Source organism: Anoplopoma fimbria, chromosome 15 (genome assembly GCF_027596085.1).
Source record: "Anoplopoma fimbria isolate UVic2021 breed Golden Eagle Sablefish chromosome 15, Afim_UVic_2022, whole genome shotgun sequence".
Taxonomy (NCBI): domain Eukaryota; kingdom Metazoa; phylum Chordata; class Actinopteri; order Perciformes; family Anoplopomatidae; genus Anoplopoma; species Anoplopoma fimbria.
Window position 1 is genome coordinate 8,227,251 of NC_072463.1, and position 65,000 is coordinate 8,292,250.

A 65,000-nucleotide genomic window follows, 5' to 3' on the forward strand; every position below is an offset into this window, starting at 1 on the left:
AGAGAAAATTGAATGAGTCCTGCAAATTAAGAGAGTTTGAAACACACTCTTCACTTTTTCCCCGGCTATTCATGAAGGCAAAGCATTCACAATCGGCTCTGTGTCGCACTGGGAGTTCTGCGTTAGCATCAGGTTAGGACAGCGCAGCTAGCTGCCAGCGAAGCCCTCCCTCCTGCAGCTGTACGGTTGTGAGCTGGTGTGTGTGTGTGTGTGTGTGTGTGTGTGTGTGTGTGTGTGTGTGTGTGTGTGTGTGTGTGTGTGTGTGTGTGTGTGTGTGTGTGTGTGTGTGTGGTTGGGCCAGCAGGCAGTAAACCCACAGTAGAGGCCCTGACAGTCCAATGATTGCCACGTAGCCACGCAGCAGAGGACAGGAGAGCAGTGAATAAAGGAGATTTATACATCTCCTTCGTGTGAGAAAAAAAGTTGCATAGAGACGGGATGAAATCTTAAAGTGAAATAATGTGGGTCATTGTGTCTCCAAACAGAGAGACAAAGTGACTTTCTGATAACGTTTATCCGAGTCACAGACATTGACGTTCCCACCCATTACATCAGCCAAGACTGCCAGACTCACACTCTTTTATCCAAACTGAGAACTCCTTTGACTTACAGATGTTCAAGGCCAGTTTCCATAAACTGGTGACCACACAAACACACACACACAACAAAATAGTTTACAGACCGGAGCAAACATAAACCCACCGCGCCCTGATCATCATCATTAAAACTGATGTCATTCTCTTCATTACTTCTATCAGCCTCATCAATGTCTTCACGACCGGTACTGCCGACTTCTTTATTATTCCAGGTCTATACGCCAGACTGCCTTAAGAAAAGAAAAGAAAATGCTGTTTTGTTGGTGTTTGTGTGTAATTAATACAGAGGAAGTGGCTATTCTCCCACAAGCACATGAACATGACTCACTCTTCTTCATGGCATCGCTTCCAGATTTTTCTTCTCCTTTTGTCCTTCTCTCCCCCTCCTCCCTGACTCTCCCCCATCTCTCTCTCTATCTCTCTTCTTCCCTCCCTCCTCCTGCCCCACCACAGCTCAGACTTCTCTCCATCCGATCCAGGGAGGCTGAGGGCTGAGCGCTCTGCAGCCCAGAGAGGAGCACTGAGCCCCAAGAAGAGCTCACAGCAAACCCCTCCCTAACGCCCTGGATCTCCAAGGCTCAGTCTGACCACACACATGGAGGCTGGTTCGACGAGCCAGGAGACTAAAGGCTGAGTTGGGGCTGACTGGTTGGGTGGTAGGACAGGGTGGGTAGATGCACCAACAAGCCATCTGGGTTCTGTCTTAGCATGGTTAGTTGGCTTATAATGTTAAATAAGAGCCGGGTTCATTCGGTCTGATGTTTATTCAAGGATCATTAAAGATTTGGGGGAATTCTTGAACATATTTAGCCCCAAGAGCACAGCAACACTGAACCCTACTGACCTTTAACCTACTGACCAAACACTGAAGATGTGCATGCCTTCAGGTGTGTGACATACAAATAAAGCCACTGATAACAAAAGGTAGAAAAACAAAAGGAAGAGCAGAACAGAATTCTTTTTTTTTTTATACACGTGTTACATGAAATACTTGTTCCTTCAAAGTAATTTCTCCTCTTGTAACCATGGCGATATCAAGCAAGGCGAACTCAACTCAGGTTCAAACCTTCTGTCTGTGTCTCTTCTTTTCTCTTTCTCTTTCTCTCAAACACACACACACAACACACACACACACACACACACACACACACACAAAATGATGCACACTGTGGGCTCTCAGCAGGCCTAACACGTGCCTCAGATATCCATTTACATGCCAGACATGACATTATACAGCACCAGGACTGCATTAGCTCCACATTCTCAATCATGCCTCCTCCATGCGTCCTCGCCCACCACCTCCCTCCAAGTCTTTCCTTTACTGCTGTGTAATACAGTTGGTTCCACGCAACACAACCCTTTAGCAAAAAATATGACAGAGCTGGATCCCTTTTGAAGTCGGTCTCTCAGAGAAGGCAGAGACTGTGTTGTGTATGACTTTCGTGGTTGCACGGTTCTCACAAGAAAAGGACCAGTGACAATGAACATTAGTTACACTTTGATTTTCATGCACCGGCGCTCGGCCTCTTCCTCTACTCCCTCATCTCTTCCTCCTCCGCTCCTCTTCTATCCGTCCCACATCTAGCTTCAACCTGTCTGAGCGCTCCCCCTGGCCCGCCTCTTCTTCTTCTTCTTCTTCACCACTCACCCCCCCCCCCCCCCCCCCCCCATCCTCCCTCCCCCCACCCCCAAACACTGTCGGCCCTACTTCCCAAACAACCCCTCGGCCTTCAAAAGACAGCTGCCCATTCAGAAGGTTTTTTCGGGGTAGGGGGTGGGGGTGGTATGGAGGAGGTTGGTGCAGGCTCGGGGGGGGAGGGGGAGGGGGAGTGCAGGGCTCTCATTCCCGCTAAATTGTCCCACATGGCTGAGCGTGCTTAGTTTAAACAAACACAGCCACTTCCTCCCCACTGCGCACACAGACACAGGCCCCCGCACACGCACACACACACACACCCATAAACACACACCAATGGGGTGCAGAGGCATGCTTGAACCCCTTTACACAAAAACAAGCATGCGCACACAAATGTAAACATACGTACACACAATACGTTGTGTACCAGTTGGCGGGTAGCGAACAATACTTTCAGCACTGTGCTCCAGCAGTTAAAACTTTCATCAGCTGAGCCCAGACTCCACAGCAGGACACCACAGCACTGAAGATCACTTACAGTTCATCATGAAGGACAGTCACATTCATATTCAGCATGTTTAAGTGTATGGTTTGGCTTCTGGTTGTACAGATTTTTTTTTTTTTTTCCTTTTCTGTACAGTCAATAAACATCTCAGCTTATGGGTCCCAGGAGTCAAAACCCCAAAACCCAAATTCAACCACAGAATGAGACTCAGGGATCAGACACCGGACACAATATTTAGCCTGTGTTTGTTTGAGGGTGTGTGTGTGTGTGTGTGTATATGTGTGCACAATTCTGTATGTGTGTCCATAAAGAGAGAGAGAAAATATGGATGTGTCTAATGTGACTGTTTTAATTTATTACTGTAAATACAGTTTTTGGGGAATGAATCAAATCAAGTCAATTTTGTAAGTGTGTGCTTTTACAGTAAATTAATGATGACGGGTGATTTTATACTTGGACAGAGGAAGATGCTTTTATGCAAAACTGAATCAAATTTTTTGAACCTAGTGTTTTATTTATAGGTGGGAGTAACTACAAAATTCAAGGACCTGTTTAGAATAAACTAGAGCTGCAAAATTGCCAACATTTGATGGTTTCACATACTTCAAATATGAGAATTTGCTGCTTTTCTTAGTCTTAAGCAAATAGAATATTTTGGGATTTTGGACATTTGATGATGTTTTCTAGGATATTGCGGTGGCCATTTTTTATTGTTTTCTGATCAATCAATCAGTAGGCAACTAGTAACTAATATGACATCCCTGCTGTTCATTTTACGGTTACATTATATGCACTTAGGTGAAACTCCAATTTGGAGAAAGATTTCAACATACAGTTGACTAAACACCAAATAAAATATGTAACAAATCACAGTTTATATAGCGGCCTTAGAGTCAGAGGTGCATGACACGGCATGTATAATTTCCAAATACTTCTTCTGTTGTTTTGCCTCTGCTGTGAAGTTTTGTCTTAAAGAGCCACCTTCCTCTGCATCACCATACATTTCAATGCTATGACCTACAATCCTCGTAATCAGCTCTGCGTTTCAGGCGGCTAGTAAAAGGAGGAGTGAAGGTGGACAACCACCGAGTCAGGAAGAAAAACACACATTCCCTGCCAGCGGACCTGCTGCCGTCCAGTCCGGCACACACAGCATGTCTCTGCCACTAATGCCGAGCTCCATCAGGGCTGCATGCCATGAGTCTTAATTAAGACAGCTATGCCAAGTCAAGAAGTGAATTCTCTCTCTCTCTGTCTCTCTCTCTCTCTCTCTCGCAGATAAACTGAGGCACAATCTCACATTCTTGGATGGACGAGAATGTAGACGGAGACAAACCACCAAGAGACATTCAGATCATCAGTTTTATGGGCCATGAAAAAGCTTGCTCAGTGGGTGTGTGTGTGTGTGTGTGTGTGTGTGTGTGTGTGTGTGTGTGTGTGTGTGTGTGTGTGTGTGTGTGTGTGTGTGTGTGTGTGTGTGTGTGTACTGAGAGAGAGACTATTTAGTCTCCACCTACATGAGAAACCTCTCTCACAGACAAGACAACAACTGAGTCTGTGAGATGTTCTCACACACACACACACACACACACACACACACACACACACACACACACACACACACACACACACACACACACACACACACACACACACACACACACACACACCTTTTAAATGCAAAACAGAGCAAGGAAATCATGAATGAATGGTACTTTACATGCCTAATTCCATGACTAACTCATAGTTGTGTTTATGAATGTGCATGTGTGTGTTTGTGTGTGTTTATGCATGTGTAGAGAGCAGACAGCATTGTTTAATCCATTCGAGGAAAACTGAATGGGGCTGAAAAATGAGAGAGGACACTTCTTGGAATAGCATGCAAATGGAAAGTGTACATACAATCACTTGCTCCCTAACAACACACACACACACACACACACACACACACCCCCCCACACACACACCCCCACACCAGGGTCACAAGGTCACATTCCTCCTCCTCAATCAGCCTCAGGATTTCACACACTAGTTCAGGGATGCGGGTGTGTGAGAGCTGTAGTGTGTGTGTGTGTGTGTGTGTGTGTGTGTGTGTGTGTGTGTGTGTGTGTGTGTGTGTGTGTGTGTGTGTGTATCTGCCTGCCTATGTGTGTGGGTGGATGTTTCAGTGATTTGTGGGGGAAAGTAGGGGAGGCCGTCTCCAAAACAAGCAGGATAAAATGCACATTTATTTTTTTTAATCTCTTCAAAGTTGACTATGTTGTTCCATAACAAGGATGCCTGCATAGACTCATCATGTGCACTAGTATCAGTAAGGTTAAGTGGCCAACTTTCCACCCGCCTGCAATCCTCCTGTGGTTACTCATCTTTAAAGTCTGTACAGCCAGTAACTCAATACGTGTGTTTTCATTAACCTGTATTTAAGTCATGAGTTGATGGACGTCTCAATCAAGCAGCGCATAATTACCGTTGGATTTGGTAGACAGGTAATTATGAGCTGTGATCAAATCACTATTTAACATTATTTTATACACGACAGTACTCCCTTCCCTCATGGAATAAAGCTTCAGCTGTTTTTACTCCTGGTTTGTTAAATTTCAATCCGCATTGGTTTTGAAAACTACCTTAAAAAATGTCTAGATGCGTTAGCCTCGTGGAAATGGGCTGTGAGTGGCGAGTGAACAAGGAGGAGAAATGATAGGTATGTGGGGCTGGGACGGGGCGGGGGAAGACGGGGTGAGAGGAGGGGGAGGGAGGGAAGGGTTGAAGTGTGTTTGCATGCCCTGGAGGGGGTGGGGGGGGGGGGGGAGGAGGGTGGTTTAACAAGGCAAAGCAATAAAACATGTGGCTTCGCATTAAAAAACACCTACTTCCTCCTTGAGCAGAACCCTCAGCCCTGGTCCTGCATACCCGCAAACATATGTGTGTACCACACATACACGGTAGATACACACAGAAAGGATACTTAAAAATGTGTGTACCAGTTCCAATTCTAGCCATATAACAATCAGAAATATAAGATCTAGATTCTGTTTCACACACACATGAACCCAAGCCCACAGCAGACTGGAGACACTTGAGATACTCACTCGAGACGCTCACAGACGGGCATAAAAACAGCCATTAACGACCGGCGGAACTTTCCATGGGCCTGCCAACTAGCAACATCAACACGCCTGGCATGCTAATGCAGGCACGTAAAGTCAGCTCTGTGTGTGTGCGTGTTCAGGTGCACGCTTGATCCAGCCAGCCAGCTGACACACACACACACACACACACACACACACACACACACACACACACACACACACACACACACACACACACACACACACACACACACACACACACACACACACACACACACACACACACACACACACACACACACACACACACACACACACACACACACACACTTTCTATGGATGATTCCCCCGAGGAACTGGGCACGGGCAGGACAGGGCAGATTTTCTGCATGCATGCCTGTATCCACAGAACTTTACCGACTGACGAGAGCTTGAGCTGAGACTTGACAGCCTAATTACTGGATTCCAAATATCTTTTTGTCATTATCATTTTTGTTTCATCATCTGCTGCACTAATCCACGAAAGGTCAGTCTGCCTTTCCCTTCTGCCACACAGCCATAGAGCTGCCGTCAGGACGTTCCGAATGACAACAAGTGATGAGCAATGAATCAAATCAGCAACTAGAGAAGTGAAAGTCTTTGGTGAAGTCAGGCATTGCATCATGTGCAAACTGTGTTGTGTATTCAAACTATTGCTGATTGTACTATACTATACTGTTAATGTACTATTACTGCAGTATTGCCCCTTTTTTAATCTTTATAAATGTATATTTTTTCAATGATCGATCTACTTAATTACTCTTTTATCTGTCTTCTTCTGTTATACAATAGTTAGGCTATAGATAATGAATCTTTTCCACCGTATATTCTATTCATTAACAGATGACTCCCCTGGTCTATAAAACACCATGAAATAGCAGAAAATGTCCATTAAAACAAACCCAAGGAGGAGTTTTCAGTCTCAAGGTTACATCAGTTTGCTACAGTTGAAAACCCCACACATATTCAATTGGCTATCACATAAGACAAAGAAAAGCAGACAATCCTCACATCTGTGAAGCTGGAGGCAGAAAACATTTGATTTTTATGCTTGAAGATGCTATGCAAATGCGCATTATGTTGCTCAAGATTTCAAAAACAGATATCACTACAACATCTTAAACCAGTGCTGAAATCTTTGGGGTTTTGGACTGTTAGTTGGACCGAATAAGACATTTGAAGCTATTCAATTTTTTTTAGCATTGTAGGAGTGACATTTCTCCAAATTTCAGATGTTTTATTTTGGACTGCAACTTGTATAACTAGGAACAGAAATGACTGAGGTTGTTCCAGAGAGGAGAGGAGAGGGCAATGAGAAAAGGAGAGAGGAGGAGGGAGAAAGGGAGTAGGGAAGTTGAAAGGGTTCTTTTATCTTCTTCTAAATCAACTGTCAACAATGCAGGAAATTATAAAGGGAGACAAAAAAGACGGAGACGGGCACTGGAGAACGAGGGGGAGGAAGGGAAGGAAGGAGGGAGGGAGGGAGGGAGGGAGGAAGAAAGAAAGAGAGGAGGAGGGTAAACATTACAGCTCTGTGCCGAGCAAACATGAGATACTGGGATACTTCAACAAAAAGCCAGCGTTCATATGGGAGAGAACGAGACACAGATATAGAGAGAGAGGAGGGGAGAGAGGAGCGGAGAGAGAGACGGCCGTGTGACCGGCAGTGTAACAGAACACTGGGAAACGGAAAGCGAAAGCATCGAGCAGAAGATGAGTTTTGACAAAGTTGTTTTTCTGTTTGGGAGCTCACACATACACGCAGCTCTTACTAGAAATGTCTTTACATGGTGAAACGTGTTGCCTTCAGGTTCAGTTTGACCAAAGTGTAGATCCTCCCATTTGAATTCAAATGAAACCACTCCAAAAGCTATTGCAAGACACTTAATTCACTCGTATACAAAGAATACCAAAACAAACCAAGAACACACAGGGCCAAAAAACTAGTGCAAACTTTCTAAATGAGTCTGTGTGTTAGGATGAACAGAAAGTCAGTAGTATTCACAGTTTGTAAGAGGAGCGACATATCATCATACACTGATTAATGCAAACAGAAAGAAGCTCAATATCAGTCACAATGGTATTTCTATTACTTTCTTACAATGCTTTTCATGCAATAACACTTCTAGTAGTCTCAGTAATCAACAAAGCTGAAAAAATCTCGATGGACAGGAAATTAATCTGCAACTATTTTGATACTTGATTAACTAATAATAGGATTTTTAAAGCAAAGATTCTGAGTATTTGCTGGTTACAGTTCCAGTTACAGTGGCTGGTTTTTTGTCACGCATGATAAAAATAAATGGCATATTTATCAGTAATTTATTGCACGGCATGAAGATTTCTGTCATCTAAATAAAGCCACATTGGGTGGGTGTCCTCTTGAGAGCTCAACTGCACTCCATCATATGTAACAGCAGCAGCAGCAGCAGCAGAAGAGACGATTTTCAAAGCAAACTGCTCCACCACAGGAAGAAGCCACTTGCTTTACTGTGCATCATCTGAACAGAGAGGTTTGTAGGGACGAGAGGAAGAGAAACTGCAGAAAATCTCCTCCTCCTGCACTCCCGGCGTCGACCCCTTGACCTCAGTGAACAGGAACGCCTGCCCACATCCAACCCGCCAATAAGTAAAACACCTCCTAACAAGCAGGAAGCAGGAAGCCGCTCGTCCACTTCACCAAAGCACACCTCTGCTACAGAGACGGCAAGGCCGGCAATCTTTCTTTGCAACACACCTGTTGCATTTTGAAAATCAGATGGTTCAACTGATAGCAGACTTTATGCAAACCACAGTTCTGCACAAATAAAAGGGCATACCATTTAATGGAAAGGAAATATTCCAGATACGGGCAGCTTATCAGGGCCAAATGGACCAGTATAAACAGTCATCATCATTGGGCCATTGTGGATGATCTTATATCTACACTGGGCTGATTGCATTTCCTTCTTTTCTACAGCTTCCAGGGCATTATGCCTTTGTTTCATTATCTGTATTGTATATTTTGTATTAAAAGTTAATCTAATGATTATTTTATGGATTAATTGATTACTTGTTGTGGTCTATAAAATGTGGGGAAAATCCGAAGGTGGCGCCAAAGTTTCATCCAAAATCCTAGGGTATTTAGTTCATTTTGGTTTAGAAAAGCAACAAGTCTTAAGATTAGAGTGGCTGGAACTAGTTAATGTGTGGTATTTTTGCTTGAAAATAAATTAAAGGTTTGATCATGAGTCATTAAACTTATGTGTATTTGGATCCTATTCCTAAAATGAAAATGACCAATTAGAAGCATTTTGCTTTGTGTCTCTCAGAAATAACAATCAATGCCTTCAAAAATGTACAGTAATGCACATACTGTAGGTTTGGCACTAAGACATCAGAACGTTACACTACCCCTCTGATAACATGTCCGACGTTACCACTCACACACACACTCACACACACACATACACACCGGGCGTACCTGAAGGTTTTTACAGGGCCAACAGAGAACCACAAGCCGCTACAGGGAGAAAGCGGAGAACCCAGATTATGCCTGAGGTCATAAGGAGACAGATGCTCTTGGCATCACGAGTCCTCATGAAACATAGGAGCGACTTCCTCATTGCCCTTAGAATAACCCGTCTCAGAATATTAGAGACAAAACGCGACCAGTCCATCAAACCCGGGTCGCTATGTGTCCATCTTTGTGTTTATTTTCACCTGCTGGAGGAGAACACGTGGGAAAGTGAGAAACTTTGATTACATTCAGTAAACTGTAAGAGAAAGAACAATAAATTTCTACTTTCTAATGATAAACTCTGAATTCTTGGCACCCATTCCCCCAATCCTGGTTCAGGCCCTTCAGTGGACTAAAACAAACTGACAAACCGATTACGTGGTTTCAAACAAAAGCAGCTGCAAAGTTACATTCACCCCATGTGTGGGCAGTGACGCACCGTCACACAGACTGACACAGCTGAGTGAGTTGTACCTGTGTGACAAAGCCGTAATGGTAGCAGAGCACAGGTCGTTAACTTATATAAAGCGTCATTCAACCCCTTTGCCTATTCATGTGAAAGAAAGAGAAAGGCCAAAGCAACAATGGCTCTCTCCTTCAACCTGACTCCAGTCGGAACGCCATTCTTTCTCTTCTGTTATATAAATGCAGTGTATTTAGTGTATCTTTTTTTTTTAAACACAGAAAAAGGGGATTTTTGCAAGAGGCGGACTGAAAACTGAGAGAGGAAATTCACTTTCTTGCCATTGCATCAGTTTGGTTGCAATTCCCTGCTTACATTATGCCGTTGAACATCCTCTAGCAGCACATTCCTGGCTCTCCACACCGCCGACTAAACTCAAACATACAGTAGAGAAACATAAAAAAATAAAAACTCACAAGGCCTGTCATTACAAACGCTGGAATAAGAGTTTTCAGCCAAACTTTTTTATTGAATTCGCTATGAATACAAGGACGACATAACGGGGCTTTCAGAACTTTTCAAAAGTCGAGCTGTGAGCTTTGTTTACATTCTTATTGTGTATAAATGTTGAAGCCAAAGAGGATTAGCTTTCAGTGTACAGTGATATAAACCTCACTGAGCTTGTGCTAAGAGGGATATGGATGCAGTACTTAAGATAAATATAGATTGCATTTATCCTTTGTGATGTGCCAACCAACAGCTTGTTCACTTTGTGGATCAATTGCAAAAACCCAACAGTGCCTTTAGCATTTGTTTCACACACACACAAGCTGCAGAGACTAAACTTCCTGGGAATTTAAATCAGAGAATTCCCAATCTGAAGTCCTATCTTTCCTGTTAAGGAACTTTTGATATCTGATTCAGGGCCTGATTTTGAAATAAGACATTTTTAAATGACTTTAAGGAGAGAAAAGTATGCTACTTTCACCTAAAGAGATTTCTGTAAAAAAAAAATAAAAAAAAATAACTAGTCTCCATCCACTGTTCATACCTCGGCTCATTGTCCATGGCCTAAGCTTTTGATGCTGAGACTTTCTGATGCCCTCAGACTTGTGGAAGCGAAAATAATTGGCCATTCATGCACCGCAGAGAGAATTCCTTTGCTCTCACCTAAACCTAAACGCACCTTTTCAGCAGGTAGACAATCATTCCCCCCCTCTCACCACCCCCAAACAAAAAAGTCTGATATCAGTTTTGCACAGAAAGAAAAAATGAAAATTGTACATGGCCACATCAGCCTTTTCACCAACGGAATGTCATCTGACGTCATGTATTTGGGATTGGATTTCTCCCTCTTTTCTTTCTCTCTCTCTCTCCCCTAAAAAAAAAAAAAGTAAGCGCATGCGGGCGGGCGCGCACGTGCGTGTGCGTGCGTGTCTGTGTCTGAAGTGTTAGGTTATTTTTTCCCCTGGCTTATATTCTCCAATGTGCCCACTGGATCCAGAGTCCACAGCAGGGGGTGGATACATAATTCTAAAAAAAAAATCATAGCCCCAATTATACCCCCACCGCTAATCATGACAGCATGACAATTAACCACTCAGTCCTGTTATTACATTTAAAGGAAGGGAAAAAAAAAAAAAAAAAAAAAAAAGAGTCATCTTTGGCAATCTGAATATGTGCGACCTATTGCTGCCACATCTCCGGTCTCCTCTCCGCTGCGGAACTAACGCACTTCTAGCGCTGCGCTTTCTTTCTGTGCGTACGTGGAAGGCGCACAGATAATCGATCGCTCCAAGCTGGAGACCAATGTTTGATTTCCACGTCTGCATCAGAGAGAGAGAGAGAGAGAGAGAGAGGAGAGAGAGAGAGAGAGAGAGAGAGAGGGAGATTTGTCTTCCCTCCACAAACAGACAGACACGTAGTCGTTTCTGAAAGAGGGAGAGAGAGAGAGAGGACAGGGACAGGGGGGGGAGAGAGAGAGAGAGAGAGAGAGAGAGAGAGAGAGAGAGAGAGAGAGGGAGAGACTGCCTGGAAGGAATGCTAGGATATGCTGGAGTTGGGATTTTTTTTTTACCCTTTTTCCTGCATTCTGCATTCGCGCACAAACTCCATGGAAAGTCCTCATAACAAAACCCCCTTCACCATTTCCTCAACAGTTACCCAAACGCATTATAAACTCCCCCCTATAGCGCCAATTCAATGATTTCGCAACCCCCCCCCCCCCCCCCCTCCTCCTCCTCCTCCTCCTCTGTCAAATCTGACTGCCTCAGCATCTTCCATAACGCGTTCTTTTTCCAACGATAAAATAATTCATTTCCTGATGTTAAGCAAGCTACAACAACAAAAAAAAGAACATTTCCAAATAAAAGCAAAGTAACAGCGTCAAACAACTGCGATCTGTTGCAGAAAAGAGAGAGAGAGAGAGAGAAAGAAAGAAAGAAAAAAATGGGTTTTCTTCTGTTGCGCACTCACTCCATCTGAAGTCCTCGGAGACAAAAACACATTCTTTGGTGAAAGCTGAGAAATCGGGACCACAAAGAGAAGAGACTCCAAACGCAAAATGTCCCACCTCGACTGGTGTGATAAAACTAACACGATGACCACCCCTCTAAGTTTAGCGTTTAACTGGGTTGGGTTTTTTTTTGTAAATAAACGGGGAAATTGTGCCCCAAAAAAAGTTTCGATTCACCCCCCTTCAGCAGCAGCAGCAGCAGCAGCAGCGGAGCACTTTTTCCTTTTTCCTTTGCGCCAGCCAAGTGGCCCAGACTGCCGGCGTCAGCGCTCAGCTCTCCAAACTCACACACACACACACACGCACACACACACACACACACGCACACACAGACTTACACTCAGAGACACGCACTTCTAAAACTTTTTCAAACAACGACTCCATCGGACGCCATTCTCGTTGTTTTCGCAGTTTGTTTTTTTTCCTACCGTAAAACAGAAGTGTGAAGAGAACTCACCTCGCTGCAATAAAATAATCTTCAAACAGACGTCGCTGCGTGTTTTTTTATTCCCAGGGTCGGGTCTTGCCTGTCTGCTGGCGCGGCGCAACGCGTACTGGGAGACTCCGCCATGTCAATCAAAACGCGACGCACATGTAGGTCAGAGCCCGCCTCCTTTCGTTTTTACCGTAATACACTGCGCACTAAAAAAAAGAGAGCGGAGCTGCCCGTTCACCTGTGTGGCAGAGGAAGTCAGGGGGCTCGTCTTTTCCAGCAGAGTGGGTAATTTAAAGGTAATAAAAACAAGGTCATTTTAGACCATTTTCACAACTATGATACAGTATTTGTATTGTATCCATTTGTGTGTTTAAATATCAATATTAAATGGTGTCCCCTGTATATATTCATTCTAATTTATTGGCCATCAGAACAGCACTTTGAAGCTGTTTTAATTCTAATATTAGAACATTTGTGTTACCATTTTTCTTGGTGACCACTGATCATGCAGAGGGTAGAAAACATTCATTATGACACCACTACCATTTTTCTTTACTTTATTTTTTAGGTGGAAAAAAAAAATGTAGGGAGGTTGTTGTGTCCTAGAGAGTTTCTGTAATGTCGGGCCAAAAAGGTGGGTGGTGAACTCTTCTGCAAATAAAAGCGAGCTGGATCCAGTTTAGTCTGGTTTATGTTTGTCTGCCACCATGACACAGAACACATTTGTACCAGAACCTACAACTGCAAAGGTCCTGCTTGACTGGTGTCACTTTGCACAACCTGGTCATTTAGCCGACATTTAATCACAATAAGAAAAAGAAAATAATCAATTATTGTCAATATTATAAATAACTTTATTATGACATAGAATTGTTGTCTTCAGACACAACATATGCAAAAATAGTCTGCCTATAGCACATTTTCTCAAGTGGGTCAGATCTCTGTCCAGGTGCCTCCAAAATAACTTAGACAACAGGCCAAAGTCCCTCTGGTGGCTGCTGTGACACCCGAAATCCCTCAGCTGACAGGTCCAAGGGTTACAGGTCTGAAATTGGGTTAAAAATATCTGAAATCTGTGCTGAATTTGTTGCATAGATATGTTGATATTGACCTCAAGGCCTCATGCGTACTATGCAGGGTAAACTATTCTATGAATAAACTCTAAGAATAGTTTCTACGATCAGTACGCTAAATCATCACCAGACCTATAGCTGATGGATTGCACCATGAAGAGATTATATCTACACATGCAACTGTACAGTATTCAGCTTCTTTTAGCCGAACACATTACAGCACAGTTACATGTACACGCAGAGTTATTATCTGTGAAGGAAGTTATCTGGGCGTGTTGGTGCCTGAAATTAAGACATTAACATCAACAAGCACATGTCCGGATCAGAGCATTAAACTTGCTGCATAGTTCCATTACAAACCCACATTGATGGAAGGATCAACTACTTTTCCTAAGTGATTTCTCGAGCATTTCAAAACTAAAAATGGATGAAATTACAGAACACATGTTATATATTTAGAAATATTCAACAGTAAGTGTATTTTTCCCGTAATAACACATTAAATGCATGCAGGATTTTGACTCATGACTATTTGGAGGTGAATTCACTGCACAATAACAATCTCTTTAGACTCACTGACAGAATCAAATCTGGGTCCCAGACTGGAAAATGTGAGGAATTCATCTGCAGAGAAGACAATGTTTTATTAACACGACTACAAGCTACATAAAGACAGCAGAAAAACAAGCCTTTTAAAATTAACAACGAGGTTTATGTCTGTTATATACGTGTTTGTCGCCAACAGTAATCAGCCTCTTTCTTTCTGTATTTTTCGAGCAAGCAGACTCAGCCAAATACACCCATTGCCCCTGAGTTCTAGATTTCTCTCTGTTGGCAAACACACACACACACACACACACACACACACACACATTCCAGTAACTGCACTAAGAAAACAGCCACTGGTGTAATTCTAAGCCAGAAGAAGAAGAAAAAAATGGCACTGGATCAGGACAATGTGCCTGTAAGGAATTAAATTGAATTCAGTTCTATTCAATAAACACAAATCATCCTCAAGGGGCAATTGATGTGGCAGGCAGAAAAATCCTTCTCACACACCAAAAGTACAGTGCAGGTTTTATACAGTGGGTACAGACAGACCGTGCAGCCTCCTAACTGCAGAAATAGTTTACAATACCCTTTAAACATACTGGGTAACTTTCAAATTCCGTTTGTTTGGATGCATAATGTGTTTTATTCTGGAAATTCATTTGAAAAGTACAGAAAGAGTTTTGTTCAAATCTATCAAATACTCTTGTGATTCATTTTATTATTTATTATGTATTTATTCAGGCCAGGGGACTATAATGCAATAAAGTTTCTGCCATACCGTCTGCAGTGCATTATAGCATTCAGCAGAATTTAGTTTTGTTTTTACCTGCTATCAACATAAAGTGTCATTCAATTCATCCACCAAGTAGCTTCATATTTAACAAGAAATGGCATTACTTAACAAAAAAAAAAATCCAATATATAATCTTGATAATAATCCAATAAATAAATAGTCCAAATCAAGTAAAGCATGCGTAAAGCAGTCCTCATTAATTGGCTCTCATTTACTTTTTTAAACTGGATATATTAAAGGGAAACTGCACAGCAAAAATGGTATCAGTTAACATATCTTTACTGTCTTATTCTGAGTGTATCATCAGGTTGATGCAGGATGTGCTTAAATGGGCAGATATGCTTTTATTGTGATTTGCAAAGTAAGGGTTGGCATTGTCGCTGGACAAAATGGTCACAACTGCTTTCCATGCATTGCACTGATAGCAAGATTTTTGTCACTATTTCACTGTTCATGGCCATGTCAACTGCTTAGTTTCGTCCTCAGGCTTTCAGTCATATTACATGATCTTCATCAACAGATAAAGTTTGCCTAATTATCATAGAAAGATGGATTGTTGAAACTTTCTTTTTTTCAAAGCACTTTAAGGACTTCTTATCCCTGTTGGTTCAAAAGTTGAGCTAACAGTAATATTTATACTATTTCCTGGAATACACTAATGATGTAAATCTATGTTATCCCTTATTGATCCCCTCTATTAAGTCTGTATTAATCACAAAGAAGACAATGTAGATAAAGAGAAGCAGATGAGTTAGGGAAGGGCTTAGAAACTTTTAAACATGTGAGAAGTGAATTGATGTGCAACAGGCGCTGTAACGCAATATTATGGGAGATGTTCCCACGATTATGTACAGTGAACTGTGTGAGCAAAAAACCAAAATCCTATTGATTCAAATAAATCTGTCAAGAAGGCTAAAGGGGGGCAACCTTGAGTGACGTATCGGACCTTTACAGACCATCAGTCACATTAGATTAGATCTGCGTAGATGAGTGGATGAGGAAAGACTAGAGGGAGCAGATCTTGGAACAGCGACGCAGCTATTTCCCCTGTATTTCAGGGCCAGGCCTCCATAACCACCAGATGTTTACCACCAACCCAGCTGCTTTCTCTCTCTCCCCTTCTTTCTCCCTCTCAGATTTGTTCTCTCCGAGGCTCTTTAAAGCGAGCTCTCCCTGTAATCATGCACACTCAGTTCACCAGAGGTCTTTGAAGTAAGTGGAATGTGCCCAGGCATATGATGTGTGCAAACATACTGTATATTCTTATGGCACAGAGAAAGCAAAAGCAGAGAAAGCAGGGACGGAGATTGTTGGACTGCAGCCGGTCCTTCGATGTGGTTTTTAAAAACGTTAATTTATGCCTCTTACATGCATGTGTGTGTGTGTGTGTGTGTGTGTGTGTGTGTGTGTGTGTGTGTGTGAGAGAGTGTGTGTGTGTGTGTGTGTGTGTGTGTGTGTGTGTGTGTGTGTGTGTGTGTGTGTGTGTGTGTGTGTGTGTGTGTGTGTGTGTGTGTGTGTGTGTGTGTGTGTGTTTGTATGCATTTATGTGTGTATGTTGTGTCTAAGTGAGCGTGTGTGTGCATATGTTCGATGAAACGCTAGTCGGAGACACCAGGTGACAGATGATAATGGTTGTCTGGCATCAAAAAAAGACTTGGATGGAACATGATGGTGCGTTCATGCGCTCGTGTATGTTTGTGTGTGTGCGTGCGTGTGTGTGTGAGGTACTAGCTCCCATAGATGTGAGGATGGAATTTGGCTCATCATGAGTTCAAAGGAGTCGACCCAAAGCTCTCTGCACACCAACATGAGCAGGCATGCCTCTCTTTTTTTTTTTCTTCTTCTTCTCTCGCTCTCTCTCTCTCTGTCTTTGTCTCTTTATCAACCTCTCTCTACCCCTCATCCCCTTAAATGAGCTGGATCTGATTTGGGATGTGTGTGCTTCTATCACTTAAGTCCAAACACTTCCTATCATCATAAGAAAAGAAAAAATGCTTTACATTATGTTACATCGCATTGCATCACACCAGTTTCCTCATTAAATGACAAATTAGGTGAACATTATCAGGAACAGATACTTTTTCATGTGCTAACATGGCACACAGTGCAAATGTGGAATTCTTTTATCTGCTTTTTTAAGCCTTGATTTTGCTACTTGTTGGCATGCGGCAGCTTTGGCAGTAAAAATGTTCAATTTAGGCCTACCACTTCTTGACACTGAGAGTTTTTAATATCAATTTCTACAGCTTTAATGAGCTGAGAATAAACATAGAGAATCATTATGTTTGGCCAGTGAGTGAGTCACACCTTCATATACTGTAAATGAAAAGGTCACATGTAGATACTTTATATGATTTATACAAGAATAAATGGCACATAATTATCGTAGTTGTGTAATGTTATTCTTATTTAAAGACGCGTATATGAAACTTTGCCATCTGGTGGTAGCATTACAAAAAAAGACACTGAGGCCAACGACATAGAAAACCCACAAATACTGAGATGAATGGTCAACACAGAAATTGCGAAAGTTTTCATACGGTTTCATTTCAAACTTATACCATCAGAATACTTTTGAAATAGGCTATAACATCATCTACAGCCATGCTAAGGCAGCTCTGCAAGGCTGCACAGTGATGCTGTAGCTGTATGCTAAAGTCATAATGCTAACAGGCCCACATTGACAAAGTTAGCATGCTAAGGCTAATTGATTACCATGCTCAACATCTTGAGCTGCTAGTACGGCTAAAACATCTACACATGGTGGCTTTAAATGTTTGGTACTGATATTTGGTATTTCATTTGTCTTATATGCAGTGGTGTATAGTAACGAAGTAGAAATACTTCGTTACTGTACTTAAGTCGTTTTTTTGGATATCTGTACTTTACTTTACTATTTATATTTCTGTTGACTTTCACTTTTACTTCACTACATTTTGCAAAGAAAACTGATACTTTGACTCCGATACATTTCTCCTGAAACCTTCCTTACTCGTTACAAATTCAAATCTATCTTTAGAAAAAAAATGAATCATGAGACCAACGTCCGGGACTGTGGTGGAACACAGACTGCAAGCAAGCAGGTTTGGCGAATCAGTGGTCCTAGCTTGCAAGTTAAATCACTGGTTAATCACGTTAATGCGCAATCGCAAACACGTGCTCTCAAAGCCGCGGTTTTTTTATGCCCGGGATGCCAGCTAGCGAGCGACCACACTGCGATGACTGATTTCATGATGGAAGCACCTGCTACTCCCGCAACAAACCACGGTGGAGACGAAGACCAACACCCGTGGCCATATTTGCGAGAAATGTTTTCTTATGTTGGAGTGAAAGACTCTTCGTACCGGATGAAGAGCCTCTTATGCTTACCCAAAGCTACTGAAATATTGGCATTCAAAAACTCCCCATCCAACCTCAGGAAACACATAGAGGTAAATTAAGATTAATCCCATGAGCCGCAACGTTAATGTTTAGTTATCATAATTAGCATAAACCTGTTAAGATATCTAGCAGTGTTTCCCACAGGATTGGAGTATATCTTTGGGGGGGGACAGGTGTCTGATCTTCTAATTTAGCTACACATGGTGTATGTTAGGCTTGTAACGTTGGCTAGCGATCGTAAATCAAATGAGACAATTAGTGTAGTAGACAGATCGCTAGCGAGTTAGTGAGCTGAGGAAGTGTTGACAGTTGTGAGATTTTGTTGATTTGAGTCATCTTAGCTATAATCATTGCAGCACTAGTTAGCTAACGTTAGCTAACTTAATGTTAGCTAGCTTAACGTTAGCTAGCCACCACACCATAGGATTGACAGGAGCCGCGAGAGCGCAGCATTACGATTTGAACCGCGTCGGAGTTGGAGATGCATGCAAGTGTGTGTAGCAAGTGGGGCTAGCTAAACTCGTTATGCTTACAAAATGTCTTTCTCTCACTGTTTCAGAGAAAGCATGTACACCACCTTAAAAAATATGGAGAGCTGACATCAACAAAGAGAAAAAGGGCACCTGAGACTCCCTCCACCAGCAAGCAGACCACATTAGTGAACACCTTGACTGTGTCTCAGAGGTCCATTGACAAAGCTGTCGTGAGGTATGTGGTCCAAGGGCTCCAGCCATTCTGTGTTGTTGAACAAGAACCATTTAGAGATTTTGTGAAGGAACTGCAAGCCTTTGGTGGATGCTCTACAGGTGGGAATAAAGAATCGTTTTGGCCACATGTCAGGAGACCCTGAGTTGAAAGCATTCTTCTTCCAAAATTCCGAACAACTTGGACAAAGGATGATGCCACAATCAGAATGGGTAAGACAACATGGGGATAGTGAAAAATAAGTGTATGGGTGTACATTTTGACTCTTTGTAATATTGGCAAATCCACAAATCAATTATGGATGCATGGACAGTGCATGAAACTAAATGTATAAACCTCAAATTAAAACAAACTATTTAGTACAAAACCTTAGGTTGGGGTCATGACATGTTAGAAAGTTGTATTAATCCTATCATTTATATTTTCACCCTCACTATATTTCAGGAATGGACTACATCAAGCAGCACATGGAAGAACCCTCCCTGCAGCTAGGTGATGCCACCAGGTCCAGTTCATCTGATGAAGATGACTTCTTCTCTGCCCTGCAGTCATCTCAAGCACGAGACAGCACCAAACAACTGGATGGATACTTGGCCTGTTCAGCAGATCACATGACCTTGCTGAAATCCTTCCCAGCTGTGTGCAAGCTGTCTGTGAAGCTGAACACACCTCTACCTGCCTCAGCGGCCTGTGAAAGGCTATTTAGCATCGCAGGACTAGTCTTCAGCCCAAGAAGAGCAAGACTGAATTCTCGCAATTTTGAAAACCAACTTCTTTTGAAGATGAACAGGACATTTTTCAGTTTCAAGTAATGACTGGGTTGTTACTTTCGGTGCTGCTTTAGTATTGATCATGTTTTGTTCGAGTTATGATGGTAGCAGTCGCCCAATTGCAGATTCAGCTTGAGCAAAACCTTTGCCCATTGTGTTCAACATTGTTGCTCCTGGATGGATCACAGCCAACCCAATTATTTTCAACACAACTCCTTGTCCTTGGTCATGGTGGCCACAACACTTAAAAGAATAAACCTCATAATTCTCAAAATTCTGACCCTTTGCTTTTTTATTAACAGCATTTACTTGTACTTTTACTTTCAATACTTAAGTACATTTAATATCAGAAAATTACTTTTGATACTTAAGTACAGCAAATATCAGATACTTTAATACTTTTACTCAAGTAGTATTCTAATAGGTGACTTTTACTTTTACTGGAGTCATTTTCCAGGAAGGTATCTTTACTTTTACTCAAGTATGGCTTTTGGGTACTTTATACACCACTGCTTATATGTATAATTATAATATTACTAGTATCTGTAGTATGTCTGGAACACTCAGGACACTTTCAAAATCCTTCTGTGTCCGCTCACATCTCTCCGTCCCGCTTTGATAAGATGAATTGCTTCCAGTTGCTTCCTCAGTCTTTACTTGACTTTTCCGAGCAGCTTAATCCGAAGCTCATGTTTCTGGTATCACTGGTATGTCTGGAACAAACACAGCTTTCCGCCTGATTCAAGACCCTTCAGTACTCTGCCACCGTCTTTCTCTCTTTAAGAAGTTGAATTGGTTCCAGTTGCTGCCTTGCTCTTATGGGGGATTTTTCCAGGCAGCTTTATCTAAAGCTCTGTGTTCAGGGGAAATCTGTGTTTGTTCAAACTGTGCCAATCATGTCATGTGTTCCTACTTACAGGACACCTTCCAGTCATGACATCACACAAGGCCGGGTGACACCAACATAGGGTGGTGGGTGTACGCAATCATGGCAGTGGAATGTCTGTGACTCAGGGAGCTGGGACTGCGATCTGGCTGACTAATTGCTTTGTCCCTGACATTTGTGGAAAAAAACAAAAACATTTCAAACAATGACCAGTCAACTCTGACCTTCCATGGGAGGCAAATTGCTCAAATCACAACATGTTGGAATGCCAACTATTACACCATTCACAGGACAATTATTGTATTCAAAACAATAATCCCTAGGCAGAAACAGGTTTGCCATGAATTATATCTCTGAGAAAAGACGTAGGAGAGGTTATTCTAAGTCCAACTTAAACAAATAGATATTAAGTCGGAAGATGAAATGAATGAGTGTGGTAAACCAGAATGTGTGATGGCTCCAACCAAATGCAGTACGAGGTAAACTATGCTACCTGAAATTCAAATAATTTGGTCTAAGTAAACGCATAGATGACCATAAACCAACAACTTAAACTTTTTTAGATGTAAATGGCTACTTTTAATGGCTCTATGGCTACGTCAGAAAATACTTGAACAACTATTGGATGGACAAAGATGAAAAAGAGGGAAGGAGTGTTACTAGTGAAGATGTCAGTGGTGCCAGATGTTACCACTTGGCTCCTGCTGGGTGTATGCCCAAACACCACTGCCCAGTATGGTCACTGGTAGCCAGTAGCATGAGAAAGGTATCCTATGGCAACCGCTCCAGGGTAGGAGTTATAGCAAAGAGACCCAGGCGACAGTGCTGTCATGGTGAGGGCAACAACAAGCAAATATGACACTGCAAGCTGGATGGAGAGGGTGAAGAAAAGTACCAATGTCGAGAGTAACTCATCAGCTGACTCATGTTGTAAACAGTATCAGTGCCCATCCAACTTGGGGGAAAGAAAATGGGGAGCCAATTGGAAAGCTACACTACACAATGTTATTGCTCCACATGACAAGGACTATGATGTCAATGCAACTTGGGTATAATAAAATGACTTAGGATCATTGGCTGCAGTCAGCGTGGGAATCTCCAGACAGTTTTTTTGCCAAAAGAACAATCAACAATGTGCCACCCTCACCAGACACTTCCTGTTTTGGTCCATGTTTGTCATGACAACAGTGACGCAAGACTCAGGGATTCATTACAGAGCTGTTGACGTCATGAATGCTAGTCTCAGTCCAAGCCATGTGGGTCTGAGAAACCCTTGATGAACTGAACCGGCATCAAATCATCTCCTGAACAAACTCAATAAAAACCTCAGTTTTTCAGGTGCCATGGTGTCAATTTCAATGTTTTTTGAAGAACAGTATCTTCAACACAAAAAATCCCTTCAGGTAAAAAAAAGGGTCAGAAGCCCAGTTAGCACACTCAGCAATTCAAAGGGCTGTAAAGTACACTCTAATGAGCACCAGTGCAGACAAACACACTAACTGTACACAGTGTGTGTACACAAGGAGGGAATGATGACGAACATATGTGCGTGTGTGTCAGCTTGTGTGTGGAAGAGATGTTTGTGTGTCTGAGGGGGATGTGGGCAACCGTAAATAATCTTAAAGGAGAATTAATATTCATGAAACATCTTTATTTAAACTTTTAAACTTCAGACAAAAGCAACAAATAACAGGGGGCAGGGCCACGAAAAGAAAAGAAAGAAATAGATGAAAAAAGAAAAAAAAGAAAGAAAATAAGAGAAAGAGAAAGAAAGAAAGAAAGTAAAGTGATTGACAGAAAGAAAACCATGCCAACACAATTACCGTCAAGATCTGAACACGTCTCAGCCTACTCAAGTCTCCACTGCACGGAGTATGAACATCAAAATAAAAGTCTTCTGTTTACCTCTCAAAGTAGGGATGTCATTTCAAATTAAAAGTCTTGCATGGCTTCTCTCCTAGCCTGATGCTGCACGTGGGAGTACCAGGGCGCAATCTGAGATGCCCCATTGTCTTCAACAGTTCTTCTTATAAAACTGTTTGGAAGAGTGGGTCTCCTTGGGAGTTTGTAAGTGTGTGTGTGTGTGACCACAGCGGTGGAACATCAGTCTCCGAGGGTCTCCATATGAGCCGTTTCTCATATTTTTGTGATTGTCAGAGCAGTCCTCCGGAGGATTCCCCTCCTCTTCTGCTGATGAAATCCACCGTGCATCGAACACACAAACATACACACATCTAACATAACTTACCCCCCTATCCCGAGCCACACAGTGGCACAGCAGTACAAACCATCAAAATACATCAGAAATCTGAGCCGTTATATCTATAATGGCTTATAATTACTATTATTATTATTATAATATAGTTTAATACACAGTGGGGCACATTTACAATGGCTACAGAGCAGAAGGGGGGAACCTACAGCATCCACTCGTCTTTTATCCCTTTCAATAGCAACTGTAGTGTGGTGTGTGTGTGTGTGTATAAATGTATGTGTGTACAGTAAGTGCCAGTAAAGGAGGTATATGTCTGTGAATTTGAAGCCAATGAGGACAAAAGCTGTCCCATTCCTAATTAAAGAGTTATACAAGCACACACACACTGACTGACCCCGGGAACACCATCCCCATGGCAACAACTATGACGTATAAACAGCCTGAAACTGAGAGCTACACATCACACGCTCCTAAAACACACCCCTCTATCAGTAATTTCTAAGCAAACACACGCTCCTAGCTAATACAGTAAGGGCAGTGTGCACACATGCACCTGTCCCTGTGAGTGCAGCACAGTAAATAATGGAGTGAAAGGGTCAGTTTATTCAAATTAAAAGGCAAAATCTCACTTTCTGTATTTGTCAATGCAAATAGTTTTGAATTTCCTTTGCCCAGCTAATATATCCGCCACTGAAATTCCTGCTAACATTTCAATAAAATAAAGGTGAAAGGAAGTAAGTTGGTGCTTAAAGCAAAGACAAATTACAGTAACATAACTCCCCGTTACTGTAAGTAGCTCCAATATTGTTTTTTAAAATGTTTTAACAGCTACAAAGGAAATTGAATTCATGTTGTTGAGACAAAAATCTCAAGAGACGGATTTCATAAAGCTTCTGCAAAAAAAAAACTTTTATGCAGACTAGATACCAATAGAGGTGTGAGAATATACATTTTCATAATTTGCATGAACTGACTCTTTAAGAGGCATCTTTAGTGGTGTGTCTGGTACTGCGTGGTGTTTTTACAGGGAGAATGGATGTTTCATATACAAACGTGTACAACAATGAGATGTATAAGCAGAAAAATGACAATTTTTGGCATACATTTCTTAAAACAGATCAAAGTTATTACCAGGTGCTGTACATGTTGTGCTGGATAGATGCATGAGGCTTACAGGAACAACTCACAGTTGTTATGCGCATCTATTGCGTGACAAATGTTACGGGTGGAAATGTGTGGGCAACTCTACCAGAGAGTTTGATATGTTCGTCGACATGCAGCATTTTATGTGCATATGTCTCGCTGTGACCTGACTGAGAAATGACACAATGAAGTGGTGCATTGTAGTCCTTGTCGTCAGAGACTTTTTCCAGGGTTTTAAAAATAATTTCAAAGGGAGTCCAGAGGTGGAGAAATTATAATGCCGCACTAATGATAGAGCAGCTCAGGCTGTGCAGTGAACTGTTCTCCTTCTTGAAAAAAGTTGGCCACCAATTGTGCACCATGCATGACAGGGTTGGCCTGCAGTAGCACAGACTGGCCACAGAGGGGTGCTGTTACAATCACCCAAACTGTTACATGATTCCTCCCCGAAGGAGGTTTAACTACTTCCTCTACAAGGAACACAGTTACAAGCTGCACGGGCAGCAGGTTTCTGATGGCAGTGTCTGTCAGTATGTGTCGTTATTGAGCAGATGTCTGTGGGTTTTCAGTGCCTATCGATATATATTCTGTTTCTGTCTCCCTAGTTTCACCAACTAGGAGTATTTTCGTGTAACTGACAGTCTACCTGTCTGTCTACCTTCAGATGATTGTCTGCTGGCAGGATTGTCTGTAGAAAAATTCACAATTACATCATTTTACAGTGAAATGTTTAGCCTTGATTCCTTTAAGAGCTTATCATACACATCTACCCCCATCGTCGGCTTTGTTCTCTCGGACGGAGCGAAGAGCTGGAGGCAGTGAAATAGTTCTCTGTATGACTTCTGATTCGTTATTGCACCAGACACAGTGCAGCACTGGTTTATGGTCTCACACACACACAAAAGAACGATGAGTCCGTCATGAGGAGACTCCAGAGTCATCGAGGAAACACATGCCAAAACCGTTTAGTGTCTTTACGTCCATGTATTTTGTGATGCATCCGTCCACAGGGACCTTCTATCACTGTACTCCTGTTTGTTTTTTTCCCAGAAAGAAAAGCCAAGGAATTCCAAAAGAAGGAGTTCTATGCTGACAGGTCTGATATGACCAGTTTTTCCATTTTATTCCCAATATCTCCAGAAACTTGAAGCTCCTCGGATTCATAGTCGTCATCAAAGGACCTGGGAAAACAAAACACATAGTAGAACTGCTTAATTGTTGTTATTTTTTAATGTCTTGACAGTCAAGCTAATCTTCAGATACTGAACTGAAGAGAGCCCAGCCTATTAAAAAGTATTAGTATTTCAAAGCTTGAAAATACACCTCAGCATGTACCGAAGTATAAGTGTGAGTATCGTACCCCTCATGTAGCTGTTCATTTGCAGTCTCCTCCGCAACCAGAATCTCATACTCCTCTGAAGCATATTTATCCCAATCAGATGGCTCTGGACCTTCACTATCAATGTCCTGCATCAACACATGAACAGAAAATGTCAGAATTTTACAGGACAGAGAGAGAATTTGAATACATTTTTAAAAAATAAAGTAAGAGATAAAAAGAGAAGTAGCTATAAAACCATACAAAAACATGTGTGGGGATGTATCAAAACCCAGTAGCCCATTTTTCTAGTGGTAATTGTGGAATTTTGTGAGTAAATTGTTTTCAATTTAAAAGTTATAGCTTAGATATATAAAATAAAAAAAGAATATTTGAAGCCTAGACACTTTAGTATTTTGTTAAGTCTGAGGGCAGTAAACATCTCAAAAGTCAACAAGAAAAATCTGTTTCATCAATTGTGACACACATTTCCTAAGTTCTTTCTTTTCAATATTGCAGCAAAGAGTCACATCATTACCCTTCAAATTGATAGCTCCTGCAATATGGCTGAGTATTATATTTAAGAGATGTGAAATTCAGACCTTTTGCACAGCAAACGGGTCTCTCTGTTCGTGGTCCAGGTATTTCTCCAGGTTGAAGAAGGTGTCAAAGAATATGTGGGCCATCCGGCAGCGCTTCAAATCACCGAGGGTTATCTTACCTGGAGGAAATAACATGTACACAAACACGTGCATGTGTTATGTTCAGAAAGCAAGGTAAAAAAGGACGGTGGCAGGGTGTGGCTTTTCAATACCAAGAAATAAAACTGGAAAAAAAAAAATGGATGTGCTTGTGCTGGCACTAACCTGAACTCTCAGGTTTGACCAGGTCGAGCATCTGGCAGAGCAAATCTTGGAAGGGCAGCGGTTCGATGCCCATCCTTTCCATCCTCTCACACTGTTCCTCATAGAAATACTCCAACTCAAACATGGACAGGACACCATCGCCGTCCAGGTCCATGCAGCGGAACCAGTACTCTATACTGGAGAGGGATGTGACAAATGCATACAGAGTTACACACCACATACACACAGAAAACATTCATAAATGGTGGAAGCAGTGCATTTTGCAAATAAAGTGACATCTGCCTGGGATGCAGCATATTTATTAGACGTGAGCAGAGAGAAAATGAATGCTCAAACAGACACTCAATCACATTGTACATCACCTGGTGGGATTTTTCTTGTCCTCTTCAGACATGAGGAACCAGACGAACTCAGCATAGCTCATCCTGCCTTCCCTCTGCACAGCGTTACCCCTGGAAACAAGAGAGACGGAGACATTCACATTCAATACGGCCATAATGGTGAAGTAATCAGCCCCTCTTTGTTCGTTCATCCGTGTGTTTCCACTTACCGAGTAACGGCCCCCGAAAACAATCTTTCAATGATTCTGTTTGAGGAGGCTGTCAGAGGAGAGAATGAGAAAAATAAGCAAATGTGATTTTTGTTTCAAACACAGAAACAAATGAGCACTGTTGTAAACAAATGCGCATGCAGTGCAGTCACTTGCGTAAGTACCGAGTAAGTGAATTAAAGTTTGGTCGAGTGGTGAAATAATTATGTTAACAGTGTAATGCATTTCACATCAGACAGCATGGAAGTGTTGGGCCCAAGACAAACAGCTGTTGTTTTTTTCTGCACAAACTAGTGGGGGTCTAACAAATGGAAAATAAGCAAATGAATGTGCCAATCCAGAGACATCTGTTTCTGATTCTTTACTGGCATACAATCCATATTAAATACAATGGGACCAACACATTTCTTTATGCATTCATATAGCCCAATATCATAAATCACAAATATGCCTCAAGGGGTTTTACAATATGTACATAATACAACTATCTCAGCTTGCCGTTTTGGATTTAAAAACGATATTTGTTTTGCTTTACGGCGTGGATTCTTTCTTGATAAACTTTCATTTTTGTAGAAGAAACCCCCATGTGTATGGATGTATTTCAGTCGGGGAAAGTAAACCCCTCCTCTCTTTAAGTTGTTCTTACCATGGTCATTGTATCTTGCCAGGTCTTTGGGGTCAATGTAGAGGTCATGGTCAGTGTCAAGCTCCCAGAACTTGCAGTAGATGACGTAGAAGTGTTCGTAGGAGAAGTAGTCAGTGATCTGGTTGATGTCGTCCTCCTCCTCCAGCAGGGCCAAGGTCTGCAGGAAGTTGCTCCTGCGCAGCTCCATCATGGTCATTCGACCCGTCCACGAACGGTTAACCACGTAGAATATCCGTTGGATCACCTGGGATGACAGAGTATCAAATTGGTAAAATTCTAATTTAAATATGAACATTTTCTGATAAAATGGCACCCTAAAAGACAGAAACAACACACTTACAGTGAGAGCAGGGAAATGATTACCATTGACACTAAATAAGTGTTAAAGGTAAGGCAAGGTTTAGATGTATTCATTACAGATTTGCATGTATGAGTGCCATAATAATGCAGTGGGAATTTCTGCCTCTATCGTTTTCAATCAAACACTGTATTTTTCCCCAAAAGGCAATTGGTTGAGCAAAAGTAAAACACCAAAAAATGACAAAAAAATAAATAAATCTTAAAATAATTTGAAAAGTTGGGAGATGACAAAGGTTATAAATTGTTTCATGTCTGTTAGTTCTGGGTCATGGGAATCTAAAAGGAGATGCAGGACGAAAGGTCTGACACTCTGACAGGATCCGCCAGGCTGGATGAGCTCTGCTTTCAGTCCATGGAAATAGCATGAAACTCACATGGGATCTTTCCATGCCCTGTCATCCTGACTTATTAAACATATTCCTCATCTTTCCATGAGGGAGACCAACCACGGATTCAACTACAACCGATACTTTCATCCACATTCATGACACGGGTAGGATCTTTATCATACAATGGAAACAAGGGGGTCCGGACCGCCTGTCACTGAAACACAACACTAAGGCTTAGTAAAGAGTGGATTAGCACACATTTCCTGGTACATGGACCTCCCAGGGCTACAAATGCCTCCTACAGTAGCGGGTCAGCTGACCTTAACTGAAGGAAGTGTCTTAATAAGGGCATGTGGAGGGGTCAGGGCCTCTGCTGTAGCGGGGAGGGGATCAGTATTTCCGTGACATCCCCTGGCGCATCAGAGCGATACGTCTCTGAACTTCTTTCTATGCAGCAAACTCTCGACTTCTAAAGCAAGTCTTGCAGCTGTCCAGATCCACACACCCACACACACACACACACACCCACACACACACACACACACACACACACACACACACACACACACACACACACACACACACACACAGTCTGCTGCTAAAGTTACTAGACGTGCACTGAAGCAGTTTTGCTGACAACGGAGGAGGACTAGATTCTGAGAGGTCATTGATATTTCATACTGATGCTTTTGACTATTTAATGCTTTGCACGGTGCAGTGGTGGAAGAAGTATTCAGTCCTTTTAGTTAAGTCAAAGTTACAATACCACAAAGTAAAAATATACTATTACCAGTAGAAATCGATTCAAAATGCTATCTTATTTTTGGACAGTTTAATCTATGATAATATCTTCATATTTTATAACCTAATCAAATGTTTTGTATAACAATTCTGCAATATCTAATATTTGTTAAGCTACCAGTTACTATAGCTGTCAAATATGTGAAGAGGAGTACAAGGTACAATATAAAGTTTTTAAAGATAGAAGTATAAAGGGGCGTAAAATGGAATTGAATTAAGTAAATTAAAAGTAAAGTAAGTTATAACTGTACTTGAGTACAATACCTGAGTGAATGCATGCAGTTACTCTCCATCCCTGGCACAGTGTCATATTTTCAGGACATTCTATCATTCATTGTTAATGTTATCCTAATTCAACAATAGTGATATATATATCTATCATTTTTTTATGTACGTTTTGAATTCAATGATTAATCACGTGTCGTAAAATAATGGTTTTATTACTTATTGTACTAGTGTGTATACTTCTGACCTTCAATAAATCAAATGTGACAACTATGACGACATTAATATGTAACACTGTCAGATGTTTAGCCTTGGTTGCTGATTTACTCTCATATAATACTGAATTATTACAGATTTTTTTAAGTTATACTTGGATAACAGATAAGAAGCTGTGTCTCCATTATAGCCAACTCGGCAGACTAATAAAATGGAAGTAGTCCTATAATTACACTATAAATACACTATCATAATATCACATGAAAAAAGGACAGGGGGTATAATTTTTTAAAGCCATTTACCGTCGTTATGTAGCGGGAATGGAATTCAGGAGCATCCTTCAGAAATGTGAGTCCAGGATGCGTATCCACTATGTCCTAATCAGTCGAACACAAACAGAAAGAAAAAGTTTGTGGCGAATACAGAAGATAGCACAGAGATTAGTGTGTAATGTTCGCGTTGCTCGTCTGATTGATGGCTGTTGATATGACATTAACCTGCATTAGAGGGATGAAGTCCTCTTGCTCCAGGTAGCTACAGCTGGGTTTGGCTAGCAGGGAGATAAACCTTGATGCATCGTCGTGGCAACTGTGCAACAACCTGCAGGAGATGAGGCGATTAATATAAGCTGATAAGAGTTACAATGTCACATTTCTTAGATGAACATGGGGCCTGTCTTACTTCCTCCAGGTTGCAATGAAGGAGTGAACAGACACAAAGCCCGTTCTCTCACCACCTGCTGAGTAGAACATGGGAGACTTCCAGTAAAGTGGACACCCGCATGCCTGCACAGAAAGAGAAGGAACAACACCATTACCTTACCAGGAAAATCAATTGTGTGCTGTACTTCACCACAGTGTTTGTTTCCTAGAATCGGTGATTACACTGCTGAGGAAGGAGTGGTAACATAAACACAGAACTGCATTAATGAGGCTAATGTGTTAAAAAAACAAAATGTTTCCAAGAAAAAATTAGTGTGGTCGCTTTAAGATGAAAAATTCAAACATTTATGTTAATCTCACATATTACTACCAGCAAACATTGATGCATGGCTCGGCGATATATAGAGTATACTCGATGTATTGAATGTATTGTGTTTGTTGTAGTAAATTACTATATCATAAGCATCAGGTATACAAATATTATTTGTCAGATCATTTTTTGCTTGAATTAAATTAACTAATGTAAATAAATAAAACTAAATATGTATTCAATTAAAAAAAATAATGATCATTTAAAAACAACCTTCTACGAACTGTATTTCAGAGAAAAATTGAATTTCGAATGTGTGAATAATTAGTCAAACTTACCAAGAATGCATTTTCAAAGACCAATCTGACATAAAAATGGCAAAACTACGCCTCAGAGTGTTTAGACTTGCTGGAATGATCACTGGTATGATCATACTCATCAAAGGGTTAAATCAAAATGTTATTTTATAAAAAACATAAAAATATTGGGAAAAATATAGTTTATCGCTGCATAGCCTAAACATATTGAGATCTTATTTAAAAATCCATATTGCCCAGCCCCTATGGTGACGCTGACCTGTTCATCTTTATTGTTTTTAGTAATAATCAAATTAAAAACAAAAGTAAAGGGTGTTTTTTAGAATTATAAACATTGTAATGTCTGTTGTTGAACTACTGACCTTTGCGATCTTGCCCATTTCATATATGTCAGCCTTCTCCTCCTCAAAGTCGGTGAAGGCCGTCTCGATGGCAGCGATGGCGGCGTCGTGGTTGGTGGGCGGGCCCATGGCGGGGAGCCCACGGGGGTAGTAGAACCTGGGAATGTTGATGGCCGGGGGAGGAGGGGTGACTATCACCGGAGCCGGAGGAGGGCTGGGTGAGCGCGGTGTTGGGGTGGGGGTGGGTGTGGGTGGTGATGTGGACAGGGCAGGGGCCGGTGGAGGTGTGCCTGGTTTCTTTTCCTGTTTGGACTGGATCTGAAAAGAGAGAAGGGCCGTCATGTGTGGAAATACACAAGCTGGTTTGTCTGTAATCAGTTACAATTTAAGAAAAAAGAACATTTGCTTTTTATTTTTTTTTTTTTTAAAATATGGCTTGTGACCAAATCTTAAACGAATGGTAGGAAAAACATCTCACATAGACAGCATGCTAATGACTGAAACACCAAAGTCTAGGTATGCTTGATGTGGCGTCATGCTCCTAACCAGAGCTACATTCTTCCATTGCATTATAAATATCAATTGACTGAACTGTTACACCCATATTGCTGCATGATTTTGACCTGATCATAATGTATAGAAAGCTTCTAATTCAGAAATCCACAATCATTTTTATGGGAAGTAACTAAGTCAAGAAAGTAAGTACTTTTTTCAAGAAGAAAAAAATCCACTTTATGAGGAAAAAGGCTTCATGTAAGGGGATGTGGTGGAAACTCTCAGTGAATCATTAAAATATGTTCAAACAATTGAAAGACTTGTTTTATAGTCAGCACTTATGACTTATTTAAATGGTTGGCAAGAAAAGCTCCAGGTGGCATCAAAGGGTGACAGTTAAGACTATTTTGGGCTTAATTTAATTTATCCTAATCTCTGGAACCTTAAATAACTAAAAGGTTAAATAAGCAACACTCATGGCAACAGTTCTGATGCATTTATGATGGTTTGACCAACCCCATTAAAAATTCTGGGCACCAAATTGGAGTTTAAATTACAAGAAGGGACTTCTGGACCATACATAGTGGACTTTCCTCAGGGAGAGCTCTGAACACTCTTATTGTATTATCCACATGCTACATTATCTAATTCACAAGACAACACTGTAGACTACTAGTAAGCAATGACAAGGGGAGGTGTCCGATAGGCATTTGCTGTAGTTCAAGGTTGATGATTTGAAAAGTAACAGTTTACACAGAATTAAATGGAAATGGAATTAACCCTGCTTAAATACAAACTACGCAGTGTGTTGGAGCAGGAGCTCCCTGAAGCCTGGTTGTGTGCCTTCTTGAGGGCCTCCTCACTGTGAGGGTACTGAACAGGACAGCTGTAGCGGTCCCCCCCTCCCTCTCACTCTCCTTCACAGAGTTCATTCTATCACTCTATTCCCGCACCTCCTGCCCTATTAATACCCTGCTGGTATCTGCCTCAGAATAGTTTGTCTTCCGTGGCATGTCACTCTGTGTGTTTGAGAGCAACAAAATGAATCTACTATTGTATGTGTGTGTATCATTTATAAACATCTGTGAACATGTGTGTGGAGAAGCGAGCAAGCAAGAAATTAAGACAAATATATGTAGTGTGAGAGTATTCTTTTTTGCGTGTCTAACGTCTTCATATTTCTCATGAGTCTGCATTTTGCGTCCACGTCCAAACTTGCGCCCCGTCCGTCCTGCACATAGCACCGACTGACCTGTTGCTGCTGGAAGGACTTGATTCTCTTCTTGAAGCGTGAGGGGAGAACAAAGTCACACCCCCTGGCCAGAAAGGCCAGCTCCCCCCTCAGGTCGGGGTCCCCCCGTAACGACGTCTCCTTGATCATCATGGTGGGGGCCGAGACACGTAACCCCCAACCAGACACGGCCACCGGTGCAGCTACTGACACGGCGACTAATAACGGACCAGCTTGTCCGGCAACTAACAACCGCTGAGAGGAAATCGAGTGGACTGTTGGTAAAGAAGTCCACTTAACAGTTCAGATATCCACTAACGCCTCAGGAAAGCATTTGTGTGATTTCAGGATATGGCCTTTGACAATCAGTCGGACTCACAGAATCTCTCCACTCGCATGTACAGGCTCCCAAAGCTGTGTCCTGGAAAGCGGTAATCCAGCAGTGTATCTGTGCAAAGAGATGTTCCTTAAGAGTCCTGTGCTACTGTGCAGGCCGGGAGAAAGAACCATGGTACTGGGCTGTTTTATGACCAATCGGAGCCCCCAAACAGCAGCTTGTCTCTGGGGTGGAAAGCCTCTGATGTGTGCCCCTGCCAGCTCAGGATGTATGTATTTGGTGTAGTCTCACTGGTGCCTGCCGCTCCAAGCTGGGCTCTGACAAACTGCACTGGGAAACATGAGCCATGCCGGGGTCTGGCAACACACACACACGGCACACCGGCTGTCCTGAGCATTAGGGGGGGGGCATGTTGCATATCTGTGTGTAGTGTTTTGCAGGACATGAGCCCTTCTCAGTCCCTGCCTTTGACTAAAGTTAGCCAGTGGGAAGTTACAAATCAAAGTGAGTTTGATTGAAATAATTTTACTGTAGACGTGAAGCTTAGGTCAGTGCTTCGGCATTGGTGGGTAAAACAAGTACGCCAAAAAACGAGAGGTCATTTTTTATGGAGCGAGCAGGCAAAGCACCTGTTTTGCTAAAACACTAACTTTAACATCCATGCGTGTATGTAGTCACTTTCGATAAGAGCTGAAAATAACAATTAATTTTTGTTACTGATTGTTTTTCTTTTATATATAATCAATTAAGCTGTTTATCCACAAAATGTCATACAAATATAAAAAAATAATGATTCACCACTTACAACAGGACTGCAACAAATGATTATTTCCCCATTATCATTAATTTGATAATTATTTTTTGGTCTGTAAAATGTAGCAAACAATTCACAAAATCACGTTTTACTGTAGACCATCGTGACATCTTCAAATTGCTTTAATGTCCAAAATAGTTGCTGATTTTTCGACTTATTTATGAAACGACTAATTATATGAGATCTTTAGTACAATATTAGAAGATGTTCAGTTCACAAATATATAAATCCTCATATTTAAGAATCTGGGTACCAGACATTTGATCATCAAAACTGTTGCTAATGAACAATTTCAGTCAACTATTTGAATAATTAATTAATCGCCTAATCATTTTAGCTCTACTCTTTATTGACACCTGCCAAATTGGTGAATTTAGCATATATGGTAATAGCTAATTAATAATGAGAATTTATAGTTAAGTGTATCCACTGCCAATGCAACACCCTCCATCTGCGAGTCTGACCTTTCTCCCAGCTGTGCCAGATCGGACCAGCACCGCTTCAGAGCCAAGCAACACCAATCTTTAGCCTGACAGCTCAAGAGGGGATCCCTCAGGACAGACAGGCCTGACCTATTTTTAAGTTGTCCATCTTAAAATCCCTCCAAGACTAAGACACTTCTCCAAATGTCTGACATTTAACAGTGTAGTTTACACATACTGTTGCATGTAGAGTATATCAATGCTCGCTCGCTGACCGTTGAAGAAAAGGAAACTCTTAGAGTCTGTTGGCGCAGCAAACACAGATTCCACTATGGTTGTGTTTCAGAGCAGCACAGATGGAGAGTCAAGTGCCCTCTAGTGCTATACTGAGCTCTATGAGTATAGGAACTTAGAAGGATTTATCTAAGTGGAAATATTTACTGCTGTTGGATGAAAACTATTCAGGAACTATTTTCTGGTTTCCTGGGGCAATGAAGGGAACTTTCAGAAAGACTAAAATTATGATATTTATCCACAACATGCATGTTGATTTTCTCCTGGTCCTGTGTGTATTTTTTCTACATCCTATTATTACTATTTTCTTGTTATTTGTTTTTCTACTTATTTTCTACTTTATATCTATGGTGTTTCATCGACTGGAATCCCTGTCCTTGTGATGTAAAATTACTCTGTAAACCGTCAATGTCCGCATCATGGTTTGTTAATAACACATGAGCAACAACTCTCTCACGCTGGACTTGTAGGATGTGTCCTGCCTTTCCACAAAAATAAGTGAGTCACCTTGGATTTTCAGGGTAACTCCTCTCAGCTCCCTGTACGCCCGGCTCTACTGAATTCTTTGGAACAACTGGACTCTGTACTGAAGCCAAGGTCACATACCGATCCCACACACTCACACACACACACATTGTTTTCCTTCTGGCCACTTCTCACCTCCGTGCAGCAGGGGGAAACATCGTACAATCACTATCTCGTGTCTATCGACAACTGAGAACGACCTGACAAGTGCCACCTCGCCAGCCTTTCGTGTCATGTTGAGTATCTCACCCCCTCACTCCCTCCCTCTCTCTCACTTGCTCTCCCTATCTCTGCTGCTCAGTCTGATTACTGAAAAGTTAGTTCCAATCACGTTCTCTGCACCGCCACGTCAACTGTAGCGATGCACTTGTGATATCATAAATCTTTGTATAAAGAGATAGGTGTGTACATGTAAGTGTCAGTGTCACACTGACATGCACAGTGTGTGTGTGTGTGTGTGCGTGTGCGTGTGTGTGTGTGTGTGTGTAAAGAGAGCCGGGACAAATGCCATGGGGCAGCTGTGTGCTCTTTTCCTCTCTGACTGACAGTCTTTGAAACCCTGCCCCTTCAAAAAAAGTCTCCGCTTGGTCTTAAAACCGGCCTCTGAATGGATCTGGAGTGCTAAATAGCAATTTAAAAATGAAAAAGTTAAATTTACCAAGATATGAGGATTGTGAGGATGGTGTGGGAACCAACTCCTTTAAAGATTCCTAGATGCTCCACCTACAGTACGGGAGTCAAAAGCTGCAGTCTGCTCAGTTTACATGAAAGCAACTTGTGGGACAAACTGTTCCCATGGGGAGGGACACATGAGGTCAGCGGTGATGAGAGGGTCAGTTCTGATGCCAACAAAATGTTCTTCCTATCTAGTACCAAAAGGCTGACGGATTGATTAAGAGACTAGCTGGTGAACCCAGTAGAGAGTTTAGCAGCTAAAGAGCCACATATTTCTCTCTGGAGTTGGTGGAGACCAAAAACAGAGCTAAGAGAAGAATGAACATTTTACTTACATTCATCAGTTGGCTAATGTTGTGCTGTGTCGGCCGGATGTGTACATGGGCTTTATTCACGATAGCAACTTTATACGGTAATATGTAAATGTTGTGTTTACGTCTCCTTCCAATGCCACCAATTGGCAAAAAATAAATATATTTTTTAAACCAATTATTGCAGTTTTAATAACAAAACTCGATTAAAAGTGCTTTATACCTGATTGTGAGGATTTTTTATGCCTATCACCGCAGCTAATGGTGCTTATAGACAATGCAAACTATCACAAAAGTGCTGACAGAGCTAACAGTGTTTACCTGAGGGGGAACCGTAAAGTGGGTGCTAGGCTTCCGCTATGTTACCTTTGGGTAGGATGCCATTATCAGCTGTAACCGCCGTCTGAGCGCAGTGCAGAGCGGCGGCCCTGAGCTAGCAAGTGGGGCACACTCACATGCACTAAAATCAAATGCAGCCAGCCAAGCTATGACAACAAAGCAAAGATGCATTCTCTGCTCATGTAGACATTAAATCAATCTAGATTGAATAATAGCACTACAAAAATAATATGTGATTTTGGGGTGAACACAAATTCTTCAAAATTCAAACTGTTCTATTACTTTAAAGTATTTTTTTATTATTTATATTGAAAAATAAATACTGAAACCACATGTGATTTAATGGCCACATAGATGATTTTGATGCCATGTCTCAACTTTAACTGGCAAGTTGAGCAACAAAACTCCCAAAAATGAATGTATTCCTTTAAGATACCAGCTCAGGGGGAGAAGAGGCCGGCTGAGAGGGTGAAAGGAATGTGGAAGAGAGGGCAGAAAGGGCTAATGGAAGTTAAAATGGAGGCTGAGCAACAGGTGTATGTGAGTGAGTTTAGTATAAAGTCTGCAAGTGCTTTCCTCCACCAACAAAACAGACCTAATCCAACCCCACTGCTACAGGAACAGGTGAGTCAGCGGCCTTCACGTCATTGATCAAATACACTCGTGATGGGATGAGCGGAAGGACCGAAGCAGAGGATCAGCAACAACAACTGTCGCCGTGCACACATGTCCTCCTAAAGGGTTTAATTAGCACACAGGCACTTGAACATGTGTCGAATTTGTCAGGCACATCATTTGTGCGTGTGGGTGCGTGCACGTATGCCTCAATGGATTCAGTGAACAGGAATCTTCCAGCTTCTTCCAGTCTTTTAGAGAAGTTGAATAGTGTGAACATAACAACTTCCTAAACACACACACACACACACACACACACACACACACACACACACACACACACACACACACACACACACACACACACACACACACACACACACACACACGTTGAAATTGGCTGTCTGCTGTGTGTAAAAATGATCTGTGTAAATATAGCCACCATGTTTCATATTTATTTCTGCTTCAGGCACCGGGCAGACTTCACATGAGCAACACACGCACACAATGTGAAATTGGGAAAAATGATTGAAAATACAATAGAATTTTCTGATAACTTAGTAGAGTTATGATAAGGCAGTTAATTGAACTACTTAAACCTATTACTGTCATTTATTGTTAATAAAGTTATATAGTAGATATACTTAAATTTATCATCTGATTAATAGCTACAAATAAAAATGCTTTGAAACATGCTTTTTGGCTAATTGTTAAATTTAATTATTCAAACATTGTTTACACAATTTATTTTTTAAAATTAAGAATATTACTGTACTCATTACTTCATTGGCTAGTGCATGTTGTCATGCACATCAGCTTTATATTTTTATGCAATGCTATTTTTAAAAGTTGCAGTGAAACCAACTGCCCACTGGGACAAATAAAGTTTAAACTTGAACCTGATATCAGCGGAAGAGTCAACTCCCCCTCCCCTCTCTGTGATTACACACACACTCAGTTTAGACCAGGCCTGCCAAATGCCATCTCCATGGCGATAACCCTTTCCCTGGATTGAGTGGCGGGAGGAATACTCCCAGGGTTACCGTGCCAACAGCAGGAAACACAGTTCACATCGCAGCTCTATTCTTTATTCCCGGTCTCACTTCCTCTTTAAAGGAGGACACACACACAGACACACAAGCACACAGACACACACACGCACACACAAAGTTTGTCTTGGGAACCTCCTTTCTATACTGCAGAGAATGAAGCAAGTTCAAGTGCTACCTCCGTGATAGATGAAGTGAATCAGTGATCGTCACGGTCTACCTCACATCCGTATCACAGGAGGAAAACATGGGAACAATTAATGACACAGCTGCTGTGGCTGTCTGAGCAGTGGAAGTGGCTGTATAAAACAAAAATGTCACAAGCTCAAGTATCAGAATTGAAAATACTAAAAATCTCATCTCGTGAAATACAGCGGGTAAAATAAGTACGTCACCATTTTTCTCAGTAAATATATTTCTAAAGGTGCTATTGACAAACAAAACAAAACAAATAAGTTCAGAAATGAAGTTATGTGTATTAAAATGGAATGACACAGGGAAAAAGTATTGAACACGCACAAAAGCCTTTGTTGGTAATGACAGCTTCAAGATGCCTCCTGTATGGAGAAACTACTCACATGCATTGCTCAGGTGTGATTTTGGCCCATTCTTCCACACAAACAGCCTTCAAATCTTGAAGGTTCCGTTGGCCTCTTCTATGAACTCTGATCTTTAGTTCTTTCCATAGATTTTCTATTGGATTCAAGTCAGGTGATTGGCTGGGCCATTCTAGCAGCTTTATTTAATGTTTTGTTATCTTTATTTAATGTTTTATTTTCTTTATTTAATGTTTTATTATCTTTATTTAATGTTTCATTCTCTTCATTTAATGTTTCGTGGTTTGTCACAGTCGTGGTGCAGTGACGTCATGTGGTGACGTCAGAAAAATGGTGACGTGTTCAAATTTATTCACCGTTCACCGGCAATCACTGCGCATTGCATGCCGGGTAGTTCTTTTTTTCAATAACTTTATTGAGACATTTGTTCATACATATACATTTTCTTTATTTAATGTTTCATTCTCTTTATTTAATGTTTTGTTTTCTTTATTTAATGTTTTATTTTCGTGGTTTGTCACAGTAGCGGTAAAGTGGCGTCATGTCATGATGTTTTCACGGTGGACCCGACGGCTCATCCTCCTGTATACCGGTGTGCCGGTGTACCGGTGTTTTCACGGTACCGGTACCGGTGGACCGGCCGGCTCATCCTCCTCTAGCTCTGCTAGCTAGAGGAGGATGCTCTGCAGAGCTAGAGGATGAGCTAGCAGAGCTAGAGGAGGAGGAGCCGTCCCGGTAGAATCCCGGTGACCGGATCACCCGGATGGAAATAGGTTTGTTCACCGGCGATCACCGTGCATGGCATGCCGGGTAGTTTTTTTTTTATTTTTTTTTTTCAATAACTTTATTGAGACATTTGTTCATACATATACATTTTCTTTATTTAATGTTTTATTATCTTTATTTAATGTTTTGTTTTCTTTATTTAATGTTTTATTTTCGTGGTTTAATGTTTTATTTTCGTGGTTTGTCACAGTCGCGGTGCAGTGACAGGTTTTTTTTTTTTTTTTTTCTTTTTGTCATATTTAATGTTTCATTCTCTTTATTTAATGTTTTATTATCTTTATTTAATGTTTTATTCTCTTCATTTAATGTTTTATTTTCTTTATTTAATGTTTTATCATCTTTATTTAATGTTTCATTCTCTTTATTTAATGTTTTATTTTCTTCATTTAATGTTTCATTTAATGTTTTATTATCTTTATTTAATGTTTTATTATCTTTATTTAATGTTTTATTTTCTTCATTTAATGTTTCATTCTCTTCATTTAATGTTTCATTCTCTTTATTTAATGTTTTATTTTCTTCATTTCATGTTTCATTCTCTTTATTTAATGTTTTATTTTCTTCATTTAATGTTTTATTTTCTTCATTTAATGTTTCATTCTCTTTATTTAATGTTTCATTCTCTTTATTTAATGTTTTATTTTCTTCATTTAATGTTTTATTTTCTTCATTTAATGTTTCATTCTCTTTATTTAATGTTTTATTATCTTTATTTAATGTTTTATTTTCTTCATTTAATGTTTCATTCTCTTTATTTAATGTTTTATTATATTTATATATATATATATATATATATATATATATATATATATATATATATATTATATATATATACTGTTATGATGTGTGGTTTAGTTTTGTGTGGTTTAGTTTTTCTGCAATAATTTCTGAACAATTAGAGCCAATCAAGCTGGCCATTATACAACATCTTAAGAAATTGTTCATTTACTATTCTATAACTATTCTAGTTATTCTAAACATTTTACTTTTACTCCACTGGATTATATGGATTAACGTATTTTTACTTACTTCATATGGGGCCTTAAAAGAATAGTTTGACATTTTGGGGAAAACTTTTTTACTTTGTGGCAGAGAGTGGGATGATGCTACAGCCAGCAGCCATTAGCCTAGCATAGCATAAAGGCTGGAAACGGCGGGGTGGGGGGAACAGCTAGCCTGGCCAACAATTAAATAATCTGCCTTCAGGCAACTCTTTGGTCTCTCCACAATTTGGTTTTTATGTGGATTAAACAAATGAGTTTCAAGAGTGAGCATTTCTTTGTTAATAAAAGTAAATACAACATATATAACTATATCTAATTAACTAATTTACGGCATCTTATGAAGACATAAACATTGATCAGAAATGTTAAGCAAATACAGCTACCTCAATAATCACCAGAGGAAAGGCCTCATGCTATGAAAAGATTAATAGAAAATGTACCACACTGCCTATTTCTGGGAGGGTTGCCCAGCTACATCACCAGATCATTGCCCAGTAATTCATCTCACTCTGCAGGAACAACAGCCTGTCAACAAATAATCAATAATAACAACAAACTCAAGGCCTTTGAAGGCCAACTTGGGTTTTCATATTTATACGCATTGCTATCAGGGCAGGTTATGCATTACCTCTCCATGGCTATTTTAAGAATAAGAGTAAGTGAGCTAACCCTACATCAGCAATGGTGATGAGCCTCAGCCTGGAGCTGCACCATGAGAGCTGTCACTAGTTTGCAGTAAGAGACTTCACACAGCCAATGGCAGAGCAGATCAGCTCCTGTTTCCTCATTTTTTTTTTTTACAGACAGAAGAGTAAAGATAGACAGGAATGTTACAGTAGGAGGGAGAGCCGTGTCAGCGTATAGAAGTAGCCACTGCACAAGCCATTGCACATTTTGCTGCAGCCCTGCAATATCAATAACAAATCATATAGGGAGACGGCCAGCTACCTCTGAAGAATGTGCAAGAAGAAACATAAGAATGCACACAAGTGATGAATGTTAAAAAGTATGTCGCATTAGTAATGATCCTACCAGACCATGCACCAAACAAACTACCTTAACATCCCTTTGCCATGCAGCTAGAGCAATATGTTTCCAGTATAATTTAAGATACAATACAAGACAATAGTTTCTGTAAATACTTCTCTTTGACCTAGAAAAGTTCTGTGTCTTGCACCACCCTTTCCTCCCAACGGTCACTTCATGATAATTTCACAATCATGGCAGAGTGTGCAATTGTTTCACCACAGGACAGTTTTCCGCCAGTTCACTTAATAATAAAAAGTTAAAAGCATTGAAAAAAGCTTAAGAAATGGAGGAAAATGTGAAAAACATCTTAGTAAATAAAACTGATTCTGATTTAACCATGACACACTAGTGTTGGATCACATATCATCCTGTAGATGGAGCTATAGATCCTCTTTATATCACAAACAGTAATGAGTCTGGCCTGCAAACAGACACAGTACTCTAATGGTACAGTCGCTAGAGGGTAGCAGCTCTCTGCTTGTTACCATGACGAATCCGTCCAACACTCACAGGTGAGCCTGGATCTGCTGCCTTTGATCCTTTCGGCCTCAGCTCCCTCATCTCATAATCAAGGCCAACATTCCTGAAATCACCTTGGCTGACAGAGTGAGAGGTTTTGTATGATGAAAACCATATGCTTATAAATCATGAGAGTGGGAACCACAGTTTTAGATATCATTCTTATACCAACAACTTTAAGATGTCATTAGTGACGCACTATAAAAATGTGCAATAACTCATGCTTTTTTGTGCATGGAAATTTAGGACACAGGGCTGAACAAATCTTGACGTGCTTGTTTGGATTAACTGATGTGAGTGTTTTAGTAATGAGGCAGTTTTCTGGAGAAAAACTGCCCCCGGCCCGGTTTGGGTGGAGCTGGGTGAAGGGTGAGTTTAAAGGGAGAGGTTAAACAGGGAGGGAGGGAGATGGGTGTGGGGGGGGGTGACACCCAAGCTTCTACAGAGTCATAATGTTTTGGAACACTGGCGAATTGTTTCACATGGAAACAAGCACGCGCATACACAAAGCCAGCCACACCCACATCGACACCGTCAGTACCTAAAACATGTCCAGTCTCCATTTGATCTCCCCTGGAGCCTTGGTTCTGTGGGGGAGCCTCCCCCATCAGCCAATCAAATTACACAACTGATATTCTGGGGTAGGGGAGTCCCATCAGCTTGCCTAACATGTTGTTGTGGTTTCCATGGTGACACTGAGGGAGGCCCAAAGACTTACGCAGCAATGCCTCCCACTGAGCTAAAACCATTTCAGATGAAAAAGTAACTTGAATTAAAAAAAAAAAAAAAGAAGTTGCATATGTGTGTGTGTGTGTGTGTGTGTGTGTGTGTGTGTGTGTGTGTGTGTGTGTGTGTGTGTGTGTGTGTGTGTGTGTGCAGACAAGCATCTGTGCAATCGTACACACTCCAACAGAGCCCGCTGCACTGGGAACAGCAGTTGGATGCTATCCCAGCCTGCACTGGGAGTGGTGAATCATGATGTCACTTGCTTAAAAGTGCTATGTTTGTGTGTGTGTGTGTGTGTGTGTGTGTGTGTGTGTGTGTGTGTGTGTGTGTGTGTGTGTGTGTGTGTGTGTGTGTGTGTGTGTGTGTGTGTGTCAAAGGGATGGGTGGTGAATGTTTCATTGTCCAGGCTAACCTTGGGTAGTATGAATCGTATTGGAAAAGTCCTTTCACACATAGCAACACAGGCCCTTGTCTGGCAGTGTATTGTGTCAGTGTGAGTGTGTGTGTGTGTGTGTGTGTGTGTGTGTGTGTGTGTGTGTGTGTGTGTGTGTGTGTGTGCATGTACGTGTGCGTGTGCATGTATAAATGAATGCATTCATCTGTATGCTTGTGCACCTAGGTTGAAACAGGCATCTTTCCCCGCTTGGCGGAGGTTCCCACTGTGACCTTATTTCCTGTGGAAGCAGCCGAGGAATGATGTCATCCTCTGCCGACAAAGTCAACAACTGTACGCTGCAGGGGCCCCCTCCTCACCAACTCAACCCCCCTCCCCCAGCACCACCAGTCTCTTTCTCATCTCCGTTCTTTTTCTTTCGCCTGTTCCTCTTCTTCAATAACTCCCTACGAACTCTTCTGTTCTCCAAGTCAACTTCACAGACGACAAAAAAACGTCTCCCTCCCGCCGTCTCACACAGACCATCATTCATTTGGCTTTCCTGTCTTCCTGTTATTTCCTTTTTCTCACCATGCTTTTCTTTATCACTCCTTTTATCCTTTTTTTTTGTTAAGCCTCCCTCTGCCAAAAAAGTTGAACTTTCTATCTAAAAAGGTCAACAGTCCCTTCCCTCAGTTTGCTAAAAAGTATGAGCAGGAAAAGTCAGAAAGAGGAGCACTCAAACCTCCCTCAACACCAGGCTGAAATATGAGGAATTGCCCTTGAGAGGCATTTATCTCGTGAACACTTTCATGAAAGCTGTGGCACACCGAAGAGAACTGTTAATTTAAGACAACTGTATGACTATGAAACGCAGCTTTCTCAAGAAAATAGTTGTAGTTTCATTTAGTAAATTTCCAACCTTTTCTGATCAGAGAGATTACACAGCCCAGGCACAGACTTTCTATTTAACCTTCTTTCTGAATTTGCTCCAAATATTTTTCCTGTTCCGATGGGTGTGTTATTGCTTTTTGATGGGGCTCAATAGGACTTGATAAAGTGACTTTGTGTGTTGCAGTCGTACTACGAGACAGTGGGTGGCTTATTTTTTGACAAAAAGTCTATTCACTCACACAGTATTTTGTTGAATTGCTCCAACAAAGGACAATTGATCTCACTTAAAGATAGGTTTCAATTTCGCAATTGACATTTTAGCAGTAACAACCCCAAAACTATTCTTTCTCCAGCAGAAGATGTCCCAGTTAGGGTCCAGACCCAAAGTATGGACTAAGTGTGAGTTGAAGCTCCACCGCTTTCTCATCAATTTGCTGGGGAGGGAACTCTCCAGCATACAGTTACGCAAGTCTTTACCGACCAGCACTATCCTAGCCTAGCAACACTTCCACAGCAGTTGGCAAATACACTCAGATCAGCAGCGGGTTAATTAAGCCATCAGAATGGCATCTCTGCATACAGCCAGGAGTGTACGTGTGCCTTTAAATCATGTCACCATCTGTACTCGAACAACCCCACTGAAACAAAAACATACAGGTCCGACTTAGGATCGGGGGAAATGTGATCTCAAATATCTCTTCTTATATTTGCCAAAAATAAAAAAGGGTTTAAGAGAAAGATAGACCAACTGCCGCTGGAAGGCCATTGACCTCAAGTACCACTAACAGATTTAGTCGACTCTGCTCTCAGCATCACGGCCGCCACATCCCCCTACTCTGAGTTTGACTGTTGTGGCCTTGCCTCTGATTTATATCAGCTGGCTTCCTTGTATCCATGGAGATTAATGGGTCTGCTCTGACAGGTGCAGAAAGCCCTGTATTAGTCTGTCAGCAGCAGAATCAACAATAAACACACATGCACACACATACACAGATGAGGATGTTACCGCCTGAGGCCAGTGTCAACCCACAGGGCTTAGCAGAGCTTCCCATCAAAGCCATGACAATGCCAAGGGAAACACAGCTACACACCTCCAAGGTGCCGTGTGTAAGTAGTTGTGTATGAAAGTGCAAGGGCATTGTCACACTTGTGTGTGAACGTGGACATGCCTTGTTTATAGTTTGATTGGCAGTTTAATGTGCGACTGAGGCAGGAGGCGGGGTTGGCGCTGAGGGATATTAGCATAATTCCCAGAGTGCCAGAGTTGGTATTGGGTGTCAGAGAGCTATTCCCAAACTCAGCTGTGACCCACAGTAGCTGGGTCAACTTACCCTCAGGCCAACTAACACACACACACACACACACACACACACACACACACACACACACACACACACACACACACACACACACACACACACACACACACACACACACACACACACACACACACACACACACACACACACACACACACACACACACACGCTTGGTCAAGCACACATTCATTCAAATGGGATTCACATGAATGCACCTGTGTGCATATACACATGCAAGGGCACATATGTAAATGCACACACATACGTGAATACATAGATGCGCACACACAAACAAACATGCACACCATCAAACACACACACACACTCACGCACACACACACACACACACTCACGCACACACACACAGACATATCCAGGTCCATTTACACTGTGGCGACAGTAAGTCTGTTAGCGGGATGCCATAGTACAGAGGGGCAGACAGATTTAGGTCTCCCTCACACCTAGCTTTGCCAGAGGTGGAGGGGGCTGCAGGGTAACGATACCGTTAACACTCGCTGTGCCAACAAATTCCCCCCCCACACACACATACACACTACCCCACCCTGCCCCACCTTCCTCCCCCCCTCCTGCTGTTTCTCCAATCAGCAACCTCTCATTGGTTTTCTCTGCCCTCCACACAGCAACAACTGTTATTCACCGCTCCCAAAATAACACAGTGGCCAATCACAGGGCGGGAAGAGAAGTGGCGGTCAACGTAGACTGACTCCAGGTGAAGGAAGGACACTGAGAGTAAAAACAAGGGTGCAGGAAAGAGAGGGAAAAGTCTAAAGAAATGATGGCAAGAGATTATAAGAAATGTGGAGGCAGAGGAGCAGGATATAAACAAAAAAAAGATAGGAAGGAGGGATAGATAGGCAGACAGAGGACGGAGGAGGAATAAGATTGCGTAATGATGTGTTCGCTTGCTGGCTGTTCTGTTCTGTGGCAGCTACCATGGTAACCTCATAAATAGGTGCCCTACATATCAGCAGGGCATAAGGTTACACAGCTCAGTAAATAAACACACATAAACAGCAGACTGGTGTGGAGAAAGAGGGACGATGGGAGAGCAAAGAAATGAGCAAATTAGTAAAGGAGAGAAGAAAAACAAAAGAAGTGAGGCAGTAATGATTTGATGCTCTGTTTCGGTGTTGATAATGGGTGTTTGTTTTTCATAGATAATTACATCAATCCACGATGTGCTGTCAAACAGCCACATCAGAGGCAAGCTAAGGTAACAAGTTTATTCACGGCAGCGTCAGTGTGTTATGCACACCGAGGCACAAACACACACACACATAAACACATCCAATTGCCTTACCCTCTCTTTACCTTTGTAGCACAACCCAAAATTACCGTTAAATATTCCCCAGGGTGGAAAGGGGAGCCAACACACACACATACACACACACAAGCCTACACACACACACACACACACACACACACACACACACACCACAAAACACTAGTTAGAAACGAGGAAAAGTCAACAAAGAGCCACTCCTAACACAATGAGCTGTTCTGTTCCATGATTCAGAGCACCAGCGTCTTTTATTCAAGCCCAGATAGGGAAACTGTATCAGCGTGTTCATCGCAGCTAATGAATACTTTTTATCACGGCCCATCAATAACAGGCACATCAACCCTGTTGTGTCACGGCGTTAAAATCCTCGCCTGGGCGATTAATATGACATGTATTGAAAGCAATAGGGGCTTTCTTACAAAACTGGCTATTCTCAGTCTAATGCTGTCAATCACTCCGTTTCTTGGTTCCCGTTTGTCTGTCTCTTAGTCAGCCACTCTCAGACTTCCTGTCTATTTGCTTCTGACACCACAGCAACAGTAACATTTAAAATATATACTGAGATGATGTTGCTATGTATAATGATCAATCATCAGTTTACTCAACTTTCCACATAATATTAAACAGCTTTACTATGTGTTAATACAGAAATCATCAATAAAATCAAAGCTGCACAGCATGTAAATATCCTCCAAAATCAAAGAAAATGGGCCTTTGATAAAGAAAGCTGTCCCACCTCTGTTTATAAGCCATCATACTCCAAATACCAGAAGTGACATTGCCTTTAATAAAGCAGCGAGTTAGTGATTCAGCCAGAAAAGTGGGACACAATAATGACGAATTTAGTTTTCACCAGACACAAAGAACAATAATTCAGGTCTCTGATGTACAGTTTGCTGACATTACATGATGTAAATCCTAGAAATTCCTATTTTGAAGTATCGTATTGTGCAAAATAAAATATCACACGGTAGATGATACAGCTGTAATAGTTTGTAATTATGATGTTTAGTAAATGTCTCCCTGGTTGGTGCATGTGTCAGTAGTTTGAATTTGAAAGTGTGTCTTTTCACTTACTCTGATCACCTCTGGAGTCTGCTGGATGAGGAGAGTTGAGCCAGTGTCTCTCACAGCAACAGCGTCGCCAACGGCAACGACAGCATCTCTTGTGGTTGCCACAGTTGGGATTGCAACCGGGGCTGGAGCTTCAGGTGCAGCCACAGGTGTAGGTTCAGCTGAATGTGTGGAGGAATGCAGGCTTGCAGGTGTGGACACTACAGGGGCAGGGATGGGTGTTGGGTCAGTCTCACCTGTAGAGGCTTCTGTAACATTATCTGTAGCCTCAGTTGTAGGCTCAGGTATGGGTGTGGGCAGAGGTTTGGGGGCAGCTTTAGGTGTAGGTTTGGGCAAAGCTTCGGATGTAGCATTGCAAGCGACTTCAGATATTGGTGTCGGTGCGGGTGAAACTGCAGCCGTGTTTGCCAGGGAGTGTTTTGGCGGTATAGCTGGGACTTGTGTAGCTGCATGTGTGTGCATGGAGGGAGCAGCGGGAGCAGCTGGTGGGCTCGGGCTCTCCCGAGGGGTATCAGCCCGGCCAGTGGCCATTGTATCCTGCAGGAGCCTCATCACCTCCCGCTCTTTCCCACATTTCCTCTCAGCACTCCCTGTGCTCCCCGCCCCAGAATCCACCAGCTCCTGGGCAAAACTCTCAATACTCTCCAGGATCCTCAGCAGCAGTGCCCCATCCTCCTCCTCTCCCACCACAGCTTCACTGGTCTCTCCCTGGGGAGGAGTGGGAGTCCTGGTGGTAGGGCCATTCATGGCTAGGTGGTTGGCCGGCTTCTGGACTTGGAACTGGGCCATTTTAGGCTGAGTAAGGGCCTCACTGGGGGTGATTCCCTGGCCTCCTTCTCTCTTCCTGGTTTTGGCTGGAAGTGGAGGCTCAGTGTTTCTGGGGTGGCTCATACTCTGAGACAGATTCTCTAAGTCCATCAGAAGCTTGTCAATGTCATCATTCCTGTGTGAGACAGCTTTGGGTGCTGAGATTGTCAGTGAGGGGGAGGAAGGCCAACTGAGGCTGTAGCCAGGGCTGGCCGGCAAAGCATTTGAAGAGTTATGGAGCGTGTGTGGCTGAGACAGGTGCATGTGAGGAACCAATGTTATCCCATTTTTGTTCTGGGTAGCGTTCCCCCCTCTAGTTGGAGTGTGTGTCTGCTGTGAGATTTGTTCCGGTGTCTTTCCCACATCGGCCTCCTCCTCCTCAATGTAAAGAGCCTCCATTGGGGACGCTGGAGGAGTGTGTGAGTACAGTGGGGTTGGGGAGGTACGAAGAGGGGAAGGAGAATGTGTTGGAGAGGAGCCAGGAGGAGGGCATGTGACTGATGGGGCAGAGAGTGTGTGTTGTGTGACAGGAGAAGGATGTGGATGTTGAAGTCCATTTGTAAGTGGAGTGACTCTGGACGGGGAGCTTTGGACTGGTTTTGTATGAATGGAGGTTGATTTTAAAGAAGACGAGGAGGAAGGTGAAACAGAGGAAAGTGTGGACGATGTAGAGTGAGGAGCAGTCTTTGGCAGCGGAGGTGACAGCACCACATCCTCATAGCGAGGAGGTTGCTCATTGCCAAATATTGGAGAAAACGGTCCCTGCTGGATGGAGTGAAGGGTGTTGACCAGCTCAGCCAGATCGCTGTGCCCGCTTCCGAGCGCACCCGGCCCACTGCCTCCCAAACTTCCGATTCCCTCCAGCTCCAGAGGTAGTTTCTTCAAATAGGAGCTGAGTCGGGTCATCACGGCCCGATAAACACTGTCAGGACTGGCTCCTCCGTCCTCCGGCCCTCCACCAGCTTTGGTTCTGATGCACTGCTTGATGATGTCGGTGCATTTCTTTAAGTCTTCGGAACATTTGAGCAGGATGTCAAGGCAGGCACGGATGTCCTCCCCGCCTGCTCCCCCAGCGCCCGCTCCTGCTCGTGTCTTCTCCAGCAGACGGGCAATAAGGTTCTCCTCTCCCAGGGTGTTGCGGTACAGGGATGCCATTGTGGTCAGACTTTGGTCAAAAGACCCAATACTCGATAGGCTGCTCGTTGATCCACCACTCAATTTGGTGATGGCCGACAAGGTGGCTGTGCTGCCCTTTACCTTTGTCTCCTCCAGGCCTGCGACCTTTCCTGGCACAAATGGCGGCAGGTTCTCATCATTCGATGGACCCGTGCCATTTGTCATGCCATTAGCAGTTCCGTTTGTGGCGATGTTGGAGCTGAAGTGGCCGTAGATGATCTCCAGGTCGGTGGAGCGACGGCTGAGGGAGTCAGGACGGACTTTACGACCTTTCCGGAAGGTGACGTGGCTTGAGGAAGAGAGGCGGAGCTTGTCAAAAGAAAACTCTTTGAGCTTACCACTGGCCAGGTTGATGGCTTCTTCGGTAATGTCCTTCAGACTGCCAGAGGAGCTCAGGTTCCCAGTCGAGCCTCCGCCACTGGGGGCCTTTTTCCCACGCCACGTGGGGCTGTCCTCCCCTAAAGACAAATTGCCACTGCTGTCCGCCCTCTCTAAACCACCATTATAAGTTGTATCCACGGTAACAGTCATTTTCCCATGGTTGTGGAGTTGTTGGGTGATCATGTTATGGGAGTGTATGAGTGAGCCACTTGGGTCAGTGTATGCAGTGTCAGGTGCAATAATCAGCTCCGAACAGGTCCCGCGGTGTGCGACGGTACAGTCCAGTCCCTGGGACTGCGCCCCACATGGCCCCGAGCAGTAGTGCACAGCATGGGAGTGATTGCGCCGGTCCACCACCACACTGTTGTAGCAGCTGACACTGCTCACCACTACACGATAGGCTGCTGCCATGGTGACCAATATCCTTCAGGGCATAGGAAGGTCAAAATAATATGAAAGTGTAAAACAAAAACAATGTAGCATTAACAAAAAATGAATGGATTATATGTTATGTTGAAACTCCTTCAGTTGAAAGAATCAGTTTGCTGAAAAAATATGTCTTTCAACTGCATAGTGACCATTGTCAGAAGCATGTCAAAAAAATTGCAATCAACACCTGAATAGAGATGTCTTAAAATAATTATTTCCAAATTCGATATCCTTTCAAGCTGGCACATAAAAAAAAAAAAACTTTAAAGGGTTCCACTCTTGCAGAGGAAGAATTCCTTGTCTGAGAGCTCTGGGCCTCTTAATAACAGCTGTAAGGTTCCTCCTCTCTCCACAGGCAGCTTCTCCGTTTCCTCTCTAGCAGCAGCTCATTAGCCGCTAATGACAGCTGTGGAGGACGGCGACGGCGGAAGATCCAGCTGGGGTATCAGCAACCCCTCCGGAGAAGCACCCCCAGGGGCCTAATCCAAGGCCAGCGAGGCCTTAACATTGCCCCCACTGCAGAGGCTCATCCCCCGAGCAATAAGACGTAGGGAGAACACCCTTATATCTCACTCTGTGGTTTCTGAAATCCTGACGGAGCTCAGAACCGTTTCGCTGACTCCAACACAGCTGCAGAATAGCAGGGGACCGACCACAGATTGCCGACTGCCTCTTCCTCTCCGTGTGCGAGTTTCTGGATCTCTGTCAGTCCCGTACTCACTCTCGCCCCTTCCGTCTCCCGCTGTCAGCCATGTGTCAGAGGGCGTGTGAGTTTCTGACAGGAGGACACCACCTGCGAGCCAGTAGAGAAGGGAGGGAGGGAGTGGGGGGGTCGGGGGTGGGGGAAGGAAAAAGGAAAACAGAGGAAATACAAAGAAAATCATTAAGGAGGTCGGCAAGAAGTGGATAATTGTGAATGTGAATGCATGCGAGTGCATTTGTGCGCATATCATCCAGATGACAGCTGATGAGAGGGCTTATGAAGCTTAATCATCAACTAAACTTCCTGCCACATCAACCTCAAATACACACACAAACACCTAGAGATCAAAAGGAGGGGCGGAAGAAAGACACGGAAGCGTGGGAGGTTTAAACGGGCAAAGTAGAAAAAAAGATGTGACTCGCTCTTTCGTCACAGCAGAGCTACAAAGAGTTTTCCTCTGACCCCGCTGACAAATCACGACCCAGCCAAAGAGAGGCAGGTGTGTCGGAAGGATTCTTTTTGCCTATGCTCCCGCGCAATCCTGTACTATGTTTGAAAACTTTCAGTGCTTCAGAAGAAACAAAAAGAGCTGTCCCAAACCCTGAATACGGTTTAACAAAGAGCTCCATCGCTGCTAGAGCTGCACAATTAATTGAAATGTTATCGAAATCACAATTTGGCCTTCTGCAATCTGCGAAATCGCAAGTGCCACAATATTTTGAGAAAACATCTTTGTTTGGTACAGATCCCTACAAGAATTACACCATCATCAGTTTTACATTTTTAAATATAAATGAGAATAATAATGTTAAAATGATCATCCCCTCTAATATTGCAAAATCATATCGTAATTTAAATATCAGTTAACCTACAAGTTACATTTTTACAACGTTAAGTTAGCAGACAGAGGGACATATTTCAGAATTTAGGCAAATACAGATTTCCATTTGCCAGGAACTAACAGACTAAGTAAACATATTGTTCAGTAAACCTTGTATGGATCTATCAAATACTTTCAGTAATCTTTTATTTACATCAGTTTCAGCCTTCAACTGCAACAATTTCTTTCTCTCTTCCTCCCTCTGTTTTCACTCCCCCTTCAGAGGCAACGTATTCCTCAGAGCTGTGCCCTCCTATGCCCTTACTGACTGTAAACACATTCATACACATTAAATGTAATACTGTGGTGAGAAGGCAATCCTACACACCTCATTCTTCATCTCAACTGTACAAACAAACTGCATATTTATAGAAATTGTCAGAGAAAGTATTATTTTCAGCGCAGATTTCAATCTACAATATGATTTTAAAAGAAAACAGAAAAGTATAAACACACGGTCTTGAACTCAATAATCATTTTTAAGCATTCCTGAAGACCTTGCCAATGAAGGCATGCAGCTTTATATAAGTTCAGAACTGCATACAGGGATACATGTCTTTTAGAATAACCACAGGAAGAAAGAACAACACTGTTATTACAACTACGACTGAGAGTGCGGACATATGATCTGTCCTGGGTTCTCAAAGGGAATTATGAAGCCAGAGTTTCCTACTTAAAAGTGTGAAAAAGAGCATTGGGAGGAGTGGGGAGGGATGATTGGTGGGTCTGTGAGTGGGGGAGAGTGGCTGGCAAGGTAGGGATGGGGGCTTGTGGCACCTGGAAAAACAACCATAAAGTAGTTGTATGGAAAAAACAGGCGGTCATCTCATCTTTCTCTTTCCTTTCTCTCTTCTTTCTCTCCACACAAACACAACAGCTGGATGATGCTGAATCAGTCCCTTGAGCAGGAAATTACACTTCCTGGCAAGCTGCACTTGAAATCTGGACAGACAGTTAGAAATACACTATTATGGGTTAGTAATCGCGCACACACACACACACACACACACGCACTCACACTCCTTCCTCTTTGCTGTACACACACTTATAATATGTGTGCATATCTTAGCAAACGGCAGCTTCGCAAAGTGTTATCGAGCATGTAAACAAACTCCACTGGTGTTTATAACACTGAGCAACCTCCACACACACGCACGCGAACACTGTACACCCACCCATAAATGCCTGCACATGCCACACTGTCACATATTACAGAAAAAGATGATTCAGTAGTGAACACACACACACACACACACACACACACACACACACACACACACACACACACACACACACACACACACACACACACACACACACACTCACACTCACACTCACACACACACTCTCTGTGGCGTCTTTTCAAGCCTTGCTATAATCTGGTGACGGCTGAGCGATGTTTCTTTACTTTTTATTATTTTTCTGGACATATTTTACGGGGGAGTTAGTGGAGAGTGCATGGAGGTTCTCAGCTTTCAGTTCAACATCCACAAGCCAAAGCGTAAAGCTGAAACCAGTAATATCATTAGACATGACAACTGTGGATGTATTTTTAAGAAGTCCAAACCAAGATGGTTTATTTCATTGCTAAAACAACACATTTTCCTCAGATTGAAAGTACATAGTGATGGTTACCCATTAGCTTTATGTGAGGTTTTGACAAAAGTGCACAATAATGCAATTTGCAGTGAAATTCTTATCAGCCTCCTTAATCCTTTGCTTCCTCCATGTCTTACTTCTTTGGATTCAAAAGAAGAACAAGACGGCGTAGATTGTTTTTCCCTGAGGTTATTTGTGAGAACCTATTTCCCCTCCCTCCTTCCAATCCTCTCTCTAGCTCTCTCTCTCTCTCTCTCTTTCTTTGCTCCCTCTCTCCCGTCCCTCCCTTCTTTCTACTCCATCTAAAAAAAGTCCTTCCTTCAATGTGACCTTCTCCAGGAAGCACTAAATCCCCAGAGGCCACTTTTGTCACAACCTTCACTCAAGCCACCAAAAACATGTACGAGCATGTGTGTGTGTGTGTGTGTGTGTGTGTGTGTGTGGGTGTGTTTGAACATCAGCAAATTGCACGAAAAGAAGTTGTGTACTTTGTGTGACTTTGCCCACGTGAACATATGCATGTTGTTTTGCTGTGTGCGTTTGTTGGGGGGCCTCACAAAGGAAGTGGGTCTTTATGAAGAAGAAGGCCCAAATAGGAAACCCCAAACAAACCCCCGGGGTAGAGAGGACAGGTCTATACTCGCCCTCTCACTGTATACACAAACACACAGCTTGATACACAACCCCAGTGTTGCTACCGCGATCACACAGAGAGAACAGAGAGCCTCCGCTATGCCATAAAAATACTGAACACGACCGAGAGACTAGTGGCTTTGTGGGTATTGACTTCTGCCCCACAATGGGGGACAAAAGTCGGAACAAAAGAGGGATTACTGGGCTTTCTACCACCATTACTCTCCTCTGAGAAACACAAACACATACTTATTAGGAAATGAATACAACACATGTGCAAACTCTGTACAGTAATGTGCAGTTATTAATGCATTTGTACAGTTGTTTAAGAAGACCTTGCCTGTCTTCCATCCATCTATCCTTTCTGTCTTAACTCTTTCTTTCACTTTTTCCCCTCTCCCACGCTCTGATCTTATCAAATGTCCATCGAACTAACTGCAGTTCTGACCCAATTCTCTGCATCTTTCTGTAATCCTTATATGAATTATTTATTGACTCTGCCTGTTTTCCTTCACACACACACACATAAACTACACAGTCATATTTTCTTGGAAACAGAGGCAAAAATGTTTCGGAGTTTGTTCATCAGCTGTGCATCAATCAGCTCTCTCACTGTCATTTTCTGGCAGGGAAACAGAGGTGTAGACAGATAGAAAGATACTCTGGGAGACAGCTCTGTCCTCGTCAGACCCGGGCCACGCTTTAACAATTATCATCATTTATTTTGCCTAAGCTACAGCTGCAGAGAAAGTCAGGGACTGGGGGGACAAAGAAGAAAGATGGCCTGTCTGGCAATCAAATCGTTCAAAATGGGAAGAAGATAAACAATTGTCTCGCTCGTGCATGTGAAAAAAAATTGCAACCTAAACCTATTCACCACAAGAGAAAAACGGTACGGCAGGGAATTTGCAGTTTATTTTCTTTAAATCTGATATCAAACTGTTTTGGCAGCCCAACAGAAAGCACAAAACACATTGCCACAACAGTATTTATTTGAATCTTAGATGAACCCCTCCATATCTTCCTTTTTCCTGTCTACTAAACCTTAAACCTAAACCGTAAAGTAAAATATGTGCAATTTAAAACACAGCAAGATGTTTTACGTTAACTGTGTCAGATGCACAAGGCCATTAGTCTCTCTTGAGGAGGAGAGCTGGAGTTTTGGTGGCCTGGATTGCAAAAAAAAAGCCCTGCCAGGTCCTTCACAGAGACGAGCTCAGAGCTGTAAACCAGACGTCTGTACACAAGCCAAAAGACAAGCAGGAGAACAATCGGAGGATATCTGTTGCAACTAAGCGTCAAGGGACGGTTAAGGTGTCTGTGTTCTAAAGTAAGAAAGATTACATATGTTTGTTTAGATTTAACAAATAGTAGGAAATGTAAAATAACCAATATTTATATCTATGAATGGCAAAACTTTAGGACTGAATATGTACAGTGGTGTGAGTCTGTTTGTGTGCGTGTGCGTGTGTTTGTGTGTGTTTGGCAGTGACTTGGGGGTTCTCTCGTTATGTCTGCCAAACTTATTGTCTGGATGAGACCCAGGCTGCTGAGAGCACAAATCACTGCACTCTGGAGAGACACACACACACACACACGCACGCACACACACACACACACACACAGATTTTCATGATGAAACCCCCGTCTGCAGGCTTGATAGAGCACGTCCCAAAGTAATATCACTGGTCTTTATAGGTCAGAACAGCAGTTGGGGCTGAACAGGACACTAAGCTGAATGCAGGCAGGTTCAGGACTACAGGGACAGTTTTAGAAAATCACTGTGGAGGCATTTCTCATGTAAACATAGAGAGAAAGCACGTGACAAAGAGAGTAATGATTTACATTTGTATGGTCGCAATATATCTTAATCTTATCACAGAAGTTGATCAATGTGTTTTGTATTACTTTCCCTACCAGGCAATAAAGTTGAATGGTATGTGTAGGTCACTGCAGCACGCAGCAGTAGAGCCATTTCTGCAGCACAGATGAGAATGGCCTCACAGTGAAAACATTACAAACGTTACAGTGCACAGACCAGATTAAAAACATGTGTGAAGTAGATCCCACTGAACGCTGATTAATGATAACATTAAGTTTCCTCAGCCATGGCTCCAATAAACCTTACCGACTAAAACTACTATTCAGCATTTTAGTATAACTAATGTTAACAGGCTATTTCCAACAATTGAGAAAAGGACATACATGATCCTATGGACATCCATTTAGAGCTGCAACAATTAGTTTATTTATAATATAGGCAATTATTTTGATAATAAACCTGTAAAGTAAATATATATGGCAAAAAATGGGTGTGAACTAGCGTCAAAAATGTCAGGATGTGATGCTTTTCTTTGTCTTTCTTGAAATCTCACGGTAAACTGAATATTTGTACTTTGGAATCTATTTTCTAACATTTAATAGACAATCAATTTATTGATAAAATAATCCTGAGTTTAATCCCTTCATTGATTAATAAAGCATCGTGTTAGTTAGTACAATTGTGCTCACATTAGCTGACAGACATCAGGTGATTCCTTCATGCTTCGCCACATGTTTGACATGTTTCTGACTGAAACTGAGCTAAGCACGGCTTACCCAACATTAAACATACCTTCAAATTGCACACAGAACACACATCCTTGAGTTTGTCTGACTCTAGATAAATCTGTAATGTAGCAAATTACCGCAAAACTAAAGTATTCTTCTTAAACATGTTAAGTTTCCAATAAGTACAATTAACAAGCGGACAGAGACATTCTCCATCTCACTTGGTCCATCACATCTGTTTTTTCTCCTGCTTTAATCTTCCCTTTTCATTCCCTCACACTCCCTCTTATCCTCATCATCTCCCTCCCTCCTTCACTTAATTTTTTCCTCCTCATCTCAAATTGGCTGCTTTCTCCTACTTCACAGGCTGAGTTGGCACAAGTGCTCCTCCACAGTTCCGCAACTCCAGTGCTATACCAGCTGTTCCTCCAGCGCTCTTCACATCTCTTGGGAAAGTGGGCTGTGTGAATAGCTCACAACGACATTAGGAACTAAACAACTACCACAAGCACTCCAGGACACACACACCCACAAACACACACACACTTAGAGAAGGTGTTCAGGGGAAAAAAAGAGGATGTTTTTGTGCTGTTGAGCAGATGAAGTAACACAGTGACTCACGTCTTTTCTTAGCCTTAAATGTTTCCTGGTTAAAAAAGCGTGGCCTTATAAGGCCAACACACACACACACACACACACACACACACACACACACACACACACACACACACACACACACACACACACACACACACACACACACACACACACACACACACACACACACACACACACACACACACACACACACCCTGCTTTTACCGCAGAGGGTTAAAAAAAAAAGCCGCCGCAAATAAGCAACATTGTAGGCCACATGAGACGATGATGCTGATGAAAGCTGGCATCTGGTAAAAAATATCCAAACACGAAGTACGCACACACACAAACAAACACATATTTAGCAAATAGCAAAGAGAAGACACACACACAATTGCAGCTACAAACATACACAAACAAATACACCTCAGCGCTACACTCATACACACACAAACATGCACGTTAATTCAAGCATGCAAAAGCACACGCCAACACACAAACAAAAATAAACACCTACACGCACACACACACACACACACACACCTGTCCATCCTGCCTTGCCCAGGGCTCACTATGACCCGGCGTCTGCACTGTTGCAACTTTAAAAAGCACATTTTGGGTGATGTCATGCTTTTGGCTTCGTTCTGCTAATGCACAATGAGACACACAGACATCAGACATCAGTCACACGCATTTCCCACACAAACATGCACGCCGGCACAGAAGACAAAGGACACACAAATAAATCTAATGTAATGTGCAAAGACAGCTGACCTGCTTTCAGACAGTCAACATTTTATTTCTGCTTCCACCTACAATGCAGTCCCAAAGGCAACCAGCTTACACCAACAACTTCCAACAAGAAACAGCTGAATGCACACACATCCAAAACCGTACAGTTATCTGAGGAAAAAAAGCAGGAAGGAAAAGGTTCTGTTTGGAGCAGTGGGGCTCAAAATGAGTGAGCCGAAGCATCACCAATATCTGTGCAATAACTCAGTCGGTTCATCAAAGTTCACTTCAAATCATTTTTCTTTCCCTGACCCCCATCGTCCTTTAGAAGACGACTCCATCAATAAAAATTGCACTCCTATAACACTGTCAGACTCACAATGGACACATTAGGGCATAAAAATGCATCAAATTCGATACAGCAAAACCAAAAATATGAAAAACAAGCAAGAATATAATATTTTGTTATTACATGCATTCTTCTTCCCTGTCAAAATCTAGCAAGGAAAACCTACATTACCCACAATGCATCTTGACCACTGACATCAGCCTATCATATAATATATTAACATAATAAATATGTAAAGAACACACACACAGCCAAAGATGGTCTTGCTGTAAAATTAGCAAAGCCAATCCCATTTAGATTAAATGTGTTTCACAGCAGAAGAGTGTAATCTAGTAAAGGTTTATCAGCGGTACCAAAATAGCTAATATGACAAACAAAACAAATGGGGTGACCATAATTAATAATGAGGTGGTGAGTATTCAGGCACACTTAGAGCCCAAAAAGGAAGAGAAGTAGACCAAGACTAGACGACATGGAGCCAGAACCAGACCGTGTCCGAGATCCGCTGCTGATCAGAGCTGAATGGCTCGTTCCAAAACGTTCTGGACTCAGACATTCCCCGGATACCGCAGTGTTTTTTACACTAATAGACATCATTCAAAAGTAACAAATCGCTTTACACAGACTCACTCCCACACTAAAACCCAACACTTGTGAAACCAAACTGCAACAACCGTGGAAATAAGCAGTAAACTGACAAGATGATGGATCTGCCCACTAGCAGCTGATCATGGGACGCATCAGCGGTGCAGCCAGTGGAGTTTAGATATATGGTGATATGTGTCAAGTGCGGCATGACAGGTTGTAAAATGACAGCATAATGTTTGTACACAAACACACACACACACATAGACACTACCGAGGGTGAATCACACACTAGAGAGGAGAAGGAGAAGCATGACAGATTTTGACGACCGCCTGCTATAGGGTTTCCAATCACTTCTGCCTTTTTTTGCTTCAATAACTATAAGAAAGAGACCTAAATAAAGCTGCAAACTACATAACACAGAGGCAGATTTTAGGAAATAGAGGCTGAACTTACAGCAGTGACATTACCGTTTATATAAACTCTGTTGTTTTTGCCATGAAAACTTTCACAAAGAAGAGGGATATTACTCGTCGAAAAAATAAAAAGGCATCAGCCAATCATGTTGTGCTCAACCTTGTTAAAGGCAGCTTAAACCAGATCCACTGATAAGGTTCTTACCTTTCACAATAAAAGACCAAGACAACTAAAATTCACAGGTGATTATTTCCCATTGCCCCGTGTTGATGAAGTTGAAAATATTTGAGGTTACTTTTTTGTCTGTTGTCTTTATAAAAGACTGTAGTCATTGATGAGGAAGTACCAAGATATCCATTAGAAGGATATTTCTAGTTTATACACCAAATCAGATGGAGTTTCAATTATTTTATAAAGAAGAAGAGCTGGAACACAGCAAGCTTAGATATGTAAAAAACACAGAGTACACATCTTAAACACCTCTGGCATCTGTGGTCTAGACGTCCAAAAGTAGCATCTTAAGGACGTCTCATCAGTGAAACAAAGTATATACACTGTCGCAGGAAGACGTATTCAAATAAATGTCTTTCTCGCTCCTCCAAATTTAACAGAAATCCATATAAGAGCATGTTTAGACTGGAGGGCCAAAGCTAAACTAACTAGTCTGAGAGCTGTTTGTGTGTGTGTGTGTGTGTGTGTGTGTGTGTGTGTGTGTGGGTGTGTGTGTGCGTTGACTGCTGTCCCTGTCCATCAGAGGGTCATATGAGGAGCAGATTAGGGTTTCTAACCGCAAACCCCTGTCGCCATGGCCCCGTCGTCACAGAGAAGGTGAGGAGAGTCATCGTGTTCCGAAAGCACCACTGACTCACCCCTCCTTATCTCACCGCCATGCACGAGTAAACAGACACACACACACACACACACACACACACACACACACACACACACACACACACACACACACACACACACACACACACACACACACACACACACACACACACACACACACACACACACACAAAACCACATCTAAATCCGGACTTTGTGGTACAGCCCGTCTCACATGTTCGTCAAGCCTTCTGCAGCCTCAACATCTCGACCAATCACGTCGGTTTGAGCCAGAGCAGAAGACTGCCATCATCCAAATAAGGGCTGCAACTAATGGTTATTTACATTTTCAATACGGATTTTTTCTTTATTATTGTTTATATTGTAAGAGTCCGTAGAAAGCCATTTTGATTTATTTATGGATTTAAGAAGAAGAAGAAGAAAAAAAACTATGCAAGTGATAACATGTTAAAGTGAAAACACTTATTTCCAAAATGGTGCCAACATGTTAAAAGACATACAATTAAACCGTCTAAAAACCATCTAACTACATCGCTGCAAACTAAATCAAATATATGAAACTATAGAGCAAAAACAGATTAATGTCACAATTGTATATATATATCCTGTCACCTTATTCCACCAGAAAACCTCCTAAAGTCCCTCTTATTTTTGTCTACCTCATATTTACTGGAAAACTGTTCCCAGTGTGACACCAATATATAAAAAAAGAGCCGAACCATCAGTTCAAAACGCAAAGACATTCAATGAAAACAAAGAAGAGCAGCAAAGCGACAATTTTGACAAGCAGAAACTAAGGAATTTTTGGTGTTTTTCACTTGCAAAATAACACATTTTCGATTGATTTACTATCGCCATCCAAAAAACATGTTTTTTTCAAATACTCTTCGATAAAGCTCTACAATTTGGCAGATATTTCTACGGAGCCTGGCTCAATAAGACTTTCCATTTCCAAACACTTCATGCTACTGCTTTTTCATGCAACATACTAACCCTGTAATCAGGATTTCCATGATGTATAATGGTACGGCAAATTTGGTTTAATTCAACCCAACAGAAACCTAATTCCTCCCTACTGTTAGCGGTTTTCATCTACCTCTAGGACCCTGACTCTTGTGGTATTTCTCCTAAATGGCGACTGTTCATGATCTGGCTCACAAGGCCTCGTGGGTTTCAACTCATGATTGAAAACCATTAAAAAGGCAGAGGCGATGTCATCTAACCGCAGGTTTAAATTTGAGAATAAAATATATCATCTTGATATTTTCAAAGTTTCAAACTGTGTGTTTTACTGTACAGCAGCTTCAGCAGGACCAGCTATGGCGCTCTGTGGGACCAGCTGTCACTTTAAGCCTGTTAGGGGGGGTATTTACAACCCAACATACAAACAAGCCCATAAAACTGGACTCCCCTCACCTCTCCCTCAACTCTCCTTCCTTTCCTTCTATTAAACTTGTGGCTGCAAACAACCTCAACTGAAGGAAAATTAGTGGGAACAACAATAAAATCACAACTTCGAGATTTTATTGATATTAAACGACTTCAATACAGCCGGGGATGAAAGCAAGACTTTAAAAAGTAACAGTATAGCTCATTTATAAGCCGAGTTAAGTCTAATAATAAATGCACAAACATAAAACAAACACACAAAAATGCCTTTTTCTAGCGATCTCTTCTCACACACACACACACACACACACACACACACACACACACACACACACACACACACGCTACATCCGCTGTTACGCTGTTATTTTCTTCCCCAGTGTTTAGAGTCTATTCTCGGAGATCTGTTTGGGCATGTGACCCCAGTCGCTGCTCACGGTCAAATGTCCGGCTGCCTTTTCATCTCAGGGTATGAATGTGTGCACATGTCTGTGAGTCTCACTGTCTCTGAGTGCGTCACACACAACCTGATCCTCGGAGACGGGGGCCATGTTCTCCTCGTCCATATCACCACAAGACTCCAACAAAATCTTCACTCTTGTCCTTTCCTTTTTACCTCACAGTGCATGCCTACAATCTGCACGCAAAATGTCTCCTATTTTCTTCTTCTCTCCCCCTCCTCCTCTTCTTTCATCCTCCATCTGTTAATCAACACCTCTTTAGTTGTATCCACTCTGTGAATCACATCCACTCTCTGATCCTGACAGACAAATACCGCCAGTATCTTCTCTCCTTCTTTGCGTGCTCGTGGTGCTTTCCCTGTCATTTTATTTCATCTGTTTAAGACATCAACTCACAGGGTGGTTCATACATTTACCCATAAAGCCTCAGTGTGTGCCAAGAGCATACAGTCTCTAGCTGGGATGTGGGTTTAGCCGAGCATGTGGCTTTGGTGCTGCCACTATAAGCCCAGGGTTCAGGTCTAGACTTTCCTAATGTGGAGCAGCCCTCTAGTGCAGCACGCCGCAGTCAAAGTCGGGGATTTTACATACATGAAATCAGCATGTATGCATGTAAATGTGCAGAAAAATATACAAACATTGCATGAGCGACTTTTACAAATGGAATAATTCTTTGAAGCTAGGAGCCAGTTGCACCTGCTCTTTGTCAGTTCAAACTCAGCCGATTTGAAGCTTAATTGTTAAACGGTTATTTACATGTCTGTAAAAACTAGTTTACATGTATAGAGTATTTGTTACTGAATATTTAAAGCAACTAATGTTAGCCTCTTAATATAGTAGACACATCTAATCAGACACTTGATAAAATCATTTGGGATGATTTTACAAATAAAACACTACATACCTCAAAATTCAAAACACTCAAATACTAAATAACATTGGTTAGATTAATATCATCATATATTTCTCACTGCATTAAAACTACTAACACTAACAGACATTATTTCTTCATTAATGCATAAATAAAACATAGTTATACCTATCTTTACAAAAGATTGGCAGTTAAGTTCACTATATCATTTTCCCCCTATTTCTTTCAGCTTTGTTATAGACTGACGCTTTAGTAACTTCCTGTTTACATAGTTACATCTTTTGATTGGATCAATTTCACTTATAAGCCAAGACATTTCTTAAGATTTAATGGTGCAACCAGATTTAGGAAATTACTTTTTAGGAACCAGCTAGGAGTTAATTTAGGGTGGACTTTAAGAATGTAGAGGTGGATTTTAGAATAGCTGGTTAAACCCAAAAAAGGAAAAAAAAGATGTTTGCTTCTACTGCCTCAATGAAAAGGTGTTGACACTCAGGAAGCAACAGTTGAAAGAGAAGAAGAGAGAAGGAGGGCAGTCAAAGTAAAGACAAAATAACAAAAGGTAATAAGACGGCAGAATAAAACACGATTCAAGTGTAAGAGGCTGCATAAGAAAAGAAATGAGCATAATATAATACCACATAATGAACATTATTATTATTATTTTAACGTATAATTATTTTGTCTCATGTCTTTAACTATTTATCATTTTGCAGTGTGGGATAGTCTGTATTTGACATCACTGTTGGTCAGCCAGCATTAGTGTGTATGTGTGAGTGTGTGTGTGCCAGGCTATTGGTCAGTGTGTTAGTATGATAAATTGTGACAGTGGTTGGTATGACGGTCCAGGCTTGCAGCCAGTTAGAGCCATAGTAACAGCACAGTGCTCCCACTCCCGCCTTTGAACTGCTGCTATAATGAGGGAATGTTCTTTTCTAAGCCTAACCCAAGGGAGGCTGTGGTGTGTGTGTGTGTGTGTGTGTGTGTGTGTGTGTGTGTGTGTGTGTGTGTGTGTGTGTGTGTGTGTGTGTGTGTGTGTGTGTGTGTGTGTGTGTGTGTGTGTGTCTTTGCGGCACGGTGAGTCATACATGCTGCAGCCATTGTCTTTGTACTCCTGACATGCTGGCCTATAACCAAAGGTCTTGTTGTTTTCCTCAGCCTCCAGGTGACAGAAACAAACCAGGAAGTAAGTGTATATATAGCCCCGGGCTACATCCTTTCCTTATATACAGGGCAGTCTCACATTAGATCACCACAGTCGTTCTACTTTGTAAGCTTTGGCCTACAAAGCTGGGCAGCCTGTCAGCAAACTGTGTATGTGTGTGTATTTGTGCACATGTGTGTGTCTATGTGTGTGTGTGTGTGTGTGTGTGTGTGTGTGTGTGTGTGTGTGTGTGTGTGTGTGTGTGTGTTGACAGCAGAGACAGGTCCCCAGCTTTTTGTTAAGGCCTGGTTTGACATTATTGGAGCTTAATAAGCCATACTTGAGTTGGCTCCTGTAGTAAATCTCTGCTTTGTACTGCCATATTACAAACAGATGTGCACACACACAGAAAACACACACACACACACACACACACACACACACACACACACACACACACACACACACACACACACACACACACACACACACACACACACACACACACACACACACACACACACACACACACACACACACACACACACATTGTAGATACACGTAAATACAGCCTGC

At 42.1% G+C, this 65,000-nt stretch overlaps 2 protein-coding genes across 2 annotated transcripts in view; both read right to left on the reverse strand.

Moving 5' to 3' along the window:
• The window catches only part of fndc3ba (fibronectin type III domain containing 3Ba), a 92,238-nt gene extending 79,412 nt beyond the window's left edge, over positions 1 to 12,826 (reverse strand). Inside the window, 1 exon segment of the mRNA XM_054614070.1 lies at positions 12,740 to 12,826. The gene's annotated coding sequence lies outside the window, so the exon portion shown is untranslated.
• Positions 12,827 to 22,525: 9,699 nt separating this feature from the next.
• ppp2r3a (protein phosphatase 2, regulatory subunit B'', alpha) lies at positions 22,526 to 50,643 on the reverse strand. The gene is made up of 12 exons (XM_054614439.1): positions 47,872 to 50,643; positions 31,199 to 31,495; positions 30,229 to 30,332; positions 30,045 to 30,147; positions 29,850 to 29,924; positions 27,617 to 27,860; positions 26,971 to 27,019; positions 26,783 to 26,872; positions 26,421 to 26,596; positions 26,157 to 26,275; positions 25,597 to 25,703; positions 22,526 to 25,417 (listed from the first exon to the last, which is right to left on the reverse strand). The coding sequence occupies exons 1-12, from the start codon at positions 50,641 to 50,643 to the stop codon at positions 25,321 to 25,323; spliced, it is 4,233 nt and encodes a 1,410-aa protein (XP_054470414.1). The 3' UTR covers positions 22,526 to 25,320.
• Positions 50,644 to 65,000: the final 14,357 nt, after the last annotated feature.

Excerpts from the sequence above, each read along its gene's own strand:
- ppp2r3a (XM_054614439.1), bottom strand. The coding sequence starts at position 50,643 with ATGGCAGCAGCCTATCGTGTAGTGGTGAGCAGTGTCAGCTGCTACAAC. Across the intron at positions 26,873-26,970 it reads TTTTCGGGGGCCGTTACTCG|GGGTAACGCTGTGCAGAGGG; the intron begins GTAAGTGGAAAC and ends TCTTGTTTCCAG. Across the intron at positions 26,276-26,420 it reads GGTCAAACCTGAGAGTTCAG|GTAAGATAACCCTCGGTGAT; the intron begins GTTAGTGCCAGC and ends TATTTCCTCCAG.